Source organism: Phragmites australis, chromosome 2 (genome assembly GCF_958298935.1).
Source record: "Phragmites australis chromosome 2, lpPhrAust1.1, whole genome shotgun sequence".
Taxonomy (NCBI): Eukaryota; Viridiplantae; Streptophyta; class Magnoliopsida; order Poales; family Poaceae; genus Phragmites; species Phragmites australis.
The window spans coordinates 35,775,707-35,846,129 of NC_084922.1; the positions used below are offsets into that span (position 1 = coordinate 35,775,707).

The 70,423-nt window shown below is 44.1% G+C and overlaps 7 protein-coding genes across 7 annotated transcripts; 3 read left to right on the forward strand and 4 right to left on the reverse strand.

Annotated features, from left to right (window-relative positions):
• Positions 1-14,825: 14,825 nt before the first annotated feature.
• Positions 14,826-19,501, forward strand: LOC133908565 (AP-1 complex subunit mu-2-like). The gene is made up of 11 exons (XM_062350643.1): positions 14,826-15,251; positions 15,343-15,492; positions 15,581-15,643; positions 15,727-15,903; positions 15,991-16,094; positions 18,035-18,142; positions 18,225-18,321; positions 18,430-18,527; positions 18,612-18,753; positions 18,838-18,960; positions 19,039-19,501. The coding sequence occupies exons 1-11, from the start codon at positions 15,123-15,125 to the stop codon at positions 19,135-19,137; spliced, it is 1,290 nt and encodes a 429-aa protein (XP_062206627.1). The 5' UTR covers positions 14,826-15,122; the 3' UTR covers positions 19,138-19,501.
• Positions 19,502-23,574: 4,073 nt separating this feature from the next.
• Positions 23,575-24,364, reverse strand: LOC133910040 (uncharacterized). The gene is made up of 2 exons (XM_062352565.1): positions 24,125-24,364; positions 23,575-24,003 (listed from the first exon to the last, which is right to left on the reverse strand). Exons 1-2 carry the CDS (start codon positions 24,290-24,292, stop codon positions 23,575-23,577), a joined length of 597 nt encoding a protein of 198 aa, XP_062208549.1. The 5' UTR covers positions 24,293-24,364.
• A 13,410-nt stretch (positions 24,365-37,774) lies between these two features.
• On the forward strand, positions 37,775-41,450 carry LOC133908567 (uncharacterized). The gene is made up of 5 exons (XM_062350644.1): positions 37,775-38,018; positions 38,352-38,418; positions 38,515-38,904; positions 39,341-39,678; positions 40,630-41,450. The coding sequence occupies exons 1-5, from the start codon at positions 37,899-37,901 to the stop codon at positions 40,843-40,845; spliced, it is 1,131 nt and encodes a 376-aa protein (XP_062206628.1). The 5' UTR covers positions 37,775-37,898; the 3' UTR covers positions 40,846-41,450.
• A 4,589-nt stretch (positions 41,451-46,039) lies between these two features.
• LOC133908568 (F-box/kelch-repeat protein At1g23390-like) lies at positions 46,040-47,561 on the reverse strand. Its single transcript, XM_062350645.1, has one exon. It carries the CDS (start codon positions 47,409-47,411, stop codon positions 46,128-46,130), a length of 1,284 nt encoding a protein of 427 aa, XP_062206629.1. The 5' UTR covers positions 47,412-47,561; the 3' UTR covers positions 46,040-46,127.
• A 3,148-nt stretch (positions 47,562-50,709) lies between these two features.
• LOC133910042 (ABC transporter G family member STR2-like) lies at positions 50,710-53,559 on the reverse strand. Its single transcript, XM_062352566.1, has 3 exons — positions 53,025-53,559; positions 51,595-52,931; positions 50,710-51,216 (listed from the first exon to the last, which is right to left on the reverse strand). The coding sequence occupies exons 1-3, from the start codon at positions 53,544-53,546 to the stop codon at positions 50,883-50,885; spliced, it is 2,193 nt and encodes a 730-aa protein (XP_062208550.1). The 5' UTR covers positions 53,547-53,559; the 3' UTR covers positions 50,710-50,882.
• Positions 53,560-65,753: 12,194 nt separating this feature from the next.
• Positions 65,754-66,538, reverse strand: LOC133910043 (MAPK kinase substrate protein At1g80180-like). Its single transcript, XM_062352567.1, has one exon. The coding sequence runs from the start codon at positions 66,353-66,355 to the stop codon at positions 66,056-66,058; it is 300 nt and encodes a 99-aa protein (XP_062208551.1). The 5' UTR covers positions 66,356-66,538; the 3' UTR covers positions 65,754-66,055.
• A 1,880-nt stretch (positions 66,539-68,418) lies between these two features.
• Positions 68,419-69,150, forward strand: LOC133910044 (germin-like protein 1-2). Its single transcript, XM_062352568.1, has one exon. It carries the CDS (start codon positions 68,476-68,478, stop codon positions 69,148-69,150), a length of 675 nt encoding a protein of 224 aa, XP_062208552.1. The 5' UTR covers positions 68,419-68,475.
• Positions 69,151-70,423: the final 1,273 nt, after the last annotated feature.

Genomic DNA, 70,423 nt, shown 5'->3' on the forward strand with positions numbered 1-70,423 from the left:
GAATCAAATTGTCGGAGTTGATCGATGTTCCATGAGTTTTCGAGCTCTTCACCGTTTGGAGTAGATAGTTGTACTGATCCAGGTCGAGTGATTTTGACTACTAAATAAGGTCCTTCCCATTTAGGTGATAACTTATGGCGCCTAGCCTGTTTCTGCATCTTTCTTTGAACAAGGTCCCCAGTAGCGAGTTTCCTAGGCTAAATTTTCTGACTGTGATATCTACACAACGCTTATTGATATTTGACTGCTCGTATAGATGCTCGATCACGATACTCCCCGAGTATATTGGTATCATCTGCTCGTAATTGCCCTTGCGCCTCGTCCGAGTAACATTCCACTCGTGACGATCCAAACTGCAGTTCAATCAGAAGCACTACTTCTGCTCTGTAGACTGAAAAGAAAGGAGTTTCACCAGCGGCCCTATTAGTCGAGGTACGAATGGCCTATAGTACCGAGGAAAGTTTCTTCACCCAGCGTTTCGAGTAAGCCTTTACCTGTCGAAAACCTTAGTTTTGATACCCTACAAGACTTTACCATTGGCGTGCTCAACTTGACTGTTACTTTGAGGGTGAGCTACTAAAGCGAAACAAGTTTCACCACTCACGAACACCGGCCAAGAGGGGCTACAAGGGGCACCAGGATTAAAGTCCCTCCTGGGTCCCAAGAGTTAGACCGGTGCACGTAAGCGGAGATGCGAGGCACCATGGACTTCAGCGAGCCATGACAATAATCTTCAAACTCGGCTACTTACGTTTAAGCTGCTTCTGTTGAAGCCTCGGTAGTAGCTTTCGCCAAGCACTTCACCGAAGACCCCTTCGTCGGAACCCCCTTCACTGACCAGGATGAAGAAGAACCTTCGACTTCCGCTGTAGAGGAGCACCTACTGAAGCCGTAGCAGCAGCCTTCCCCGAGCAAGATGAAGCGTAGTTATGAGTGTTAGCTCTAGCAACCATGTAAGGAGCATGCGCATGTACGCGCTCTTTTCTCCATGCCCTTTTTTCCCAGTGGGTTTTTTGGATGGAGTTTTTAGCGAGGCGTACATGTCAACATTAAACTTGGTTCCTTTTCTAGTAGTAGCTATTTGCCCTATTGTCCCATCAAAGCTTGCAGCTGAGGGGCTACTGTTGGGGGAAAGGCTCAAACCTACAAAGGAGCCCATGTAGCAAAGCAGCCCATGTAAAAGTCTAAGGACCTCTTTGTAATATTTGTACCCCACCAAGGAGTGGAGAGAAAGTTTCACCTCTCCCTCACCTATATATAGGACCCAAAGGGTCAATGGTAGGGGTTGATTCCTCCCACATCCACTCTCTCTCTTTTCCTATAATGAACCCCTTCGGTACTGTAGCTGGAAATAGTTCCAACAGACGAGCAACACACGCCAGATGTGGAGAGGGTCTGGCTAGCTTCCTTCCATATGACAAGCATTGCGTAGAAATGTCATATGTGCTTGTACAAGGACCACAACCCTCTCACCCGAGAGTCCTTCTCTCGCCTCGTTAACATCTGTTTCGACCCTCTGACATGCAATAATCCGTTGGGCAAGCTTGCTACCCTATGGAAGACGGGCTCCATGGATGAGTACACAGAGAAGTTCCTTGCTCATGTTGCTCGAGCAGGGGAAACTTGATGAGATTTAACAAGTAAACATCTACACTGCAGGACTGACAGAGCCCCTCAAGATGCATGTGGAACTCCAAGAGCCCAAGGACATAGAGGATGCCAAAAGTTTGGCGTGTGACTATGAGAGGCACGCCCATGTTGTGGCCATGGTCGGGTAGCATGTGGCTACATCAAAACTTGCTGCCCGTCCGTCTGCTTCACGCTCTACAACCTCAGCAGCCAAGGTCGGAAAAATGAGGATGATTGTAGGCGCCCTTAGGTGTGTCACCAAACTTGGTGAGCCTCAGGTTGGAGGCACCAACCCTAGGGTCTTCTAGAGGCTCAAGTCTGAGGAGATGGCGGGATACCACCGTCTCAACTTGTGCTTCAACTGCGATGAGCAGTTCTCGAAGGGGGCACAAGTGCAAGAACTTGTTCCTCTTTGAACTCACCGACAATAACACGAACATGGAGGACAAGGGTGAGGAACCCCTCATGATGATGAGGGGCGATCAGAAGGATCGCTTTCCCTGTGACCGCACCATACGGCTCTTGGCTACCTTGCATGAGGGTGAACTCTGCATTCTTGTGGACACCGGTGTGACACGTAACATCATCGATGAGTCCCTTGCACTTCAATTAGGGCTACCAATGTGCTGCATTCAGATGCGGATCACTGTCGGCACTGGCGATCGCATCATCAGCTATGACCTCTACCATGACCTACCGCTTGTCATTGAGTAATAGGTCTTCTCCATTGACGGCTACATCTTCCTTTTGGTGGGAGACACTGACATCATCTTAGGGACTCTGTGGCTTTGTAGCTTGGGTCCTATCCTCTAGTACTTTGCTCGCTTGGAGATGAGTTTCTGTTGTTGAGAAACCAAGTTGTAATGTGCATTGGTTTTCTTGTGATGAGTGATTGATATTGTCATTTATTTAGTTTGATGATCTTCGGTTTTGCATAAGCTTTGATGTGATTTTTATTGATTTGAGATTTCAATTGAGCATATTGATTATGGACTAATTGGAATTAGAGTTGGAGATATGTGTTTGCTTGTCTCATGGTGTGTAGGTGATGGATGCAACTTGACGGTCGACGGCGGGATGATCGGGGCCAAGCGGAGTGCTTGGTGTCAGACGATCAAGGAGGCCGAACGAAGTCAAGGGTGATCCTAGCTGAACACGTGGAGGTCAAGCAAAGTATTAAAGGCGGATGGAGATGGCGTGTTGACAAAGTCAAGTGAATGGGATGCCGGTGCAAGTGACAAGATGGTCCGAGGGATCAGGAGTGGGAGAGACTTGCCGGTGGTCAGGATCGCATAATGGAGTACACGTGTCTACTGTAGGAAACATGCCCTTAGGTTGATTGCCTAAATTACATAAGGGCATGTATGTGATTTTGGTGATTAATGACAATATAGTCAATAAGACTAACATGTTTGTCAAGTATATGTTTTAGTAGGTCTCATGGATGCAACAAAAGAGAAGTCACCGAAGCCGGAACAAAGAAAGGAATGAATTGAAGTTGTTCTATGAATTTTGATGTGATCAAATAGGTTGGATTTCTGTAAAATTTTGTAGAGTTCTTCACAAGCTTTCAATAGAGCCCAAGATCATCAAAATCGGAGTTCGGAGCGAAAAGTTATGCCCAAAATACAAAACACAGTTGTGCTGAAATTTGCCTCACCGGATTATCCGGTGCTCACAATGAATTTTGATGTGATCAAATGTGATGGATTTTTGTATAATCTTGTAGATCTATTCACAAACTTTCAATAGAGTCCAAGATCATCAAAATCGGAGTTCGGAGCGAAAAGTTATGCCCAAAATACAGTTGTGCTGAAATTTGCCTCACAGGATAATCCGGTGCTCAAAATCAACATAACTCCGGTGCTTCAGAGGAATATCCGGTGCTCAAATCAACATAACTCCGGTGCTCAAAATCAACATAACTCCGGTGCTTCAGAGGAATATCCGGTGCTCAAATCAACATAACTCCGGTGCTCAAATCAACATAAGTCCGGTGCCTCACAGGATAATCCGGTGCTCACAAAATGAACTCACCGGACTAATTTTTGCAGAGAGCTCCAAAATGAACTTATGGGCATAGGATAATCCGGTGCTTTTGTCCGGTGTTAACTAACTCATCACAGGATAATCCGGTGCTCACAGTTGAGTTTGAGTGGGTTCCAACGGCTAGTTTCTCTGATGTACTCACAGGATAATCCGGTGCTTGTACTACTATCATCACAGGATTATCCGATGCTCACAATTTTCTGAGCCGTTGGGGCAACGGCTAGTTGGCGGGTTTGAGGCTATAAATACTCCTCCACTCAGTCATTTGAAGGTGCTGGAGTCCAGAGAAGTTCATGTACACTTGAGAAGACATCCAAGCCACCAAAGTGCTTAAGTGATCAAATCCAAGGCGATTAAGCACACCATTAGAGAGTGATTAGTGCTTGTAGACCTAGAGAGAGTGTAGCTAGTTGATAGCTACATAGAGAGTGGATCAAGGAGTGATCCTAACTTGTACCAAGTGGTACGTCGGCACCTTGGAGTCTTGGTGACTCGCCGGTAAGCTTGTTGACCCTCCGACTTGGTGTGGAGAGGCGGCAAGGTATTTGTGCGGGGACGCGGAGACCCTTGCCTTTGTGGCTCAAGCTCCGAAGTGATCACGGCGGCGAGGAACCGGAAGAGAGGCTAGTGGTGAGACCTTGCCTTGGTGGTTTGGTGGCTCATCCGGGTAGAGGCCTTGTCTTTGTGATTTGGTGGCTCAAAGGCCGTGACCGGGTGCCGACCGGGAGCATATCCTTTGTGGAGCTCCAACGTGGACTAGGGGTGGCATTCATGCCATCGAAATCACGGGATAAAAATCCTTGTGCCGAGTTTGTTCTCTCTACCCTCTTTACACTTCCGCATTTACATTCTTGCAATTTACCTTACTAGATAGGTTGCAAGTTTCCTTAATCAGTAGAGTAGACACGCTAGATAAACCTAGAGCACATTTAGATAGAAATTGATATAGGTTTATCTTGTGTTATTTTTTTTTGAGCCAGTTTAGTTCTAAGTGTCCTAATTCACCCCCCCTCTTAGGACGTCACCGATCCTTACATCTACATCGAAGCGCTTACTTAAGGTGTAAGCAAGTCGATGAGTCACGCTTTGAGAAGCGTGTAGGCGGTTTCGCGGTTTGGCCTCAAAACCGTGGGAGGACTAGAGGAGTATGTGGCACCATCGCGAATCTTACATCGAGGCGAAGCTAAGTCATGAAGGCGCCGCGATCGTCCGATGAATGGAGAAGAAAATGGACCAAAATGCCCTCGGTGGTAAGTAGGAGTGCACTACAAGAGAGGGGTATTTTGGGGAAAAACTAGGAAACTTAAGGACCAAGTTTCCTAGACCTATAAATAGAGGGGTAGGGCTAGAGAGAGTTTTGAACCAGCCACTTGAGCCCCTTGTGCCACCCATTTGAGAGCCTTAGAGATAGGGTTTTAGAGGAGAGAAGGATGAGTGCTTAGCCTATGTAATATGTGAGAGTTTTGAGAGATAAATCTTTGTAATTCGTCTAAAATAGGGCTGACCTCTTTGAGTAATTAAGTTTATATTTTGCATATGCTTGAATCCCCCTTCTTCTAGTTTCCCTCTATTTGTTCCCTTGCAAGTTTGCAAGTTTTTCAGTTTTAATTTTCGTTTTGGTTTTTGGGCTGAAATTTCAGCACCTTGTGAGATTATTTTTCTTGTTGCTAGAGGCATAAAAACTCACATACGAGTGTAGGTTCATGGGTCTTGAGTATCTTTGCCTCTAGATCATCAATTTGGAGAGGTTCCTTGCCCGGAGATCTTTTCTTTGAGTTGCAGTTTTTCACCTTTGCAGGTTTATTTTTCTTGATGCTAGTGACTTAAACACTCACATAATCATGTATTTGAGCGGATCTTGAGTCCCCTTACCACTAGACTATCATCTTGGAGGATAACCTTGTCCGGTGTCCATCTTCTCTAATTTCTTTGAAAGTTGCGAGTTTTGTGGACAAAGACACATGGAATGGTCTTGAATGGAACCTATGGTTCATATTCTATCCGTGGAGTCATGTTACCATGGAACTAGTCTTCTTGCTTTGTCTCTCTAATTCTTTTGCTTCTGCTTGAGCGTTTTGAGGTGCGTTGGGTGAAAAATAGGAAAAGAATATCTATTTCGAAAGAAATTTGTTGAGGCGTCTATTCACCCCCCTCTAGTCGCCATTCTCGTTCATAAAGTTGTGGTGACCAGAGTGTTTGTTTCCTTCGCACCACCTCCTCCTCCTTAGGCGCCATTCATGTCGGCTCCCATTCCTACCCTACAGTCGCCAGCACTTGTGCTGGTCTTGCCTGCCTCATCTTCAGCACCATCGGGTGACTACTCTGGTTCGTTCACTATGGTGGGCGGCACCTGTACTTCAACAACAACCATGGAGGTTCTCTCACAGCACCCGAACCTTCTCGACGAGGTCTACCGCACTATCCAAGTCAACCCAGAGCTAGCCAACCTCATGGTTCGCATCTAACAGGAGGAGGCCATACCAGCTTGGGCAGTGGTTAACGGTGTCATCTTGTTTGACCATTGCCTCTACATGGCTGCTTCTTCATCACTTCTTCACCGCCTGGTACATGCTCTCCATGACTCGGACGATGAGGCCCTCATTCGTCACTTGGCCATGGGCACCCACCATGTTTTTCTGAAGTCTGTGTTGCTTCTTCAGGAGATGCCTCGTTTTTTCATTCTTGCTGTTGACTTGATTTTTTCTAACCATACTGGTTGTGAGTTTATCACCATTGTGCAAGTCGTTTATGGAGTTTGTAGTTCTTCTGGTGCTCCAGCACTTGCCCCACTTAGAGATGCTTACACACGGCTATTGTTTTGTCATTGCATTGACCTTAATGCCAGTCCCCCGGCTTCGATGGACACATTCCTCTTTGGCTTGAACATGACTCTATTGCCTAGCGTCGCCCTCTGTCACCAGTTCTTTGACACACCTCCACCAGCAAGCCAGCTCTACCACCAAGTGGGTATCTAGCGTTACCTGGTGGATGTGCCTGGCACACCCTCCATGAGGGGGTACACCAGGTGCCTGACATCTTGGTGGTTCACTCTTCGTGGTTACATCGACAGTATGTCCTTTGAGTTCACTCTATGCATCAACAACACCATTCACAACTGTAGCATCTAGGCCTCTAGCTAAGTGTTAAGTGTTTTGGTAATTAATGACAACAGTATCATTGTGACTAGCGCGTATGTTTTGAAGGCAATAAAAAACTTAGTTCACAATGATTGTATAGGTTTTCTAGGTCCTCATGAGTTTATATTGGATGATCAAAGGACATTTGCGTCAAAATTAAGGATCTTCTAGTTCTAAGTATCACAAAGTGATGAAGGATACTTAGAGTAGATATAGGTTCCTTTCTAGTCTTTTGACCATACTATAAAGGAATGATAAGTGTTGTAGCTTGACCTAGATGAGTCTAGACTTAGTTGTATGCACACCTGTGAAAATCTAGCACTAGGTATCTCAAAGAAGTCTATGGGTGAGAAGTCAAGAAGTTAGTGCTCAAAGTTGATTGAATTAGATAAGCCTAAAAGTTTTTGTTCTCACCGGATTGTCCGGTGCTGAAGGACTTGTACTCACTGGACATTATTTCTATTATGAGAAGAAGCTGAATGACCTCACCAGATTGTCCGGTGATGGTAAATATGTGCACTGGAGTATTTAATGAGATATTTTCTGAGAAAAATTGAAGTTAAGTGCACCTAATTGTCCGGTGTTCAGAGAAGATGACCACTAGAGCATTTAACAGAAAGTTAGAATTTTCAGAGGAATTAGAATTCAAGGCACCAGATGGTCCGGTGTTGAGATGTGCAACACAAGGAATTAGAATTCAAGGCACCGGATGGTCTGGTGTTGAGATGTGCAACACAATGGAGAATTTTCAGACTTGGTGTCTCGGTGCATGGGAAATGAGCTCACCGGATTGTCCGGTAATGTGGTATGAAGAACAACAGAGCTTTTCAGGCAACAGCTACTAACAGTTGGTAGGCAAGCTTTTGGAAAATGTTACTCACTGGATTATCCGGTGTGTACAATAGTGTGTGCACTGGACCATCCAGTGTTCACAGAAGTGTGGGTGGTTAGGCAACGGCTAGATTTAGACCTCTAGCCTATATATACCCCCTCACTCGGTTTCTTTCCTCTCCCTTGTGACCTAGAGGAATTCATAAAGTGTGTGTGTCATCAAGAAGCAAGGGAGAGCACTTGAGTTGATTTCTAAGTCCCTAATTGAAGTGACAATCACTAGTGAGTACTTGAGTGACAATCACTAGTGAGTACTTCAGTCTTGTTGACTCAAGGGGGACTGATATCCTTGTGTGGATGCTCCAACGAGAATTAGGATAGAGTGCCAACTCTTCGATACCTCAGAAAAAAATTGATGTCCTCTTTCCCTACTCTCTTTCTATTCCACAATTTACTTCTAGCATCTACTTTCATGCAAGTTTCAATTCCGCAATTTACTCTTAAGTTATATGCTTGCATGTTTATTCTCCATATTTTAGCTTGCTTGCTCGAGTAGTTGCATTTCCTTCTTTTAGTCTAAGGCTGCTCCTTGTTTTAGAAATCAATAGTTATTTTAAGGTTTGATTAGATCTTTATTCAACCTCCCTTTAGGGCCATTAGATTCTTTCAATTGGTATCAGAGGCTTGTACTCTTGATAGGCTTAAAATCCTAGAGCAATGGCATCAGGGAATGGCGGTAGTGTGCCAAAATTCAAGGGAAATAACTTTTCTTATTAGAAAGTTCGCATGGTGAGCTGTCTTAAGGCGATTTCCCCCGAAGTTTGGCTTGCCACCTGCATTGGGTTTGATCAACCATTTTTCAAGCAATAAGTTAGGTGGAATGCTAAAGCTAGAAATATTGTATTTGAGGGAATTAGTGAAAAGGTCTTTTCGAGAGTGTGGAGTAAGGAGTTAGCTCATGATATTTGGACCAGACTTTGTGAAATTCATGAAGGGTCTAAGAAAATCTGGGAGGAGATATCATATGATAATGAACACTCTCAATCAATTCAATATGTTCCCTAATGTGCTATGCAGTGACATGTACTCTCGCATGAATATGATTGTAGAAGAAATTAATTCTCTTTAACTAACTCAATTATCTCAAGGAGACATTATTCGTAGGATATTAATGGTGCTTCCTAAGTCACAATACAATATTATTGTATCTCTTGTTCATGAGCAGGATATGGCATGACCGTCACTGATGCCGTTGGAAAGATAAGAGCTCATGAGATGGTCTTATTTGGTGATCAAGAAGAATCCTCAACTAAGAAGAACCTTGCTTTGAAGGTAAAAAGTGGCAAGAAGAAAAAGAAGAGCGAGCTTCCATTATCAAGTGAAAGTGATGAAGATGATGATGACCCTGACTCCGACTCTGACACCGAGCTTGCTCTTCTCATGAGAAGAATTACAAGGATGATCTCTAAGTTTAACAAGAAAGACTACAACTATGATCCAAAGAAGAACAAATTTCTTCCAAAGAAATTTGATAAGTTTGGTAGCGAAGAGAAAAAGAGGTGCTACAACTATGGTGAACTTGGCCATATGTCATATGATTGCCTTTATCCCAACAAGAAGAGCAATAACAAGGGCAAGAAGATTGAAGCAAGTGAGGATGAGGATAAGCACAAGAAGAAAAACCAAGACAAGCACTCAAAGAAGAAGTTTTTCAACAAGAAGGGTGGAGGCCGTAAGATATATATTGTTGGTGAATGGGTCTCCGGTGAAAGCTCAAGCAATAATTCAAGTGATGATGAAGACAATAATTGTGCGGGTCTCGCTATCACCAATGAAGAACCACCGCTTCCACCACCACATCTGTGTCTTATGGCAAAAGGTAACAAGGTGAGTAGTGATGATGATAATAGTAGCGATAATGATGGTCTATCTCCTAGTGATCTATCTAAACTAATGAATGACTATGCTACTATCATCAAGAAGCAAAAGGCTAAGATTAGGTCACTTGAGAATGTCAATGCCAAGCTTAGCTCTAATCATGATGAATTGCTTACTAAATACAATAATTTACATAAGAAATATGATAAAATAGTTACTTCTAGCAAATCACTTGAGACTAGTAACAAGAAGCTAAAACTTGAGCAGATGGACTTAAAATGCAAATATCAAGAACTTGAACTTACTTATGATGCTATTGATCCTAGCTTAAATGAATTGCCTATTATTGAAGTAGTTAAGGTCAATGCATATACTTCTTGTGATGATCTCCTTAAAATACCATGCTCGTCTTCATGTGATAATCTATCATCTCTTAAGACTAACCATGCAAAGGAGAACTTAGGGATGAGATTGCAAGTCTTAACTCATGTGTGACCCGGTTGACTAAGGGGGAGTACAAGTACAAGGAAATTCTCATGAAGAATGATATGTACTACAACAAGAGATGCCTTGGTTGCTTCCCAACCCGGTGAAAAACATCATTAAGTTATCGGAGATCAACAAGTGCTTCATCAAGAAAGTTGGCTCCTATGATCAACATTGTGAAGTCACCACGCAATGAAGTGTTCAATTCCTTTCAAATCTCTCCCTACTTTGCCTTCTAAATATAAATCCACCTTCAACAATGGCAAAATTAATTGGAATTCAAGTTAAGGGAAGGCTTCCTAGGCAACTATGGGTGCCAAAAGCTTTTATGACTCACGTCAAAGATACCAAACTTGTTTGAGTAGCTAAATAAGCAGCTTGATCTCATATGTGTAGGTAAACTACAAAGCCGGTGGCAAGCATTGATTGCTTGATAGTGGATGTACACAACATATGATCGGCACTGTAAAAATGTTCACCTCACTAGAATATAAAGTGGACGGACATAACAAGATCACCTTTGGCAATCTCCAATGATCTCTCTATCTCCAATGCATCAAGAGTAGCAAGTGTGCATCTAGCTGTTGTTTAGGCTTAATAGAGATCAAGTGAACCAGTTAGCTTGTTACTCTTGGTGGTCGGCAACACCTAGTCGGTCGTGGTGATTGGAGGTGTTCTTGGTAAGCTCTTGGTGTTCTTGTGGGAACTTTAGGAAGAGCTTGTACTTGATTTGATACCCGCCAATCCGGAGATAAAAAAGTGGATCACTAGTGAGCACTTGAGTCTTGGTGACTCAAGGGAGAGCGATATTCTTGTGTGGATGCTCCAACGAGGATTAGGGGAGAGTGCCAACTCTTCGATATATCGGGAAAAAAAATCGGTGTCCTCTTTCCTTACTCTCTTTCTATTCCATAATTTACTTCTAGCATCTACTTTCATGCAAGTTTCAACCACAATTTACTCTTAAGTTATCTGCTTGCATGTTTGTTCTCTATGTTTTAGCTTGCTTGCTCGAATAGTTGTATTTCCTTCTTCTAAGCTAAGGCTGCTCTTTGTTCTAGAAATTGATAGTTATTTTAAGGTTTGAGTACAATCCTATTCACCCCTATAGGGCCATTAGATCCTTTCAGCAACCTCACTAATGCAATGGTGTTGGGCGAGCTGCGCTCTAGGGTATGGCTTCGGGACAATTCTTCTTCATCATACCAGGATGACAGGACCGGTTGGAGCATGGACACCCAGCGCGTCTGGAATTCGAAGGCGGAGGAGATGTCATGGGTTAGGCCCATATGGGCCTGTTCTGCCTTCCTAGCAGAGAGGCGGTGATAGTCAGGGCTAGGGTTGCCATCGACCTCCACCGTGTGTGGAAGGTGCAGGCGCCCTAGGGCTGGCCGTCACCGCCACATCGTCGTCGAGATTGAGTCATCATCAAGTCATTTTCAGATTAAAAAATAAATATCTTTTAAATAGGAATAATTTATCTATAGATAAGGAATAGCTTGGATTTAAATTAAAAAAGAGATCGTAGTTTACTTGGTAGTCAAGTTGAGTCCTCTATATAATGAGAGGTATTGCATCCTTTGGAATTAAGAAAGAAAAGAGACGTTGCATCTCTTATCTCTCTCCCTCTCCGCTCGTGAGTACTATTCACCGACGTAAATATTACCGCTCTCCACCGCCTCTAGCTGCACGCCACCACCTCCCCACCTCTTTACAGTGGCCACCACGGGACGCGGGAAGGACTCGAAGCCACGCCCTACAACTTTATTCGACTACGATCTCTGCTACCTTTCTCCCACAAATCCACACCCACTACAAGTTATTTGCAAGTTTTTGTGACCAAGGTTTGCCAGGAAATACTTTATCAACACCAGTGCAGAATATAAACAACCAGAAGCGATCAAATGTAAGCGCAAGACGTTTTCATCTCTACTCCTCCAACAAAAACAATGCCACACTGCAAGTAGTCATGGGGTTTGAACCATTGCAACAATTGTTCCATCTCCGTTTAACTACACAAGCTTTCGGTCAGTTTCTGAACTTACATAAATTTCTTCAGAATATAACATTGACAGAGGAGCCAGATAACTGGACATATATATGGGGAATAATCAAATTTCCCTGGGTCAAAATATATAAAATCCTCAGAGGACATATGCCGGTATACCCTGCGTATAGGTGGCTATGGAGCTTATCATGTGAAGTGAAACATAAAGTTTTCTTTTGACTATTTATCAAGGACAAATTAAATACCAGAGACCTGTTACGTCGTAAGAACAGGCAGCTTCGTTCTTACACATGGAACCTCTGTATTTTGCAAAGAGCTAAGACCAGAGAGCATCTGATTTTTACATTGCAACTTTGCTAAAGCCTGCTGGGAGAGCATTGGACTGCACGTCCCTCGGCTTCTTCAGCCTCTGCGCAAGTTCTCAAGCATTTCAGGCGATCATTACATGTACCTTTGTTCATGGAGATCATCGTCCTAGTGTCGTGGAATATCTCGAAAGTTAGAAATGTCTGGTTCTTTAATAATATTGATCCAATGGTAGCAGCATGCAAAGAAAGATTATATTAGAATATATGGGCTTGACACATTATATTTGTGTAATTCTAAATAAATTTTAAAGGTTCAACATGTGATATGATATCGTAGTTTTTTTAGTTTCACATTACTAGTAGAGCCAGAGGAAGGCTAATTTAAAATGAATTATCTCCTTCACCCATTTAGTATTTGCGGGTGAGAAGACTAGTAGAACATATGCATGCTCACTTGCTTTGCTAGGCTATGGCCGAGGTAAAGAGCGCGGGCACACAACACTTACATGAATGGTCCTTTCAAATCGAGTCCGGTTGCTCACACAGGTTTAACCTTCTTTTGTAGTTTTTTTTAATATAAAATGATTAACACTATTATATATATCGAAACCAATCGTGTCACGTCTGTACTGATTGGTTATCTCTATATATAACTGTTAGTCGCTGCCACCACAAAATAATACAATATTTTAGGGTTTTGCCTACACTTAGGAATGACTACATTCTTTGTAATTTTATTTGTCTGTTTCTTTTTTCTCTTATTTGTACATAACTGTATTTATTTTTAATTATAATATACTATCCTACATTTTTCTCAAAAAGATATTTTCATCTGTGAGTAGGGATGAAAACAAAAACGGTAATTCTCGGTATTCCGGAGATCATTTTCGAACTTTTCAAACCATAGCAACCGAAAACAATATATTGAAAAAATGAAAATGGAAACGAAAACAATTTGGCTTTTTTTTTTATTGTTTTCGAGTTCTTCCGTTTTGGACCAGGAATTACAATATGTCATTCATGTTTCTACTTCCCGTGGTCTTTCCCAACTCGGGTACGACCCACGGCCCAACAAGCAACATGTCTCCTAGGCTCCCACCTAGGGGTGGCAACAGGTCAGGTCGGGGCTGAGTGGAACAACAATGCACCCTACTCGAAACTTGAGATCTTAAATCCAACCTGGCCCCGAAATGGTTACTCGGTGCAAAATGGCCCCAGGCCTCGGTCTTACCCTGTCGGGGTCCCGTGACCCGATGCGTCCTCCCCCCTCTATGTGAACGCAATGGCTTCTTCGCCTGCACCGCCCGCTTCCGCGTCGTCACACCCTCCCTTGCCGGCTACATGGGGATCCAACCGAAATAGGGTCATTAATGGGAGGAGGGAGAGAGGGATAGGTTTATCAAACCTTGTGGGGGAGATCTTGGTCAATCCGTCGATCTGAGGGGTGCCCATCCGCTCCATCGTAGGCTCGCAACATGATCTGTAGCAGATCGGAAAATCTTTACCTCCTTTGTCACCACCATCTGGTCGGATTGGGGGAGATTGGGGAGGGCGGCTTCACCTCCTTTGTCACCGTCATCGGCTGGGCGCCTTTCACCATGCATTCCCTCGCCAGCGCGCCGCATAAGAGCTGTTATTGCCTAGGGCAGCAGCCAACCCGAGTAGGGGAGGGAGGGAGGGGGTTGTGCTGTCACATAACCGTGCCGACATGCCGCACATGAGCTGCCACCACCTAGCCCTAGGTTCGTGAGTGCCTAACATCCTCGTGTAATCGGGTTGGTGAGCAGAGACGTCGAGCATGGTAACGGTGAGCGGAGCGGAGGCTCACACGACCCAGAGGTAGACTACTGCGTGGTAATAGGCTGTCTCGGTGATAGGCTCAGATTTAGGGAGCCGTGGGGCACCAGTGGGTGCAAACTGCAACCCAAATCCGAATCCAAATTGGGTTAGGCCCTTGACCTGATGGCCCTGTGGGGCCTCTCCTCACGAACCTGCCCTCGTCGGATCTAAAACCTATGAAAACCTAACTCGATCCATTGCCACCCCTACTCCCACTCTCCTAGCCCAGCCTCCTATTGTCTATTCGCTCAGTCAGTCATGGTAGGTTGAAGTTATAATTCTAGAAACACTTACCAAATACCTATCATTTAGCCCATATGATGTAACCGAAGAAGCTACGACTGAATTGCTAACTGAACATTCTTTTTAGTAGTACAGACATAAGACACTATAAATCAGAGTTAATGCTCAGAGCTATGGTTGGATGCTTTTAGGTTTAAATTATTGATTTTCGATCGATAATACTATCATATTTTTATCATGACAACACCGTTTTTGATTTTTTGGTATTATATTTTTTTTCTATATTATCATTATTAACTTTGTTTATAAAAGAAAATTGTGAAACTAAAAGTAATTTAGACTTTTTCCGATCTTTTTAGAACGTTTTCATAGACTGTGACCCAGATCTGCGTATACAATGTTTGGTTAACCAGTTTCACTTCCGACCCAGAGGGGCCAAAGCTCCACATCGGACAGCACACCGGCCGCACCTCTCAGCGGGACGGAAGAAAACAACCCTGACCTTGCCCCCTTCTCGCCCTCTCCACTTCCGATCCCCGCGTCCGGCTCCGATCCACCCAAACACCGCACCGCCACGAGCACGTCGTGAGCCGGCGCAGCAGGCGAGATCCGAGAACACCCTCCTCCCCACCCCTGCATGGCCGCCGCCGGCCGCAGGTAGAGAGGGCGTGCCGATCCAGATCCGGCGGGCGGGCGAGAACGAGATTTCCCTCCATGGCGGGCGCGGTGTCGGCGCTGTTCCTGCTGGACATCAAGGGCCGCGTCCTCGTCTGGCGCGACTACCGCGGCGACGTCTCCGCGCTCCAGGCCGAGCGTTTCTTCACCAAGCTCCTTGATAAGGAGGTAAGCAGCCGCCCGACCCTCTTGCCTCGCATGTTGTCTGTGCTCCTGAGATCTGTGCGGCCCTGGTGTTGAGTTGCTGTGGAATGGGCAGGACGACGCGGAAGCGCACTCGCCGGTGGTCTACGACGACGCCGGCATCACCTACATGTTCATCCAGCACAACAACGTCTTCCTCCTCACCGCCTCCCGCCAGAACTGCAACGCCGCCAGCATCCTCCTCTTCCTCCACCGCGTCGTCGATGTACGTGCCTGAGCCTCCTCTGTTTGTAGAGAGATGGAGATGTCATTTTAGCGTCCGGTTTGTTCATGCTGTCTGTGCGTGAGTGCAGGTGTTCAAGCACTACTTCGAGGAGTTGGAGGAAGAGTCCCTCAGGGATAATTTTGTTGTCGTGGTAAGTAAATGTTTATCTATACTGCTGTTTGCTGTGCATTTGCTGGTATATGACTCAAGGGGGTGCCCATTTTGTGCGTGTAGTATGAGTTGCTTGATGAGATGATGGATTTTGGGTACCCGCAATATACAGAGGCGAAGATCTTGAGCGAGTTTATCAAGACAGACGCGTACAGGATGGAGGTCTCGCAGAGGCCACCAATGGCTGTGACAAATGCTGTGTCATGGAGGAGTGAGGGGATTCGGTACAAGAAGAATGAAGTAAGTTGATATACTATTTGCTCTCCCATTTAATGCAGACAATTTTGTGATAATACTTGATAAACCACCAAATCTATGTTTTTCTAGGTGTTCTTGGATGTAGTGGAGAGTGTTAACATTCTAGTTAACAGCAATGGGCAGATTGTAAGATCAGATGTCGTTGGGGCACTTAAGATGCGAACATATTTGAGGTAAGTTTGCATTGTCATTTGTGGAACTAGCTTCATGATACATCTGTTGAGGAACTCAATACCGATCATTTTGCTAAAGATTGAAGACTTAAAGACAGCTTATCTGGGATCTCACAAATAAATGAAGTTCCCAACCCACAGTTTAAGCCCTTTTAGAAGACTGTTTGTCAGGCATTGAGACGAGTAATCAATATATTGATGACCTTCAAGTGGTTATTAGTTTGCAGACTAGAAATTATGTTGCTTATCATTGGGGTGTTATGGGCTAATATGGCCCCGAGACTTTTTTTCTTTTTTCTTTTTTTTGCGGGGAATATGGCCCTGAGACTGACAGACTTTATACTGGATAAGATCCCTGTGCTTTTATTGAGTAGGTTTCCTCTTATTTATGCAGTAGAGAATAGAGATAGTGAATGAAATATATGTAAAATTTATAATCGGAGTCATTATTGCTAGATTTGATTCCAGCTATTTGCTTGTTAGGTAATATGCTCAATTTTACGGTATTTATTATGTTATTCTATAACACTTCTGCCATGGGTTCTTGTGTTTTCATTTTTTAATGGAACGTGATTTAATTTCTATCTTGTAACTTTCATCATACACTAAATGTAGTGCTTCATTTTTTTTGGTTACTTCGCTTCTGGAAGATTGCATGAATTCCTATTCTTGACCCTTCATCTTTATTTTGTCTCCAACTTATAGATGATTTTGTTGTACTTGATCAATTTGATGTGACATAAATCTTGCAATATGTCATAAAAAAACATGACGAATGTCTTGGGCTAGTCCAGTTATCCTACTCTAGCTCAGAGATAGAATTTAATTGTATCTTTAACTATTTCTGTATAATGTTCCGTTGCAATGGCTATCATTGAGCAATGCTTTATTTAACATGTGGTATTGGTTGTTCAACTCCCAATTGTACTTAAGTTGCAAATGTCTCCTTTCATTGTTATTTTAGAGATATACATTGATCTAAGTAGAAGCTATAAATTTCATTCCCTGTGGCTCCTGTTGGTTAATACTTTCATTGAGAACTAGCAGTTCTATACATAATCATAAAGCTAGAAGATTTCAGTCATTAACTATCGAACAGTAAAATTTCAAGAGTGGTTAAATGTTGTTACCTAGATATGAGTCTTTCATTGAGAACTAGAAGTTATATACATAATCATAAGGCTAGAAAATTTCAGTCATTAACTATTGAACAGTAAAATTTCAAGAGTGGTTAAGGGCCTGTTTGGTAGAGCTCTCCCTGATTCAAATTCTCTGCGGAAAGTGATCCTCTGGGAGAAGTGATTTTGTGGCTAAAAGTGATTATCTAGTGATTCTCTAGAATAAATTATATGAAGGAAGTGATTATGTGTGGGAAGTGAATCAGAGGAAGCTGTTATTTTCAGCTCCCTAGCTTCTAGTTCATTTCAGATAATCACTCCCACGGATTCCACTCAGGGAGCTAAAAGTTAAAAGTTGCTGTTTGTCAGAGCTCTCCCTGATTCCAGCCGGGAAGCTGCTCTGGGAGCCTCTGCCAAACAGGCCCTAAATGTTGTTACCTAGATATGAGTATATTACACTGGTAGTTGTGAAGTCAATACCTTCTTTATGTTAACGTTGGTACTGCACCAGATTCCTATCCATACTGCCAACTTCAGTTTGCAGATGTTGGTTGTGTTTTCTGTTTTAAAATGTTGAGCAGAACTGGAAACTTATGGCCTACGTTAAAATTAAGATGTAACTAGTAAGAAGCGAGACTGGTTTGCTGATTACCAGAACTCTGTTATTCTGCTTCCTAATATCAAAGACTACCTTTCAACTAGTGCCTTGAAATAATCATTTCATGATGTCAGACTTACCATCTAAATATGTTTGCTATCTATGTTTTCCTTGCATACCAATATACATATATAACCCTAATAGCCAGATGTATTTTGAAACAGTGGAATGCCTGAGTGCAAACTTGGGTTGAATGATAGGGTTCTTTTGGAGGCTCAAGGCCGAGCAGCTAAAGGAAAAGCAATAGATCTCGATGATATCAAATTTCATCAGTAAGCAAACAATATTAATCTTTTCTTCACCAAATCGGTCGCATCTTGACTTGGGCATGACCATTCTCTCTTTTTTTGATAGGTGTGTACGTTTGGCTAGATTTGATAATGATAGGACTATATCTTTTGTACCTCCCGATGGATCGTTTGATCTAATGACATACAGGCTTAGCACTCAGGTTCTCTTTCTGATCGCTGAATGATACAACTACGGGATGCCTTAGATGTATGGAATGCCTTCTTTTTGTCCTCTATTCACATGCCTGTCTTCACTTGATGTCCTTCAGGTGAAACCTCTTATCTGGGTGGAAGCGCAAATTGAGAAACATTCTAGAAGCCGTATAGAACTCATGGTGAAGGCAAGGAGCCAGTTCAAGGAAAGGAGGTGAGTTCATTTTACAATAAGCAAGATTTGCTGTGTTACAGGAATGAGCTTTTTTAAATAATGGGTTTCTTTTCTCATTTGCAGCACAGCAACAAATGTTGAAATTGAAATTCCTGTTCCTTTAGATGCCACAAACCCAAATATAAGAACTTCAATGGGTTCTGCTGCATATGCACCTGAGAGAGATGCGATGGTCTGGAAAGTAAAATCGTTTCCTGGCGGCAAGGTAACTACTGTTTCTAAATTAATCCTTCGACTTCTGTTCGCTGTTACTTGGAGATGTGTTAATATACTGGAGCTGTTCTTCTAGGAATACATGTGCAGAGCAGAATTTAGTCTTCCTAGTATAACAGCGGAAGAAGCGGCCCCTGAAAAGAAGGCGCCGGTACGAGTGAAATTTGAGATACCATATTTCACTGTATCAGGCATTCAGGTAATCTGATTGCAAGTATGTTGTCAATGCTAATTTCTATGGCACCCTCAGATAAATGTATGCCATTTTTTTGTGCAGGTTCGGTATCTGAAGATAATTGAAAAGAGTGGTTACCAGGCACTTCCCTGGGTTAGATACATCACCATGGCTGGTGAATATGAGCTGAGGCTTATGTGAGTTCTCTCTTTCCTGGCTGATGGAAGACGTTGATCAAGCTGCAAGACTCTGAAGATACATATTTGCTTGGTACGCAGCAAAAAGTTGGCTTTGGGACTAGCATGGAAGTCCTCTACCGAAAAGCTCTGCCATGCAAGGTTTTTTTCCCCCCGTGGTTTGTTGTTCATCTTGTTAGGCTTACCTTACCATGGTTACTGCAAGTTACCCATCAAGTATAGTTTTGGAAAAAGAAAACTTTCACTTTTCAGTCCACTTGTATCATTATTGATTTAATTTTTGTGGGCACAGAACTTGGATTTGCTTCTTTCTTTGTACTACACGGAAAATCTTGAGCTAATCTGAGGTCAGCGAAATACTTGTCTTATGATTTTGAAGTTAACGTTCAGATTATGTTGCTCTTCTACTGAACATGAAGTTAACGTTCAGATTATGTTGCCTGTATGAGCATATGCAGTCTGCATCCGTCAGACCATATTACGGACGTATATTTACATCCGTCGAATCAGATTAGAACAGTATATATAAGCAGTTAAATATGTTTCTCTATTATCCGTATTCATCAGGCTAAATTGCTCCTATGCCGACCACCAATTATATTATCCGCATTCATCAGGCTAAATTGCTCCTATGCCGACCACTAATCTGACCCTTAAAGTCTACTGAAAGATTGCATGTCTTTGGAACGATTGTGGGGGCAACTTGCCTGTAGCCTGTAGGAAGACTGGGAGAGGCTGCAAAAACATTCGCCTGCATCTTTCTCTGCATCTTGCAATAGAAACGAGACGCTGCAAAATCATTCCCTTGCTTCTTCTTTCATCCTTGTGAATTCGGCCCCTCTCCTGGGCATGGATTTCATACGATCCTTGTTCGATCTCGTCTTCGGCCCTTTCACGGATTTCTCCCGGACCTTCCAGTACGTCTTATCCTGCGACACCTTCATCGGCGCTCTGTCAAGGGAGATAAGGGAGCTGGGAAGTAGGAGGGACGCCGCGTCAACGCCGCAGTCGAGCAGGGGATGATGCTGACGAGCCAGCTGCGGTGGATGGAGTCCGTAGTGGTGTTGGAGAGAGAAGGTGCGAGGATACAGGACGGCTTCCATGAATAGCGGAACTCATGGAGTCTCTGGTCAGCCTACCAGATCAGCAAGAGGGCCGACGAGATGCGGTTGCAGGCGCGCAGCCTCAAGAGCAAAGGTGACTTCGAGGCGGTGGTCAGTAAGGTATGCTCCAACTTGTTCTTGGCGATGCCGAGCAATGAGTGCATTGGAAGGCAGTCCATCTTGGATGATCTGTATGCTCTGATGCAAGATGATAGTGTCAGCATGGTGGGCATTCATGGCATGGCCGGGGTGGGGAAGGCAACGCTGCTGCACGTCCTTATATGTATAGTTTATCTTAGTCGTTCATCTTTTTTATCAAATAATTATTAAGCGGTTATATAAAACATACGTCTACATACGCTAGTAGAATTTTCCACTCCTACGTGCTCTCGCTGTTGAAGCGCAGCTACTACTGGTTCTGCGATGTCGAGCTGAAGACCTGCCTCTTGTACTGCGCAACGTTTCTGCCGGGCTTCAACATCGGCGAGGAGGCCATTGATGGTTTCAGCAACCCCGAGGAGGCAGACAACAGGGGTACAGTCTCCTTGGCAACCTGGAGGCTGCCTCCTTGCTGGAGAGATCAGGGTTCACCCGGTGGTGCGCCTTCTTATCGGCTGGCCAGAGTCGGCGTGCGGGAGGGAGTAGTCGGTGGTTCATGCGCAGTGGTGGAGCGATCAACATACTGCGCGATCAATAAGAGTTTGTTTAGCAGAGCTCTATTTTTTTTTATTGAAATCAGAGAAAGTTCTGCTAAACAGTAGCTTACAGCTTTTAGCTTTCTGAGTGGAATCTGTGGGAGTGATTCTCTTAAATAAACTAGAAGTTATGGAGCTGAAAAAAAACAGTTTTTACTGATTCACTTCCCACACAGAATCACTTTCTCCGTATATTTTATTTTAGAGAATCACTTTCAACTATAAAAATACTTTCTCCAGAAAATCACTCACCACAGAGAATTTAGATCAGAGAAAACTCTACCAAACATGTCCTAAGTATGAAGATTGACTATATATTTCACAATTTTTCACTACTTATGTATGCACTAAATATTGTTAACATAGAAGTTCATAATTCTATTACATAAAAGCAGTCAAGTAGCCAAAAAAAAAAAAAGATGAATAACTAGCCATTTTATTTTAGGCATACTTTGTGTGAGTCGTTAATAAATGTATAAGTTGTGAACTCTATTGCAATATCTTTCGTCAAACAATCTCTTAGAAACTTATCTCCTATTTTGTTTTGATGTCTTATGTTAACAAGTTTTATTGTAGAAAATGCATGCTATGTCGTTGTAGTTGAAACTAGTAGGGTTAGAACAAGCTGAATCAACCTGTCAAGAAAAAATAATTAGTATCTTCAAATTGCAAAAGTGATCAGAACAAGATAAGCAACTAAACAAAAAGGGGAAATATTATATAACGTATCGATCAAATAATAGTCATTCGATTTTCTAGTTTTTGCTAGCCGATGACAAAGATCAGCAATAGTTGACAAATTCTGAAACCTTGAATTTGCAGTACATCAAGCTCATAATGTTGTAATTGATATCTCAAGTTAATTTTTTCTGGTTTTGAAAAATTTGTGAGATAGAATTTTGAAGCCAACAAGCACATATCATCAATTTTAAAATGAACTAAATGAATTCTTAGGATCCAAAGAGCTACACAAAATGAATTATTAGCTGCAACTGTGAAAATGTCATATCTGTAGTGATGCTCAACTGTTGTCTCATTCTCCACACGAGATCGAATAAAATCTGCATAAAACCCATTTATATTTGGAACTTCAATTCCTTGTTTACCACAAAATGATGTCACATCACTAATAAGTTATTTCAACCATGATCTCTTAAATTCTTAAATTAACTTTTTGGTAGTGGCAACATCCTAGCATTCACAATATCTTGATATTTTTGTTGTAACCTTTTGCAAAACAGGTCTGTGATACTCGTGAGTTCTTTTATAACATGTATAATAAACACAAGGTCAAATGATATCATTAATTTAACAACACCGGCAGCCAATTCGATGTAGATTAGCCAATAGCAATCGGTAGAAGCTAGAAGGCCAGACATATACATTAAACTAATTACCTACTTAGGCCCATGCAGCTGCTAATGAGGCCCATTATACAATAAACTATATAATCAATACAGGGATAAAAAAAATCTCTGACGTTGGAGGGCATGACCCCTGCTGGGGCCCATAGCTCCGCCACTGTTCGTGCGGCCGGGCACTGGCCTCATCGAAGCACTAGACTCCGAGGGGTGGATGCGAGCACAGCGCATGTCGTTGATGCACAACCAAGTCTCTGCTCTGCCGTTGGCGCCATCGTGCCCTGATCTGTTGACTCATCTAAGTACAATTTTGATAGTTAATTAAAATATATACGAATCGAATATATATATATATACTGTATGTATATTCTGCAGGTATGTTTACTGTAGTTTATCTCTGCGTACACTCCATAAGTTGTAACTCATAATGTTTCGGATTGTAACTCACAGTGTTTCGGGTTGTAATTGGGAGATGTGCGCAGTGCGAATAACAAGTTGTAACTCACAGTGTCAGCTTCTCGTGTTGCAATTATGTATTTATAGACGTGAACTTGTATTTGGTCTACCTAATAAGTTGTAACTCACAGTGTTTCGAGTTGTAACTGGGGGATATGCGCAATGCGAATAACAAGTTGTAACTCACAGTGTTAGCTTCTCGTGTTACAATTATGTATTTCTGGACGTGAAGTTGTAACTGGTCTACCTAACAAGTTGTAACTCACAGTGTTTCGAGTTGTAATTGGGGGATGTGCGCAGTGCGAATAACAATTTGTAACTCACAGTGTTAGCTTCTCGTGTTGCAATTATGTATTTATAGACGTGAAGTTGTAACTAGTTTACCTAACAAGTTGTAACTCACAGTGTTTCGGGTTGTAACTGGAGGATGTGCGTAGTGCGAATAGCAACTGCGCATAGGCGCAAAATAGCCTCGCCGTATATACACACACACGGTTCTGGTATATGTTTGGAGTATAAATAATTTTCTTTTCCACTAACATAATTTTTATCTTTTTTCTAATTTTATGCATTTTTTAACTAAAAGACCTCGTAAAATAGCTAAAGAGACTAATATTTAATTAAAAATTATCATAATAAAATATTATAGCAAGATTAGTCGCACTATTAGCGTGGTAAAACATTAATGCACTGCCCCTCCGATCCCCATGACAAATGTGCACTAGCAGTCATGTATACAAACGTACATGCATGCAGCATGTTTGTATGCTCTGCAGTGCAACATGCACGCGTGCTTGCCGCTGCTACGTACGGTGTCCACGTTTGTCTAGGGCTGCTGCTTGATGGTGGCTGCCAGGTCGAGGCAGTTACTGACGAGGCGGCTGACATGGCGCTGCGCCCCTGGTATGGGCGACTGGAGCTCCGGCCGCTCGTCGAAGATGTCCTCGCAGTCGGTGGAGTAGGTGCCCGCCGCCGACAGCTCCGACATGAGGTCCGCGTTGCTGCCGTCGCTCTTGAGCGTGTTCCGCGTGGTCTGCAGCGAGTCCACCAGCGACGCGTAGCTCTCCTTGCACGACTCCAACGACGACGACATCGCGTTGCCCATGCCGCTGGCCAACTTCATCGCCTGGTCGAGCTTCACCTCTGTCATCGCTGCCTTCGTCGCCGTGATGCGTAGGGCCGTGTCCAGCAGCTGCAGCGGCGTCGTCACCCCGGGCAGCGTCGTCATCGTCGCGCACAGCGTCGTGTAGTGCACCTGCACTCCATGCATGCGGTTCAATTGCATCTGTAAGACGGTGCAAGAAAGCCTGGCGGCGCAGCCGGGCGCTGTATACCGCCTACGCTACAGAATTCCATGCTACATATGCATGTGCTACCTGTTGGCATATGGCTACGCATTCATTGCATCCGATGGAGCCAAACAATAATCGACGGCCGGCAGCGGCGGCAGGATCGGCGACGGGCTGGACCACGCGGGCATCACCGGAGCTCGAAGACGCCGCCAAGGCGGCGACGAGGATCAGAGCGGCGAGGTATCGGAACATCGGGTGGCCGTGTGGAACGAGCTATAGAAGAGAGAAGAAAAGGGCGTGAGAAGGTATAAACGAAAGCTGTTAGCATCGGAGAAGAAACCGGTCAAATGGTGGTGGTAATGAGGACGGGACTTGACGGCAAGCCAAAATTGGCCGTAAATTTTTGCGGGGTGGCGGTTGGCTATCCTTGTTTGTAGGTCGCTCCACCGTTGGAATTGGTTTTATGTTTCTAATTTCTACTGTGTGCTATGCAGTAAGCTGGCAAACGTGGAATGTACAGACAAAATACAAGAGAGGATGTAATGTATAGCCCCCATGCTGCGATCTCCAATCTGCAATCACGGCTCTGGAGATGCAAGGCGACGGGACTGCTCATATTGATGTCTCAACTCGGGCGGGTGTTTTGCTGAAGAAGCTTCTATGCTCGGTACATCTTCTGTTCTGTCTCTAGTCTGCCTTGCACTGTCTTCAATGCTTGGTCCAGCACTGCACTGTCTCTAGTCTGCCTTGCACTGTCTCTAGTCTGCCTCAGTGTGAGGGGTTCCTGCTTTTGCTGCTTTGTCGGATTGTAAACAGTAGCAGGCTGCTGCTGAGAAACTCTATCTCCTCTGCTCTCATCCTACCCTCCGTACCTTGGTTTCGGTAATTCCGTTTGAATACAATGGAAACGGGGAGTTACAGCGATCAAACTAGCGGCCACTTACGAAGTGACCAATTTTTTTTCTTCTAAAAGATGGGATCACATAGTGAGATTATGATTTTAACGGGAGAGGACTTTTAGCTCCCGAAGTCTAAGCTGGCGAAAAGAGGTGAGTTACACCGTTTGAATAGCCAGCTCATGTACATGAGTATAGCTTCTTCTACTTTAAGCGATCAGAATTATTTAGGGTCTCTACGTGAAAAACAGACAAATGAGATACAAAATTAGTGACGAGTCATAATATGACCCGTCACTTATGTTAAAAGTGACGGATCATAGTTGCGACTCATAAGTCATCCTAGGCTAGACATAAGTGATAGGTCAAGTTGTGACCTGTCACTTATGACTCGTCATCAGTGACATGTCATCCTAGATCAGTCATAAGTGACGGGTCAAGTTGTGATCATCATCAATAACTAACTCATCAGTGATGGATTATCCTGAAAAAATCATTAGTGACGTATCAAGTTTTGACCCGTCACTAATAACCAGTTTAATGCAACTAAGCAGATAAAGGAATTTTAACTACTCAATCATTAGATGTATTAGTCAATCAGTTTGATAAAATATTAAATATATTAGCCCATCAACTCATCAATTTTTTTGGTAGTTGTGAGAAAAGATAATTTATCCTTCATAATTTATCAATTATAAATCTAGATACTATTAATTAAAAATAATAACTAGTTATTAATTAAAAATAATAACTAGTTGCATTTATTTGCAGACCATAAAATATGTAGTAAAAGAAATAATACACATTCAACAATTTGCTTATATAGTATATATGTACATAGCATGATGCAATAATTTTTTATTTTTATTTTATTTTTATCTTATTTTTTCTCACCTCAATAGTACTAGAATAGAAACCATTGTACATATCTGCTCAATTTTAATGTCAGGGTGGTAGCTATAGACACAAACATGTGTTCCAAAAATAGTGCAGAAACTTTCAGGAGCGAGAACTCAATCTTTTAAGCCATTTTTGGCCAAAAAAAATTCGCCTAACTTGACAAGTTCAGGGAAAAACGGATGTAAATTTTTCTATAGATGTTCGTAGAGTCAAAAAACAATAAAATCGAAGTCCGTATGTAAAAGTTATATCCGTTTTACCAAGAGCGTTCCGGATCACTTATATGAAACATTCGTTATATTACTTATTTCAATTCTGTAGCTGCTTTGTATCAAAGTGAATAGCTCAATTAAACTTTAATCCCACTCTCTGATTCCAATACTTTGAATCGAACCATTAAAAGTGTTTTCATTTCCTTTATGGTTAAGCTTTAGAGCAACCTATAATTCAAATTGGTAACATAGACATAGGTGACGGGTCATAACCGTGACCTATCACCTATGTTATTAAGTGACGAATCACGGTTATGACCTATCACCTATGTTATTAGTGACGAGTCACGGTTATGACCCATTATTTATAACCTTCACTAACAAAGTTTAAAAGGATAAAATATTCACTCCATATCACAACAATGTAATAGCTGAGTTGGTGATGGGGTTCACGCGCGAGAGTGGTGGCGGGTTCGTTTCATGCGAATGCAAAGATTGAAAATACTTTAAAAATAGCATGGCTTGTGGGGCATATGCGATGAGCTTGGGCTTGCTCGGGTCAAGTCAAAAAAAATATTTTTTTAGACTTTTCTCGTTTTGGTCACAACCATGACATATCACTTACCCATTACTTATGAGCTTCATTAGTGACATGTCAAGTTTTTACCCATCAACAATTATCTAATTGGTGATGGGTCCTTATCCATAACTTATGACTAGTTATTAGTGACACGTTCGAGGTGACAGGTGCGGGACTCGTCACCCATGATGGGTATCACCTGTCACTTATGCTATATTTTCACATAGTGGGTGTGTTTGGTTGAGGAATAAGCTTGGATGCGATATGGTCATCCATATTTTGTTGGATATGGATCTAATTTTTTTGTTTGATAGTATAGATAGGGTGATCCAATTTCTTATTTGATTGGATGAATAAAACTTGGATGGGTTAACTAAAATTTATGAGACCCGCTTGTCATATATTTAGTTTTGCATCAAAATATAATCATGCGAAATCTTATTTTGTTGATTTAATTGCAAGTACAATGGTACAGTTAGATCGTAAATCTGATAAACGGTTTAGGAGATAATATTATTTAAAACGTGCTAACAAAAAAGTGTATTTACTTGAACCAACCAGAATATACCACATCAGTAAGAATAAAGCTCATCTAGAATATGAATGACTTCATCCGATCAATTTTACATGATAAGTTCATCTAACATCTAAGGAAAATATTCCCCAGCTTTCTCTCTAACCAAACACATTATAAAACTGAATGACCATCTCCCATCTAAAAATATCTCTTTGACTAAACACACCCTTAAGCATCAGCAAGATATACCAATTAGAGAACCAGCCGACATATCGATACAAATCTGATTTTTTTTTAAATGGAAGTCGTTTCAACTGGACAAATAAATAGTATTGAAACGGAATATTGAATCTTTGTAAGCCAGAGCAAGGACGCCGTAAAACAGGGCTAAACTACACATGCATGACCGAACAATGACACAACTAGGTGTCTAGGAGCGTGGGATTGGTGAGGAGCTCTGGAGCTGGCCTGGCCACCGAGTTGCTACATTCACATATTGGGGTCACCGGTATTGTCGGAGGATTAATTTCTATCGTAGGGATCTTGGGGGACCCCTTTTTAGAGATTCGGTCGGGGGATGATCCTGAATATGTTTGTCGGAAAAATAAATGGGTATGAATGCAATGGCCGGTGGGGTGGAATGATCTAATGTGGAACGGAGTAAATGCGCTGGTGTTTAGACAGGTTCAGGCCGCACGGAGGCGTAACACCCTATTCATGTATGGATACTATAAATGCCTTGAGAATGTCCCTCAAAGATGTTGCTGGTTACAAGAATGTCTATCTATCTTAGAGCCTGGGGCTCCTTGCTCTTCGGTCTGCGTGTAGCTGCTGGCTTTGGGTGCTCTTGATCTTCTCTTCGCTACCTCGAAAACTTCTTCAGAAAAAACCTCTTCTGCCCGAGAGCTCTCTCTTTTGTCTGTGCTGCCGGCAGCCTTAAATACCCGCCGTCAATAGCGTACCCCGAACGGGAGGGGGGGCACGAGTTCCGAGACACCATAAATGGAAAGGGCGTCATCATAGCCTCTATGCGAAGTGATCGGGGGTGGAAAATGCGTCCCACGCCCGGTCATCCGTCACCATAAATGCACTGGCAACGGGCGCCCTGGAGAGGGCCCACCGGGCAGCCGCGGAGCGGCCCGGCGTGCCCGCCCTGTCTTGTTCTCCTGCCACAGCAGCGCGGCAGACGGAACGCCTCGGCCCTTACGACGTTATCCTGAGACGGGCCGGATGACACGGGATGGGACCCGTGCATTCAATGACCCCACGCCCTTCTGCCAGAATGTGGTAGGAACTGACACCGAGCGTGGCGGGAGCAGTTGGAGGTGACAGGCCACACACGCTCTTTAAATACGGCCTTGGACCTTTGACTGGCTGACACCTCATCAGTGGGCCCCTCGGGGGCACTGTCAGGGGGCTCTTTGGGTCGTCGGGGAACCGAGTGCTCGGGGATCCTCCCCGAGCACTCCCTCCCGAGAGTGCCCTTTCTTGGTCCTCGGGGAACCGAGAGCTCGGGAGTACTGTTCACCTCCCCGAGCACCCCCCCCCCCGGGCACGCTTGTACGGATCCTCGGGGGACCGAGTGCTCGGGGGCTGCTGCACGCAGCCCCGAGCACTCTCTCCCGGAACTTCCTTCAGTGGGTCCTCGGGATACTTGGGTGCTCAGGGGGGCCACCGCTCGCGGCCCCGGGCACGTTTCTCCCGGTACTTAGCTTTCCTGACCGTCGGGGGACTCGGGTGCTCGGGGGCCACCATATACCTTCCCGAGCACTTTCTTTCCGGCACTTAGACTTCGTAGATCATCGGGGAATTTGGGTACTCGGGGACCACCGACTGTGGCCCCGAGCACCCTCTCCCGGGACTTAATCTTTTTTACCTCGCGGAGGAGACTCTGCGGGATGGCACCATGTGGCGGATTGTTGGCCTGGCCTCGGAATTCAGGGACCCCCGGTTCCTGATTCACCGACAGGTATGATGCAGTTGAAGGCCATGGCCATCCCCATCAGGTCCATAGAGTAGTAACAACTAGCAACCAATTGGATTCAGCCTACACAGAGTTTGATATTTTGGCAGGATCAAGTTGGCATATAGTTTAGCGTCAATTATGGATCACATTCAAAAGGCAAAACATGGTAGTGTTGGAAATAATAGTATTTTCAGATTTAATTTAATTTCTAATATAGCATGAACAAGAATAGATGCAAAAATCAATATCGACTATGTTCCGACTAGTTCCGACTGAATTCGATAAGCCTCGAGTAGGATTCGATAAGTCCCAACAAGCCTCGACTAGAGCATGTCCTCGACAAGATATTCGACTAGATACTCGACCAGCAGATGTACTCGACTAGGTACTCGAGTAGGATTTACGTATGTACCCGATGGTGACGTGAGATGCAGACACCCCCGTGATGTCGATGCATGATGCAGTAGACGATGACGAAGATGAAGTAGTCGATGCAGAGGCCACCATGATACTGATAGAGTAGGCATGATAAAGATGAAGTAGTCGAAGTAGATCGCGATGATGTAGAGAAAGCAGATCATGAGCAGTCGTGATGAGCGCTTCCCAAAAACCTTATTCACCCTCTCCCGGTGCAGGATCCCAAGGGCGACGGGTTCCAGAGACTTGCTCTCCCGTTCGTTGGTGCACACCAGCGCAGCGGGATGGAGTAGACAATGTGTGACAGCGTAGCAGAGAGAAACTGACAAAACCCTAATTACGTGTATGCAACTTGCGCCTATATTTTGTGCGACGGATGGTAGATATATAAAGGGAGAGTCACACGGTTGAAATGCACCACGATTGGAGACAGTTACAACGCCATAATCGTAGTCTTGACTAACATGATTTCTATATTTATCCATTTGCCCACGCAGAAAAAAGGAATAAACCGCAAAAGGAAGCCAGACTTGTGCAAGCAACTAGATCAGATTCCGGTGGACCATTCACGCAGGTGCCACGTGCTCGTGCCCTCTACCCCCGCCACGACCTGGCCCGGTGAGGTGAATGAGCGCACGTATGTTCTTCTAGTCCTCTCATCCACACATGCTAAATAGGTGGAGGAGAGAAATCCTTTTAAGTTGATCTCCATCCACCTTAACTAGCAAGGTGGGACTAAAGAAGCACACATCCCTTACATAGTTGAGCCTTTGAGATTTATTTGGAATTATACAAATATAATGGGCTAAGCCCATATATTCTAACAATACCGCACCAAATCTCAAAGTCCCACAAAGATTTGCCTTTTTTCTCAATACTGTTTGATATACCAGTGTTTCAGTGAAGACTATTAATTTGAACATCCACCTAGAACATCAAGCTACACTCATTTACAACTTGTACAATAGACTAAACCTTGAATTGCAATTCTTGTGCAAACGAGTTTCACTTAAAGTCATAACTGATACTTGGCTGCTAGTAGGCTACCCCACGGGTGGAGGATATAAGTCATACTCCATGGTCTCTTCCTGAGTTTATTAGAGATCACCCAAGTCTCATATACTGCAACCAACAATCAGACTCATATAGGTGTGTTCTTTCAAGAATGCCCTGTAGGTTAACATCTTTGCTAATTAAAGCTAACAGAACACATTAAGGCAATAGCTAACATGCCTTATAGATTTCGAGAGTATTGCATCTTCACTTGAGTGGGTTGTGTGGTACTCTCCTTTAGTTAACCAATAACTCGTTCTTCTCAGGGCCTAATTCACGGGATCTCTGATGTATTTGTACTCTTTTGTTATTACAAACAAACTCAAGTCAACGTTTTCATAACAAATTTCGTAGGAGATGTGTACATTTAAGCTAACCTTGTTTGTCATTGGACAGCGAAGATTAGATATTTTCAATATGATGTCATACCTAATAAAATTATGTGCCCGAGTTGAGAATGCAATATGATTGTTCATTATCCTAACATAATGTCCACCAGTAAAAACAGCGAAATTTTGTAAGCAGAGCAGCTCATGGGTTTTGATATGCTCTCATGTGTCCATGTTGTGAGTAAACAAGCTAGAATCAAAGGGGAAAGTTTTTGTTTTTCCAATTTAAAAGCATCAACTCATCCAATTGAAATTTGTTCCAAAAATAAATTCTTAAGTGCAACTCTTCGTTGAGGTTGGTGACAGTCATTATGCCCTTTGAGAACTAAGAGGTCATGGTTATTAAGTATGCAAGATATAGTGTTTTTACTATCCTTAGGAGGTACCAAGAATTATAACTTGGGAGCTACCAAATTCTAGTACCTCTAAAGGTATAATTTGGTGGTATATCATGAGACCTCCTAGGGACCGTAAAAAGGCTCTACAAGGTATCATCTTGCGTATGCACAAATGCAACATCAATTTTTCTGTCATATATATTCCAGGGTTGTCAGGTTTTAACAGTTTTGTCTGGTTGCCATGTACCCGGACTAGGGTTTGAAAAATCGTTGAAAACCACTCGGTATTCGTGAATATCAGTTAATTCGGTTCGCACCGCATTTAGAAATCGACCAGTTTTCGAATTTGAATTCAAAAAATTCAAAAACAATCACAGAAAATTCTAAAAATATTAGAGACAATTTTTTTCTGTAATTTTTTTTCAAAAATAATGTTGTTTGCATCATATTTCATCGAGAGGAAGTTTGAAAAAAAGAAAAATGCTAAAATTGGCCAATGAACATGATGATTTGGCCCATCACATTAAGAAAAATCTTAACATGCAAACACATACTTTTTTATGTAGGGTGTATCTTAAGAGAATCTTTAAAATTGGTTTCACTTCATTTAGAGTTTTATTAATTTCTCCATAATTTTTACAAAGTTCACAAGCATAAAGTGAACATCTTAAGAAACAACAATGTATTTAACTTTTTCATGTCTAAAATTATTTTTCCTACATAAAGCATAGTATAATTAAACTAATAAATTGCTTTCACTAATTTTGGAGATGTGATGGGTTAGTTATGAATTAATCGAGTTGCAACACATTTACACTATCATGCATGTTACAATAACTATTTCATGGGTTTATGCATTTTTAAAATACATAGGATCATGTAATAAGACTAACAAAATTGGTTTCATGATTTTTATATTAGCAAAGAATTAAATATACATTTAACTAGGTTTAGAGAATACATTTTCTCACAGAAAGTATACATTGTTTTATGAGTATAAATAGTTTTATCATGTATATCATGTTAACAAGGAAACCAACAAAATTTGGTTCACTTGATTTGAAGCTCATATGAATTAGTTATCGACTTTACGATATTGAGTTATTTTTTAGTGTTCCTTGAACTTAAGCGGTTTTCGATGAAACCGAATGTTTTTTTATCGATTCGAGCGGTTTTCAATCACAAATAAAATGTGGGAAATACGATCAGTTTTTGATGGAATTTGAGCAGTTTTTGGTTCAAATCGAGCAATTACCCTATCGTTGATTCAGTCAGTTTTTGCCTCCGATTTACAAATTTGATCGAGTGAATTTGATCGAATTATCACTGAATTTTGAGCGGTTTTCACGGTTTTCTCGAATTTTGGAAAATCGCCAGTAGCAATTTCGGATCTTAAATGATTTTGTTAACCCTGACCTGGGCTATGTTCTATGTACATCCAAAATCTGAACACTACCTAGTTGTTGTCCACACAATGTTGCAACGATTTTTTAATATTATTATGTTATATGTAAAATTCAAAAATAATATGCAAATTACAAAAATTACAAAATAATACCTATTTGTGGCCTGATCCCACGAGAAAGGGATTTTCGTGTCTTGGGGACGCGAAAAATTGATTTCCACTCTTTGGAAAAACAAAAACACATGTGAAATTCCCACGTGTGCATAGTAAGCAAGATTTCATGGCATGGTGGCACGAAAAAGGGATTGTAGCGGCCTAAGGGCTCGAAAAAGTATTGTCGCAGGATGGGCACTCGAAAACTACCGACATATCAGTAGTCGTGGCCTAGGGCAGCGATAACCGAACATGTGGCATGTTTTCACATCTTGTGGGCACAAAAATTGTCGGCCCTATCCCGGCCAAGTGGCCCCTCCTCCCCTTGGTGCCATTTGTGAGTTCGGGCGAGCGCTCGGTTCACGAGAGCGAGAGAAAAAAGCAAGGAAGAAGAAAGAGAGGAGGAAGGAGAAAGGAGAGAAAAAATGAGGGAGGAGGAGGGGAGGAGGGGAGGAGGGGAGGAGGAGGAGGGCAAGAAGAAATAAGGTAAAAAAATTATGTATTTTTTTAGTATTGTTTTTTGTTACAATTAGATATTTGGTAATTGTAGATACTGGTAGAAATAATTAATGAGTGTAGAAATAAATTATAGGTTTAACAATATTTTCGTAGATGTAGAATTTAATTTAAAGTATATGGTAGTTGTAGTAGAATTAATTTAAAGCACACAAGAATATTGTTCATTCTACCTTCGCTTTGGGAGATGTACTATGTAATCATGATGCAATTAGGAGAATTGCAAAGTGGGTAGTAGAATTTGGAGAGTTTGAAATCCACTTCATACGCCAAACAACCATTAAATCCCATGCACTAATCGACTTCCTAGTCGAGTGGGTAGCCCCAAAGCCAGAAAGTGAGCAGGAGTTAGAGGTCAGAGAATTCTAGACCATGTATCTTGATGCTTCGCTTACACTACAAGCCTCAGGGGTTGGTATTCTATAAATTTTGTCGGCAAAGGAAACTTTGCAGTATGCCCTTCAAATAAATTTTGTCACGACAAATAATGTGGCAGAATACGAAGGATTGTTGTATCATTAGAATTCAACAACTACTCGTAAAAGGAAATTCATAGCTTGTTGCGAATCAAGTCAAGAAGGAGTACAAGTGCTCTGATATGACCATGGCCGCATACCTTATAGTGGTAAGAAAATTGGAGCGATTCTTCATCGAATTGGAGATACAATTTGTCCCGAGAAAAGACAATACCTAGGACGATATGTTAGCAAGACTAGTTTCTTCCCGATCTCCTCTGACTTCCAGGATTTTCTTGGAAAACTCTCAAAGTCATTTGTGTCTCGAAAAGCCACAAAAGATGAAGTAGCCACTGACTCATACAACGGGAAGGTGCAAGAGGAAATGCCTAACTCCTTAGATGCAATAGCATTACTTGAATATGAAGATTCATGGATGGACGACATCCGGACTTATCTTTAGGATTGAGTTATTCTTAAGGATTGTGCCGACTTAAAAAGAATTGCCCACAAAGCTCCCTAGTGGAAGGTACCTTGTTTTGTCGAGGTGCTATCAGAGTCTTGATGAAGTGCATCACTCAGTAGCAAGGTAAAAATTTACTCGATAAAATCCATGGAGGAATATGCGGAGCTCATGCTTCCTTATAAACTCTAGTTAGAAACCTTTAGCAAGGGTTTTACTTGCCCACAACCCTCCATGATGCGAGCGAATTGATAAATAAGTGTGTCTAGTGCTAGTTTCATGACCAACAAATTCATCTACCGGCTCAAGCACTACAAATTAGCAATCCCTTTGTCTTGGCCTTTTGCTACGCAGGGCTTGGTTCTCTTGGGACCTTTCCCAAAAGCTCACAGAAAAGTTAATACAAGGCTCAAGGCAACATTGTAATCATCTATTTGAGTTAATATAAGGCTTAAGGCAACATATAGGACGTAAGACTATTATTGTCCAGGAGGCTGAACTTGTCTACATCGTGTGTCCTCTTATTTACAACCTACACTCGATTGATGTCGGTCAAGTGATCCCTACCCTATACAAGTATTGCATTATCGTTTTACTATACCTTGATAGATAGCCTCCTAGATTTTAATATCGAGTAGCCACCACATAACCCAGTTTTGCTACTATGGACACCATATCACACTTACCTCTCTTAGCATACATGTATGTACACGTGGATTAGTTAAGCATACAATGTGATACTTTGGGAGAGTGAAAATCCACTTTTACTTTTTCTTTAAAATGCACCTTTTACTTTTTCTCGGCAACTCATGTTTCATGGTTGGATTGGTTTGTTATAAGGGAAAATCTTTGGTGCAAACAAATAAATGGGCGTAAACGTGTAAACAGTGAATACCGTCCGTTCGATCCTCATTTGAAGGCTGCGGTTGATCCCACCATCCCACTAGTGAAAGGGTTATTTCGTGATATTTCGTGGCTGCACGAGGGGTTTTCTACAAATCAACCCCTCCACTGGTAGGATGGTGGGGTCAACCGCAGTCTTCAGATGGTGATTAGATGGACATCATTCAATATTTGCACGTTTGCACCCATTTACTTGTTTAAAAAATTCCCCTTGTTATAAAAGAAGATACTTTGTTTACAGCTATGAACTAGTACTCCTCCATGGTTCAGATACGTGAGTGATTTTATTCCTATAAAATGCCTCCACTTTGATGGCGGTGCTATAATCTTTGGAGCACTTGCGCCATTTTAGTTGCTTCATTGGTGAAAATCTCAAATCTTTGTGTTACCAAGACCTGAAACTTTCCATGGTTTGCCACAAGGCGCCTAACCCCCACAACCCACTAGGCCACTCCAACGCGCTGGTAGAGACGCATCGCGGCTAGGGTTGGCAATGGGTCTGGACTCATGGGATAGTGCCACCCCGTACCCATGTCAAAAAACATGCCTAGTACAATACCCATGCTCGTACACAAGTACAATATTTTCCCATACCCGTGTGGGTAACGGGTACCCAATGGCTTACCCACACCCGTACTCGTCTGTAGCCTATGGCGGGCTAGTGGTTGGCGACTGCGGCGACCACTGGAGTTGGGTGGGGTGGTGGAGGTCGGGAGGGTAAGGCAGCCGCACTTGGACAGTCGGTCGGTGTGGATCCAGAGGGTAAGGCAGTCATTCGGTGGGTTCCAATGGGGATTCGGTGGCACAGGGGTGGAGACTAGCAGTGGAGCCAACTGTCGCCGAGGGAGGACGAGTAGGCGACGGAGGGCGGGGAGGATCCCCTGTTATCCTACAGTGGCAGACTGGCAACGAGGTGGCTAAGGGTATGCATGGACGCAGTGATGGGTGCCTTGAAGTTAGTCGATGTTGCCAAGGTGGCGCTGATGTGTCCACTGTCTCCTTGACCCGCTCTTTATCTACTCCTCCGCCATCGACCGTGAGCACGCCGTCATATGCAACCATGAGTGGATAAGGTGCATCATCGCCACCGACAAGGCATTGGTCTTGCATGACCTTGACTCCTCATGGGGCACCACGATAGAGACGACGAGGGGGGCTACGACAGCGCGGACGACGGGTCCACCTCAGCCTCCGATGTGCTCTGTGGCAGCATAGTGTCCCCGTACTCATCGTCGAGTTTGGCACCGTCGCTTGGGCTAGTATTGGCTAGGGTTTCATTAGACAAGTTGTCCCGTCTTGCTGCTTGGACTAGTTGGGCTACCACATATGGGCCGGATCTGCACAGAGGTTGGGGACGTATGGGTAAACGGGTACGAGTACCAGGAAAGCAAACTCGAACCTGCTTCACCCAATGTGTGATGGTTTTGACCGTTAACAACCTGTGGGTAAGAAAAATGCCCCATACTTGGCTCCTAATAGAGTAATTACCCGCCGGGTAGCGGGTAACGGGGCCATTGGAATCTCTAAGCATGGCCTCCACAGCGCAGCCCGATAAGCTTCACAGAGCTAGGAGATGATGGCTCCGAAGACAACAGCGAGCATGACGCGGCCTAAAACTACTGCTAGTCTACAACACGTCGGAAACGATTTTTTATATATTTCAAAAATAAAAAATTGCAAAATTAGGCGTTAGTTTGAAAAGATTACAAAAATAGGATATTGTCTCCCATTGAAAAGGCGACATGCACTTATCACCCTTTCAACAGGTGATAGGTTTAAAAAAATAAATATATCATCCTTCTAACGAGGTTAAAAAATAAAAAAAACATTGCATTCTATTACTCTTCAAATTCAAAACACTATCGACATAGTAATGAAAAATTCAAAAAAATATTTTGTAGAGGATACTATGATAACTCTAAAAAAATCAGAAAAAAATAATTTGTACATAGTTTGACAAATTGTGTACAATAAAATTTTTCTTTTTTTCTCATTGTAAAAGTTATTGTTTGAGTTGAAATTTTTTGAGAGATAAATTATAGCATCCTCCACAACATATTTTTTATGGCTATTTTAATATTATTTTGAATTTAAAGAGAAATAGAACATGATGGTTTTTTACTTTTTAACATGTCAAAAAAGTAACATCTTTTTCTTTTGAAATCTATTGCCCATTGTAATTCGGTGACAATAGCCTACTTTTACAATTTTTTCAATCGGACGTCTTGTTTCACAAATTTTTTATTTTCAACATATAAAAATAAAAAACTCCACCTGTCTCCCTTCTAACTGGTGACAGTAGCATACTTTTACAATTTTTCAATCGGACGTCGAAGTTTTACAATTTTTATTTTTAAAATATAAAAATAAAAAACTCCGTTGGAAACCGCGAGCTGATACTCTTTTCTCCGTGAGCCCACCTACTTCTAAGCCTCGGCAACAGGCCTGCCCAGCGTGCAGCCCAGAAAATCCTATGCGCGTGCAATCACAGCCCAACGACGGCTTGCGTCCAAACCAGAATGACAAGCGGGCCCCGGACCACGGCGCGTGCGCGGCAGGCGAGGCGACCGCCACCACGGCACCACCAGACCAACCGGACCGGGCCAAGCGGCCGCACTCCCCTGCGCCTGCGGTGCCCGTCCCCACCACCGTCCTCCCCCGCCACTGCAGATAACACAGCGGGCGGCGGACGCCGATGGCCGCCGTGGCAAGCCCCGCCCTCCGGCTCCGGCCAGGGGCCGCCTCCCCGTCCGCGCGCGCCTTCTCCGCCTCTCCTCGCTGCCGCTTCAGCTCCTTCGCTTACTCCTATGCCAAGGCAATCCCATCTCCTCCTCGTACACCTAGAAATTTTCATGTGATTGTTGCTTATTTGGTTGTTTCTTCGCTGGGGATTAGGTAGGGTTTTGAGTACTCGTTTAGGCGCATGCTCGTAGAATCCCCCTATATACATATGCCCCAACCGAAAGAAATGAATTTGTCACGAACATTTGGAGACACAAATTCAAAATTCGCTTAACATGAGCACAATCACTGGTACCTAGTCCATACTCTGTATATTTCAGTAGTTTTGCATATGAACATGAAGAGATCTTTTATTGTCTGGTTTTTGCGAATTGACAAATGTACTGACACAGCTTATATCTCTCAGTTTGCGAGGCCATTTCCAATTCAGAGAGTCAGTGGATTTAGGATGCATCATGTAGGTACTGTAATAGGTAATTTCTTCCCATGGTTCATTTGCTTTTCTTCCATAAGCTCTTTATTGAATCTGAATAACACTTTGTGCTAATTTTTTCACTACACGCTAACAGGCCAAGTTTTTAGCAGCACTGGCAACCATGATGGACGGTTTCATATCAAGCGAATTATATCCTTCGCTGCTATGGACAAGCAGGAGCCAATTGTTTCACCTACCTCAGACATGCCGGTTTTAGAAGGGACAGAAAGTAGAACTGAAGATGCCCCTGCATCTGACAGCTCTTCTTACTTCACTGACAAGGGTGCTGGAAAACCAGGATTCATCTCGTTTCAGGGCAGCAACTATCAAAGGACAACTGTGGAGAGTGTGCCACATCCTGGCAAGGAAGCATCTAGATTAGTTTGGTTTGTTGGTCCAACTATCCTTGTGTCGTTCTTGGTTCTTCCATCGCTGTACTTGCGCAAAGTACTCTCAGCTGTGTTTGAGGATTCCCTGTTGACAGGTATGCTCTCTTTGATAGTTCATGATTGTGGTTTTCCCTTGATAGATGATTATATATCTCATGTTTTCGTTAATTACAGCCTTACGGTAGTGAACTTAGATCTGTGCATCTCCTAGTTCCATGTTGTAATAATGGATGAAAAATAATTATGCTGATTACCCTATCATATATCTGTCTCTATTTGTAGCATTTATTCCTGCCAGAAGGCATATATATAAGTAGTTATAGTTCAAAAGGAAGTTGGTTCTGTGTTGCGCCATGTCTTGCTGCCCCCCGATACAACTCACAGCATTACAATATGTTGCCTAAATGATCCATCTTGGCATATCTCACATAATTAATGTGCTAGCTTATGTATTTATTCAAAAAGATCAGCAATATCCCCATTCATAGTCAGACACATGCACTGCCTGATGGATTTTGTCCTTGTTTGCAGATTTTCTTATACTATTCTTTACCGAGGCTTTGTTTTATGGAGGAGTTGCAATTTTTGTCTTCTTGATTGATAAAGTCTGGAGACCTTTGCAGCAAGTAGCACCAAAGAGTTACATTTGGTCAAAATCCAGATTTTTCCGTATTTCTTCAGTAACAACAATGGTTCTGAGCTTGATAATACCTCTTTTGACAATGGGCATGGTCTGGCCTTGGACTGGTCCTGCAGCATCAGCGACTCTTGCCCCTTATTTGGTAGGACTTGTTGTACAGTTCGCATTCGAGCAGTATGCACGGCATCGAAAATCACCTTCTTGGCCAGTTATTCCTATTATTTTCAAGGTAATTTTGTTCTTAAATTTATCTTGGTATTATTGCATCCTGAAGTGGATGTTTAATTTGTCTTTTTGAGAGAACAAGTGTTTAATTAGTTGTGCTTTCTGGTTATAGACTTATAGTTGAGTGTGGATGGGTGGAATGTATAGGTCTTATATTCAATCTCTTGAGTCTATGATCTGATCAGTCATATCTGATGTTTGGGATTTGGGACTTGGGAGTATCAGTATATCAGGTAATTTTGGGGCAGCTTTTGAAGAATCTAAGAGCAGCAATTAAGTGAGGAAAATATGGAAGTTAAGAAATATAATACAGTAGACTTGTCTAGTAGATAAATTTCTGATATTTTTATTTATACAAATTAGGTACCAAATATGCTGGAGTCACAAAGTCCAAAAAAATTGGTATTTATGAGAAACAATATGATGATAAGCCAATATATTGTTTTGTTGATGTAAAAGTTTCTGTTCTGATAGAGGGTTAAAAACACAAAAGAGAAATTCAGAATGACATTTTCTGGATTCCTGGTAGCTGTCAGTACTTGTAGATCTTTGTCGTTAACATCTTGTTTCCCTCATCTAAAGCGTAGGTGCATGCATGCTATGTTTACAAGCATAGTTTAGCAATGAGCATGTTCTTAGTGTGACTGTCTAAATGATGCTCTTTAGTTGCCCACCATGATTAGCTGCATTTTCCTGCATGACAAAAACTAAGACTGTGTGCATACTTATGTAGAAGCTAGGGTCAGGTTGTCTATACTCATTATTGCTTATTCATGTGTGCCATTGCTGATTTCCCCTTCTCTGCGCATGTTCATTTTGACCAATGAAACAATTGCATGTTGGTGTTTCCTTATGGAAGGATAAGCACTTAATTCTTGCATAATAGTCATCCTTGCCTCTAGTGAAATGCTTCAATTAGTACTCAGCATGTTCGTTTTCCTCCCCATCCTTCCAGGTATACAGGCTTCACCAACTGAACAGGGCTGCTCAGCTGGTGACAGCACTCACATTTTCTGTTAGAGGAACAGAGACGACAAATCAAACTTTGGCTATCATGAACTCCTTAGGAGCATTACTGACTGTTCTTCAAATTCTTGGTGTTATTTGTGTATGGTCACTCTCAAGCTTCCTGATGAGGTTTCTTCCCTCTTCAGACATTCCAGATCCCTGAGTTGCAGCAGCTTTGGTAGGACTTTGAAACATGGGCATAGCGTCCCTACTGTAAATTGGACTACATGGAGCCAGTTGACATGTTTGCAAAGCTTAGCATTGCTTTAGGGATTACATTTCATGTGCGCTTCTGCTGAGTAAGTGCAGAGAATTTGTTCAATTGGTAGGAATGACGCTGGAAACGAATAAAATGCGAATAAGAGAGCTGAGCTGTACACGATGTAGAATGCTGATTCATACCGTGTTTACATGCTCTTCATGTGGATCAAATTCCGAGTTTCACAAGCTGGACAATCAATTTTGTCTGAAGATATGTGTAGATTTGGTTTTTTTTAATGCTCCACGAAACCCTTGCAAAACAAATGTAAAAATAGAAGGAATATTCTTGTTCACAGACTGGTGACAACCCACTATGTCATTGTCATTTAGTCAGTCCCTGTTAATGCTAGGTAATCAAAGTTCTGTCTTCCTTTTTCTGTTGGTCATTCGTCTCTTCTCCCTTTGGAGGACCTACCGGTCATGTAAGCTACTGGATTCAGTTTTGCAACACTGAAATAGGTGCATCGTGAATCACCTTTTTTGAGATATTTTTTCTGCGTTTGGCTAGTGAAAGCGTAAAAACTTCTTTAGTTTATTTAGAGCAAGCTTCTTGGAGGTTTTGCGCTGTGGCAACGTTGATTGAAAAGGCATCTTCTGCGAATATAGTTTTCAGAGTATTTGCTATTGCTGTGCCTGTTCAATGATTCATGAATAGGACATTTAGAACTGATCGATTCAGGGCACAAGCATTCTTTTAGTTGTATTTGACGCAATAAGCAATTTCAAAACATGGCGTGGTATCAGTATGCTGATTGACTTTGTGCTGGCCAACAGTTCGAAGCAAATCAGAGTTTCCCTTGCAACCTTACGAACTATATCCTTCCCGGTATCTCAATGCAACCGCTTTCGACATCAAAATCTCATCAATTCATCATGCATCACTTAACTGTGTTTGTTTTGGTGAATATAAGATTTTTGTGCTTGATATAAATTACCATCTCGCAAGAAAGCGGCATTGACAAAATAAAGGAAACTTCAGACCTAGGTTCTTCTAACATGTCATGCATATACTCCAGCACAAACATGCAGATCCAAGGGCCTTTTGTCTCAACAAGAAAACATATCCCATCACATATTATACGACCAGAAAACAACTTCGAAATTTACAGTGCAGAAAAAGCTTCTGTTATCAGAAACAAGAGGAGAAAAAAATTATAAAAAATGAAGGAATGAAAACAAACAAGTGATGTGCGCTTGCTTCACAGAGAGGATTGGAGGCAGATGAACTCCAAGCCTCCACAGTCGAGTGACGTGCGATTGCTTCACAGCCGGATTGGAAGTTTTTGCACCAGTATACAGACACGATATTTCACGAAAACGACAGTCACAACTCACAAGGAGAGGAAATGAAGCTTCAAACATCACATCAAAATTAAAAAAACCATGAAAACGATCAGAAATATCAGCAAGAAGCCCCAACCTCGTTGCCACATACAAGAGAAAAAGAGACCGGTGTGAATCCTACTCCTAGCTACAACAATAAGTCGAAAGAACGGCACACTGAAGATGGCTGGAACTTTGAGCTTGCCCTGCCTCTTATAGGGAGGCTGCCCATCTCCTCTTTGGGGAAATGGTCTCTCTAAGGATTAGTCGCTAGGATTTCCGACGGGCAGCGTCCCCAATTGGCATTAACTTATGAATTTGTGCCGGCAACTTGCCCGAGACTGGGAGGAAGCTTATCTTTTTTGTTTCCTGAGAGAAGTACTATCGGCAACTTGCTCCTTATGGGGTGCAGACGTGCAACTGCTGTGCAAGGAGCACTCTGGTTCGTGATTTCTGGTAGTGACCAGGTACTCTACTTTCTTTCTTTTTTTACTGAAAAAGAGTATTCATGCACTGTCGTCGTGGTTTCGAGGTGCCGAAATGCCAGTTACTGGTCACGTTGACCGCGGAGTCATCGATATACTTTTTCGGACAACGGAAAACCCATTTCCATTTTTTTTGAAAGGGAATATATTAATCATCACCCAGATAAGTTACAATATTATTATTCTACCTTATCCAAATCATAGATGTACCATGCATTCGGATATGATTCACTAACTCATGGCTAACTTTGTTCTGGCATAGATTAACTTTCATAAATTCCAAAATCCTTTCACTAGTGAGCAGAAGCCTCCTTCGCTATGAGTGTATTTGATTTGATGTATAAGTCTGAATGGTGTTTAGTTGAATGACTCAGATTGGATAGAGTCATCCATCTTAGAGAATATTCGCTTAGATTCAGATGATCTAATAAAAAAAATAGCCTGATGAGACCGTCCAGGTAGTTGGAGAACTCAGATTAGATGGAGTCATCCACTTAGAGAATATTTCGTCAGATTCGGGATCATCCGATCTAAAAAAAAATTGAACGAGGGTGTTCAACTTCGGTCCACATCCTTGACTTAGCCCTAGAGCGGATGACTAGTGGGTCGGATAAATAGTACCTAACTGCTTTTAAATTTTTTTCTTCCTTTTTCTCTATTTGATAGTGGGGTTGTCGTGGTCCAAAAATAACGAAATATTTTTTTAGGTTCTATAATTCATGATAAGTCTATTTTCAAAGGATTCATTTCGATATCCCATGTACATTTCAAAATAAAAAATCTTCAATGAGGGCTACTCCCAAAAATTCTAGCAATTTTTAAGACCTCAAAGAAATTCCAAAAAAATCTTAAAAAATTCACTAATATTCTTCTCCTGCAGAATAATAATTTCTAAAAGTATTTATAGCCCTATGTTATTTGGTGAAAAAATGAGTTCATTTACAATGCTCTATTTATATTTATTTTTTATCATTTCATGTGATATTCTACTTTTAATTCAATTTGAATTCAAACAAACTCAAACATGCACAAATGCATCCAAAGGCTTGTGGAATGCATATAAATATGAATGTGCACAATCTACAGCCCATCCCATCTATCCATTCAAACAGAAAATTAACTTATCTCATTTATCCAACCAAATAGAAAATTGATGCACCCATCCAAAAAATAGGGATATACATATCTCATCCAACCTTGTTCTCTAACGTAATGCACCCTAGGTGGGTAAGAACCGATATGTCCTCCTCTCACGCTTCATTTAGGTGGATCACCGTGGTGCTATCAAACTCCACGATTATCGGTGTGTTTGTGTGCTATCGTGCTAACTCGATTCCATCCTTTTAGGCCGTTAGTTCTGCTTCCAAGGCATCAGTGCATCGTACCAGTGGCCTACACACGGTGACAACCTCCCAGCCATGGCTATCTCGTAGAACCATACCAATACTCGCCCCCATCCTGTGCGGCAAAGGACCCATCAATATTCAGTTTATGCCAACCGGGAAGGGGATGAGACCAACGATTCAACACCGAAGACCTCGAAGCTGTGTCTTGCTGTTGACATCGTATCTCTTCCAAAGAGTAGACAACAACCTGCTTACCCTTAGTCATGTCTCGATGTGGATCCTGCTTGATTATTAACAAAGATTGCACATAACTTCCCAAGAAGCCTCCACCGACAGAGCATAAGCAACAACATACGATAAGTATCTAAAATATTATTCAAGAGATATAGCAACCACTGTGTACCTTTAATTTGAAGTTTTTCAGCCGGTGGTGAGGACCATACTTCTCACATATCATTCCACAAAGCTTTAGCATTTGGACATCAACATAGGGCATGATATACATCCTCTTTTTCCACAAACACAATATACATCATCCTTCTCCAGCGATGGCACCGGCAGTTTCCCGTTCGTAATGGGCCGACCATTGGTTCAATGTTTCCATTATTTTTGATAATGAAATAGTTTGAGTCTTACATCCAGATCAGACAGATACTGAAAGAAACGGCAGGGAGAGAGATTAAACTACCATAAGCCCTGAGAGAATAGAGGATCCCAAAGACTAAGACGAATTGACACTACCAGCCCCAAAATGTCAATGCCAAATAAAGTTCTTCAACTAGATCGAGCAGGCCATCATCACTTTCTGCGTCGTTCCTTTATTTGTCATTGACATTGCCGCATTGGCGATTGGCAGACACCGCCTTGATCTTGATGTTGCAATCTCGGTACGTACTACTTTACGAGGCATACCCACCGCCTTGATGGACTCATATTAGGATTCCACGGCAGGCGGCTGACGGAGCTTTGAAGTGTTGGACCGATTTAGTTCCGGAGTGGAGCCAGCAGCTGAGTCATACAAGTAGTACACAGGTACATCTAAGATCACGAAAGATAGTTTTTTTCCCGACATTGACAAGATCTTTTTCAGAATGCAACGGTGATTTTTATTGTAACTGCATATAAAATCAGAAAAGTCATGAAGTACCAAAGGATTTTTGGAGGACTCAGATCTCACTTGAGTCTCTTTTCCCTTCTTCTCGAATCAATACTATAGGTAGGTATATATACACACACACAGGTATACATATATACATATGTATATATACATATATGTATACATGCATATGTAATTTGTTTTTGAAAAATTCTAGAAAAATATCAAAATGAATATTAGCTACATTAATAAATCGGCTGAAAAAAATCTAAAATGCAAATAAAATATCTAAAACTCAAAAAAATATTATACAATTTTTTGTAGGTTAGTATTACTTTCATCTACATGTTAAAACTATGTGCATGCATAAAAGTATTATTGTTGTCTCTATAATTAATTGAATGTGTTTGACATTAATAATTTCATAAATAAATATTAAAATGTACAAAATTTGTTAACCTAATTTTTTTAGTTTTTTTTGTCATGCTTTATACAGCAAAATAAAAATAGACGCCGTGTAGACGCGCCAATCATACTAGTTCTTCTACCTGCAAGTATAGCATCCTATTTTCTTAACAATCCTCTAAGCTTCTCTATATTTTGAGATCCAGTGTAAGATTTCATCAGACAGAGTATGGCACTGATTTTCTTTTTTACTTTCCTCAAAAATACAGTAGAGACCAGCTACCTTTTTACTGCTTCTGTTCTGTTCACCACTTCACCTAAATCTAAACGCATATTCAGAAACAAAACATACAACACTTGTCATGACTCACAAAGGAGTGATTAGCATCGAGAAGTCAAAAAGAAGATGGGCAAATGCTGCAGCTTTGAGTAAAGCAACACTTCACAAATCAAATCGTAGGATATATTTTCGTTCCAGAACTTTTGCTTGCAAGTTGCAATATCGGAGCGGTTGGTATCATTAATAGATTCAGTGTGCGGTAATACATGCCCGTGGGTCCCGCGGTCCAACATCCCGCGCCAGCTCGTCCAGCCCCACCGGCGAGCACGCGAGGATGGCGCGGCCCAGCGGCTCGGCCCGCACAGCGGGCGCGCACGGCACCCAATCCCACCGCGCCACGGCGGCGGTGCCGCTCCCTTTGGCCTTCTCCCCCTCCCGCAGCTCGTATAGCACCGCGCCGTTCGCTGGCTCGGCCGCATTGTACACGTAACCGCCAGTGGAGTTGCCGCACACCCCGATCGACAGCGGCGTGCCGTCAAAGTACTCCTCGTCCTCCTCCTCTTCGTCGTCGCGAGGGAACAGCCTCTCTGACATCTCGCTCGGCATTGCGTCGTTCGACAAGGAGGGGATCGGCTCCAGAGTGTCGCCATCCACTTCCCATGCCTGGATGACGACTCTGCACTCTGCCTCCTTGACTACCCGCTTCGCGCCGAACAGGACGAGCCGCTCGTCGTCACCGGCGCGGCCAGGCGCGACGCCCCAGGCGGAGACGGCGGCGTCCGGCCCTAGGAGACGGGTGGGGCCCCACCGCCGGTTCGCCGGGTCGAACCAGCTCGCCCACCCGGTGGTCCTCTCCACGAGGTAGACCCGCTTGTCCGTGGCGGCCGCCGAGAGCCACGTCGCCGCGGCGGACTCGCGGAGCGCGTCCGGCATCGGCTCGCAGGCCGCCCAGCCGCCGCCCTCGTGGACCTCCACCGCCGAGGCGTCCTCGCCGTCGGCCAGCGCCAGCTGGCACGCGCCGCCGAGCGCGACGATGCGGTCACCCACCGCGGCGAACACCGGGTCGACGCGCCACACGCCGGGGGCCTTGAGGGCGACGTACGCGGCCGTCCCGAGCGGGTCGCCCGCGACGTTGAGGCCCGAGAGGGAGAGCGCGCAGACGCGGTCCCCGCGTGCCCCGCGGACGAGGCGGACGTGCGACGGCGTGGCGTGGCGCGGGGCCGGCACGGTGAGCCACGCGCCTGAATGCGGGTCGTACGCCGCGGCGGACCGGCGCCCGCGGCCCTGAAGGTGCACGACGAGCCAGGGCAGTCGCCGCGGGCGCCGGCGCAGCGCGGCGCGCACCGCGCGGAGCCACTCCCGCGAGACCCGCGCTGCAGCGGCGAGATCGGCGGCCGGGAGGCGCTCCACCACCGACTCGAGCACGTCGCCGTAGAGGTACATCACCGCGAACGACGCGACGTCGCCGTCGGCCTCGCACCCTTCCTGATGCCGCCGAAGCTTCACCACGGGAGGTCGAACGCTCACACCCATCTCCTTCCTCGAGGCAAGCACGACAGGTTTCGCTTCCTTCTGTAGGCTGCCTAGCTTGACCGCTTTCTAATTTGGGCCCCGGATTGCCAAGCTAAATAGAGAAGCGGGCGGCCGGGGAGGGGATCATATGCAACAGTGCTGCAGATGTCTTATTCTATAAAACTGTCTAAATAATTTAATCTTGTTAAATAAAATATTATTTTGTAGGCTCATTATTTGATAGATATGATTAACATTGAGTAGATCACGTTCACTATTTTAAGATCTACATTAAAAAAAATAACGTTCATATAAATAGGACGGCTGCACATAATTTTTTTTTCCAAAGTGGGGTCACTGAAACAACACGAGCGGTGCCGAGGTGGTCGATGCAAATTTGTCCGAGGGAGTGAGGCTGCGATGGGGACAAAAATCAGCAGACGTGTGCATTTTGGGCCCCAGGTCCAACGAGAAGGGCGTAAGAGTTATCGTTTTGCCGCCGATTTTTAATGGAGCTTGATCTTTCTGCAACCGTTGCAAGCTTGAAAAATGCTATCAGCATTGTGATAATAGTATTTGGAGTACACATCTGATGCTGCTAAACTATTTATCAGCTGTCCAGCTGGCAGGACCGATCCAGGGGTCATCGGGTGGCCGAGGCCCACCCGGAAAAATTAGAGCACCCCTTGGATCCTAGGATCTGGCCAAGTTCAACTCTCCGATGCCTAGCTCGCTCGTGCCCGACGTGACAACAGGCGTCCCTGATCGCCTCGGTGCCTCCAGGCTCCAATCCGAGGTCCTGTTCACGGCGGCTGGGGTCGCCACGCCACCGCGTTCACGGCGCTCGCAGCCGCCTGCGTCGCCAACCTACGCCATCGTCGCGTCGTGCGCTGGGACCCAGGCCCCGGGCGTGTGCTGCCGGATTTGGTGCCCGACGTCGAGGACGGTGAGAGCACCGTCCACGAGATCAAGCACAAGATGTGTTGCATTGCCCTCTCGCTCGCGTGCGCTCCCTCCACGTTTGGGTTGGGCGGGCATGCATCGGTAGTGGAGGAGTTTTAAATCTGTGAGGTGGGAGGATGTTCTGTTACTGCAAAATCTGCTACTGTTAAAAATTTTAGAGCTTTGCTTTGGATGGCGTTTATGTCTGTAGGATAAATGCGGTTCAGAGGCAGTTTGGTTAGTAAATTTGGATCATTTTGGTGGAAATTGATCTGTTATGGCGTTTTTTCAGCTCAAAGTTGGGACCTTGAGAGGACCTTCTACTGAGTGTGGATCTAGTCTGAATTTAAGCTTTTCAGAGGTTAATTTTGAATTCTTGACGGTTTAAGATCATTACTAAATGCTATACTGTTTGTTCCAATTTTTTCTTCGAAAGAAACCAAAATCAAGCGATTTTAAAATATAGGTCATCTGTCGTGTGACATTAAAGTAGTATTTTTATATAATTTAAATTTATATTCATGTAAAACTAATTGATACTTTTGTTTGAACAATTTATATTGCATTTTGTTTAATTTGAAGCTTATTTTTATTGGACTTGTGATATAGTGTTTATGATATTTGATATATCATGTTAGTCTGTTAGAACAGATACATCCTTTTAATTTTTTTCGATCCGCCACTGACCAGACCCAGAGACAAGGTAGGCCGGCGAACCACTACCCAGATGTGCTAATCATATCGCTGGTAATAATAATCAGTAATGTGATCCATGCTAATAGCTTAATTAATCTCGTCATAGTATTTTTGTCACGATAACTTTTATTAAAAAATAGTCTCTTTAACTTTTTTATGGGATTAGTGTTATTTAGTTACAAAACACATAAATTAGACGAAGAGATAAAAATTATATTAGAGGTAGAGAAAAATATTTATGCTCTAAACTTGTACCGAATCGTAGTCATGCATTGGTTCAATTCACATTTGTTTTGCTCAACTGCCAAAATCATACATCAGGTATAGACAGCACAACTAAAATTAGAAAAGTTTGTCTTGCTTGCGTGTTGTGACTTGCCTGCTGCATGCTTGATGCGATGGTTTTAATCTACACGGTATTTCTTAATCTATTATCTTAGTAAGAATTTTAAAAAAATTTATTATTTTTATTATGAATTTTAGCTGTTGATTAATTATATTTTACATGTACTCTTTATTAAGGTATTTGATTTTTTAAAAAAAACTATATTTGATATGATCCGCATTAATAGCATGGCTAACCTCGCTGTAATATTTTATCACAATGAAATTTGATTAAAAATTAGTCTCTTTTTATTATTAATTTTTATTTTATTTGGACTCTTTATTTAGATATTTTTCTTCTCAAACCATATAAAAATCAAACTACTAATTTTCTATAATTTTCAATTATGAATTTAGCTACTTATTAATATCATCGTATTTGATATGGACTCTTTGTTTAATCTAGACCGTTAGATGTTCGTAACAATGAGTGATCTAGATCATTTTTCTTTTCAAATGAACTGTGAATTTTGTGAGCTTGAGAGTGAACGTGGTGACTTCTTTTTCTCCCTCTCAGACATTAGGATAATGAATAATAATATTGCTGTTGATGGTAGCTTTCAAAGAAAAAAAGAGGAAAAAGAAGAGCTGGTGAAGGAGCAGAGGACTTTGTCCAATTTCCTAATTGGCTGCTCGATTATTCGTTGTTCATAATCTTATCACCCCGGTGCGCGCCGGTTTGAGGCAGAAAAGGGCCACTATTTTTTCCAGAAGAAATTCATTTCAAGCATTATGCTGCTAACATGTCACGATCAGATTCGTGTGGTGAGCATCTTTCTTTTCTCATTTTTCAAAGCTATGACACCACAATTTTCGCAGAAATAACATGATGATCAGAATTCATATAAGCACCTGTGCTTATCCAATGGATAATGATTTAGCCGAAAATCTGAGGTCGAGGAAAGTGGGCGACCATGTGCTTCCAGCACGAGGCGATTGATTCCGTCCATGGCTGCTGCGGCTGGTTGGCGGAAACAGCGCGGACGGTTGGAGCCGCCAGCGGCCGCCGAAGTTTTCTCCATGCTGATCGAGCCAAGTTTGAGACTCTGAGTCGTTGCTAGGTCAGGCCGGCCGAAAACGCAGTCAGATGCAAGCACCCACTCGCTGTCACGAAACGAGGTGCGGCTTCCAGTCTTCTTCCTCGATCGGTAGTCAGTACTGTCCTGCCTACTCAACCATTTCTCAATCAGAATGATCACGTGCTGTTTAGAGTCACTACATTTGCAGGTTCTCCCGGCAGTACAAAGAGGCCGCCTTTTTTTTTTTTTTTGCGATTAGCACAAAAAAAAAAGTTGCTATCAGGGGTAATTAACATCTCTTTGAAAATTACAGTGTTTTTTTAGAACAAATCTTGGCATAATCAATCAATCCGTCGCTTTGTCGCTTCATGAGAACACGACTTCTCCTCTCATCGTAAACGAATAATTACTTCCGAGTGAGCTGTCGAACCAATATAGTAATTGAGCTTCATCACTTCCTCTTGTTCTTGGAGGCGAAGCGGAGTACGAGGTAGAAGAGGACGCGATAGAAGACGGCCCAGCCGAGGAGGTACAGCACCATCCACCACTTGCGGTCCTCCACGGTGCTGATGGCCAGCTGCCGGAGGATGTCGTCGCCGGTGAGCCTGAGGCTCGCGGAGAAGACATGGTCCCCGCGGAACTCGTTCATCAGCAGGCCCTCGTACGGGTACTTCATCGTGGAGACGGTGTTCATCCACTTCCACCCCATTGGGATGCTGTGGCTGTTGAGGAAGTAGCCGCAGAAGAGGAAGAAGAGCGCCGTGAACGCGATCACCGCCGCGTACCTGCATCAATCACAGCGACTCGTCGTCACACATGATGCATCAAACGACTAGAGCATGCTGTGGCTGTTGACCAAGTATAGCTGGGCCGTTTCTTTGGGATGTGGATGGGCTATGTAAAATGCTAATCTGGCACAGCCCATAAAACTCGTTCAGCTGAGCCTGATGGGCCGTACTCAAGCAGGCAGGCTTACTATATGGATTGAGCCACGGCTAATATGAACAAGATGCTGAAATTTTAATTTAGAATCAAAACTGCTAAATTTTTTGGACCAAAATCGAAATATATAGGTGTTCATTTTCTAGATAAAGGAAAAAGATTATCTCAGCCTCTGCATTCTAAGATGCATGCAGCTGTGAAATATATATATGTGTACGTACCCAAGGATGAAGTTTGGCACGACGGAGCTGATGAAGACGACGAAGGAGTTGGTGGAGAGGAGGGACGCGTAGAGCATGACGAGGAAGTAGAGGAACTGGCCGTGGAGCTTGAGCGCGAACCAGACGATGGCAGCGTAGGTGGCAGACTGGAGCAGGAGGAATGGGAGGTAGGTGATGAGCCCCGCGACGACGTAGGCGGAGGCGCGATACGCGTTGTGCGAGGTCTCCCTGATGAAGATGAAGCGCTCCTGGATGAAGGCCGGCACGGCGTCGTTGGAGGAGAAGAAGAAGACGCAGACGGTGAAGATGAAGAAGCTGATGCGGTTGGTGATGCCTTGCGTGTTGTCCTTGGGCTTTGTGAACATGGTGGCCATCAGGAACCCCATCACCGTCAGCACCATCAGCCGCGACAGGAACAGCTCCGGTGTGCGCCAGATGTTGGTGAAGTTGCGCCGCATCAGCACCCACACCTCCCCCACGTAAGAGTTGGCGAACTTGCCGCGGTGCCCGAGCGCGTTGATACCCACGCCGGGGGCCCCCGTCGCGTTCGCGGCCACGCGATGCGTCGGCGTCAGGTAGTCGTCCTCGTTCACCGTGTATGCGCTGCTCAGCGGCGTCGGCGTTCCCATCACGATCTCCGGCGCGTACCTGTGGTGGTTGTGGAACCCTGGCGACAAGCTTGGCGGGTTGTGCGACCTCCCGTGCTGGTCCTTGTGCTTGGGGCGCCTGGGCGGCGTGAGCTGCACGCCGCTCCATGGAGACTTGGAGTGCTGGCTCCTGAGACTGTGATCGAAATCCTCGCCGCCGGGGCCCGTGATCGGCGTTGGAGGGATGTTGGACACGGTGGAGAACCCATCAGCCGCGTTGTTGGCGCCTGTGAGCTTGGGCGGCTTCAGGCCGGTGAGGCAGAACTCGGCGAGCGCCTTGACGCCGAACTCCGACTGGTCGTACTCCTGGATGACGTCGAGGAGGTGCTCGATGGAGTTCTCCCCCTTGGGCACCTTGCGCCCCATGCGACCGAGGTGCGCAGTCACCTCCTTTGGCCCGCCACTGTACATGAGCTGCCCGCGCGCCAGGATGATAAGGTGGTCCAGCAGCAGCAGGATCCGCGACGATGGCTGGTGGATGGTGAGTACCACGGTGCTCCCCGCGCACGCGATGTCGTGCACCTTCTCGATAACGCTGTGCGCGCTCGTCGAGTCCAGTCCCGACGTCGGCTCGTCCAGGAACAGCAGCGCCGGCCCGTGGATGATGTCCACGCCGATCGAGACACGTCGGCGCTCGCCGCCGGAGACACCCCTCGTGCCCTCGTCCCCGATGTACGTGTTTCTTGATGACTGCACCGTACCATTGATGTCTTAATGTTCTGTTTTGAAGCAGAAGCAGCGTGGTCCATTACTCGAAGCGTGCATGCATGGTTAATAACTTACGGTGAGGCCGAGCTGCTCGATGAGGTTCTCGACGCGGAGCTTCTTGTCAGAGGCGGACACGGCGGAGCCGAGGCGGAAGTCGGCGGCGAACATGAGCGTCTCGTACACGGTGAGCATCGGGAAGAGGCGGTCGTCCTGCATGACGTAGGCCGAGGAGCGCTTGATGAGGCTGGGGCTCATCTCGACGCCGTCGAGCGCCACGCGGCCGTCGAGGCTGGCGATGCGCCCCGCCAGCGCGTCCAGGAACGTGGACTTGCCGGCGCCGCTGGGTCCCATCACGGCCGTGACGCACCCCTTGGGCGCGTACCCGGTGATCTCGTGCAGCAGGTCCACGTCCTTCTTCTCCCACTCCCCGCCCGCGCCGCGCTGCTTCTTGACGACCGTGTACGTGAGGCTGGTGAACTCCAGCCCGCCCGTGAAGCCGAACCGCCCCCCGCCCGGCTTCTCCGGCTGCTGCGACATGTCGATCACCGTCTCCAGGTTGCGGTGACCGCCGTGCCGGCCATTGTGCTGATGCGCCATGCTTGTGCACGCACCGGCCTAGTCGCCTCGCCTATGAATTTTGTAGCCATGCAGCTTGTGCGCATATAAAGCGTTAGCCTCTTGTCTGCGTGTCACTACCAGCTTCTTTAATTTGTCAGGTGGGTACAAGCCGAGCGTCGGGCGACAGAAATGAGGATGGGCGATGCAGTGTGCCATCGGGGTGAACGTTTGTTACGGTCAGTGTCTGGTTTGGACCGTCGAAGGTGATTGGCACCTTGGTGGCAGCTCGTCGTCGACAGTATCATGGCGAGCTCAAAACAAAACTCGGTTCAGCAATGCTTCTAGAAAATGGTGAACTTTTTGGATTATAAGATTATATTTTGTGTGCATGAGATTTAGGGTTGTTTATTTTAGCTTTAGATTATGAGAATTTAATTTATTATGTAGAATCTGTAGAAACTTATTCCTATCAAATTATGAATTGTAGGATTTTATAAGTACAACTTGACTTATTGATGGTGAGAATCAACTTTTATATTGTGATAATTTATTTTTGCGTTTTGCTTTTAGAACTAGTATCCATAATCAAAATAGAAAAATAAACAATGCCTTAATAGTTGCCAATGTTCTGTTCTGAAGTTATAGCACCACTGCAGAGCACTTTCTGGTGAAAGTGGAACTCGTGCCACGGCAAAATATCATTTGAGTGTTGCAAATCATTGAACAGAGAGATGTGCACTATGAAGGATCTCACATTGAAATTCAAGACAAATTTAATCTTACTGTCGAGTGTGAGCAAGTACAGTCGGTACGTTTCATAAAAAAAAGAAACAAAAACTACTAGTCATAGAGTGGAGTATGTACAAAGAGCAACAGAAATATGAACGCCGTGTCGGATGAAAATCACTTCAAATATCCCTCAGTTCCACCGCAGCACGGTTCAAAGTGCAGAGAGACTTTAGGACGACATCACCACATGTTCCCTTCCAAACCCCAGAACTGGGCCAGGCCCAACAGATCTGCAGCCTAGCATTCCTAAGGCCCAGCCCAACTTTGTACCCAATTTTTTATTTTCTTATTTCTTAAATAAAAAAGTTGCAAAAATAATAAATAGGTGTCTGTTTTGAAAAAATCACATATCTACAGCTCATGTTGTCCGTTGAGTGGGACGACAAGACATGTCATCTGTTGTAAGAGCAACAAGTTTAATAATAAAAAAATATTGCATACCGTTGCTCTTAAATTCAAAATACTGTTACAATAGATAAAAAAAATTCAAAACAAATGTGCTGGTGTATAGAATACCAGGACTAGCTCTTAAAAAATTCAAATGAATATATATATATATATATATATATATAATGAGAAAAGGATAAATTTTATTGTACTGTATAATGAAAATTTTCTTTTTTCTATTATTCAAGTAATTATTTGAATTGAAATTTTTTTAAGAGTTAGGTTATAGAGTAAATTTCACAGACCACAAATATTTAGGGCAAACTATCACAAATCCACTAACTTTAGTGCCCATTTCGGAGACCCACTATTATTTAGGGCGCGTTCAGTGGTACCTTCGATACTGTCGTACGCTCCCGAGGTAAGCAAATTCGTAAGTGTGCAGGGTCCAGCCAAGAACTTTTCTTTGGTTGCTTCTACAGGTCGATCGACCGAGATTGTATGCCACCATGCAAAGGAATGGACCACGTTATGAAGAATTGTCCAAGTCAGCGAGTATACATTGTAACAAAAGACGGTGGATATGTAAGTGCTAATGATGTTGAGGATGAATAAGCTCTTGCAGCTAACCATGTAGGTGATGAGGATGGTCGTGAGACGGATATCGACCATGAGAAAATATTCGATATCACTGCCACAGAGGATTATCGGACCCTTATTATGCAGCGAGTGTTAAGCACTCAAATGTAGCAAGCGAAACAGCTACAATACCATAATTTATTTCAGATGTTCCTCATAGTTAAGGATTATCGTGTTTGAGTCATTATTGATGAAGGAAGCTGCAACAACTTGATAAGTTCAGATATGATCAAGAAGCTTGCCTTACCGACAAGAAAACATTCTCATCCTTATCATATTCAATGATTCAACAACAGTAGTAAAGTGAAGGTAATGCAAACAGCTAAGATATATTTTTCTATTGATTTATACCGTAATTATGCTGATTTCGATGTAATACTCATACAAATATGTTCACTTTTGTTAAGACTCTATGGGAGATTATGCCGTACCAGATATCCTGTCAAATCTGCAGTCCTAGAATGTAATCCAGAAAGTGCATAGGAAATGTATCTTCCCAGCTTCAATGGCCAGATAGAATCTGGGTGAGGCAAAACTGAGCCTAAAGAAATTAAGGCCCTGCCGTTCCGACCCATTACTAGATGGCTTTGGTATATTCTCACGAAAGTATAGTCTTGAGATTAAATGCAACAAGCAAAGTGCCCAAAGGTCTGAGCAGCTATCTAATTTCACAATGAAGCTAGCAAAGGCCGTCTCAGGGGTTTAGTGGTTTGGATTGATCTGGTTGTCTAACTCAGATTATATATATAGCTTTTGAGGCCATCTAAATTTTTCTCGGTAACATATGGGCTCCTCTCTCTTTTTTTTTTATATAAAAAAGGCGGGAGGAGATCTGCTGATTTTATTAGACTAAAAAAAAAAGAAAGCAAAAGTGCCGGATAACAGAGCAGAGACCCGCTAGAGCTCTTGAGCTCAGCTATGGTCATAACAGCTGAGAAACAGAGATCCAAAAGGATAAACAACTTCTAAGATTATATACTACAGCTAGCAGGTATTGAAAGGCATCCTCTTTGATCTTGTGGGCCACGTCTATGGCCGAGGCGCGTGTATTTTGGAAGGTCCTTTTGTTTCACTTTTTTCATATATTCCACCAAAAGATGATGAGGCCGTTGAATTGCCATCAAAGATTTTTATCAATTTTTGTTGCAGCCGAGCGCCTCCATCCTTGAATTGTCTGAAACTGGTCCATCCTCGGCAAATTATGAATTTCCAGCTAGCAAGGAGATGAAACACACCTCTTTTGTGAACATATAGTCTTTACAAAGATGTGTCTGAAGTTTCATTTTCCTAGTCACAAATGCGACATGTTTGGTCATGAGGCCATCCTCTTTTTACTAAATTATCCGCAGTTAGGATCTTTGGTTGCAGGAGGATCCAAGCAAAGATTTTGCATCTTGGTTGTACTTTGGCTTTCCAGACTATCCTCATATTTTGTTTATATATTGTTCCATGGAATTGTGCCTTGTATGCACTGCTCACCGTGTATTGCCCCTTTGCAGTCCATCTCCATATGATTTTATCCAGTTCTCCGTGAGGGAGAGTGATCTGGTTGATGATTTCCCAAAGATCTGTTAATTGTAGCAATTCCTCTTGTGAGATGATGTCCTGGAGATATGACAGCGAGTGAGTGGAGACCTTGGTTGACCCAGAAAATCTTTCGTCACGAATTGGCAAAGATTAGAGGGGCTATGTTCTTTGGTGCTTGCCTGTTAACCCAACTGGAGTTCAAAAAATCCGCTTTGTCTCCATTCCCCACTGTTACTATTATGGAAGCATTAAAAAGAGCTATGTTTGTCTGGTCACACGATATAGAGAGCCCTTTCCACGGGCAGTCATCGTCTTGCACTGCAGCCAAAGCCAATGGAGACGCAAAGCTCTTGCTAATCTCTGTAGATCAACGACTTCGAGACCTCCCTTATCTTTTGACTTGGTTATCATCGACCAATTAACTAAACAATGTCCGACACAAACCTTGTTAGGCTTGTCCCCCTTCCAAAAGAAACTACGTTGTATGAGACAATCTTCTTTTGGAACCAATTTTGTAATGGAAGCACTGTTAGGTGGTAGGTTGTCTGCGAGGAGAGAACGGATTTGACTAGAGTCTCTCATCCTGCAATGGAGAAATGCCTTCCTTGCCACCTTGGTAACTTGCTACCAACCTTGCCTATCAGGGGCCGAACATCAATTTTCCTTAGCCTTCTTGTGTGAAAGGGGAGTCCTGAAAGGACAACGATGTCGCCTAGAAGTGGAGGGGGGGGGGGGGGGGGGTAAATAGGTGTTTTTACAAAAAAAATGGCCTATTTTAACATTGGTCTAAACTTGTAGCGGAAAATAAACTAATGGATTTTTCACAAGTGAACATCCTAAATATGCTAGGCTCAACTAGTGGACAATCATCCTAAGTAAGTGTAAAAGTTATAATCCTAGGGTGACAAAGATTATTCAAAACTAGCAAAAGATATGTAAGAAAACTCTAGTTGAAAATCCTGAAAACATTGTTCACCGGAGGTTCTGGGTTCAATATGTAACCTCTGTGTTCAGATCTAATTATACAGAATCCAGACCTTCTGGGTTAAATTCGGAACTTCCGGGTTCAACAGAGAATGAACTCGAAACTGAAATTAAAGGGTGCCTAAGAAGTTCAAGCTCAAATCGAATGAAGTCGTGTGTTTCAAATGATGATTCCAAATATATTCACAAAGAACCTACAATCAATTTCACATGAGCAAGTAGATCGAGCAATATGCATAAATATTAAGCAAGAACTCAAGAACAAAGATACAAGAGATGAGACACAAGATTTGTTTTTCGAAGTTGGACACCTCCTCTAGAGGTTCCTACGTCTCCGTTGAGGGGCTCGGTCACACTTGATCTGGGTTTCTCTCAACCCTTTTCCTCTACAAACTCGGTCACACTTGAGCTTAGATTTTCACTCTTGATTTCTTCCATTCTAGAGACAAAATGGAAGTCTTCACAAATATCCTGCAGCATACCACAACCTTGGGTGTTCGCCGGTGACGTCTAGCCCCATAGGGGATTGAATCCCCATGAATAACAAAGTTTCATGAATTTCTTGCTGATGAACTCAGTGCTCAAGATGGGAGTTTATCTCACTTGCACTCAATCTTCTAATCTCTTAACCAAACTCACTTTTTTTTCTCAAATCTCACACTAAAATGAAGTGGGGCAAAGTTATTTTGGCTCTAGAATATTTTTCTTTCGTACCCAAGCAGCAGCAAACAAGGGTGGGGGTGAGGGGTATTTATACCCTTCTCTCAAAAACTAGCTGTTATAGGTTTTTTTTGGGCTAAGGCAGATACTCTAGGTTCAACCTGAAACCTCCGAGTAAAACATTTAGGCCTTAACCAAGCACCCCTGCTCGGAGCAAAGTCCGAAGACTCCGGTAACCCGGAGTATCCAGGTCAACCCGGAACATCCGGATAAAACACTTAGGCCCCAACAGACCACCTAGCTCAGAGCTAAACTCGGAGACTCTGGCCAACCCAAAGTATCTAGGTCAGCTCAGAACATCCGAGTTCAGCACAACTCGCTCTCTAAAAATGACGATAACTTTTGATCCCGAAGTCCGATTTTAATGATTTTGGACTCTACGGAAAGCTTATTTAGAGGGATACACATCTCAACTGAATTCATGATCCTAAACACATTTGATAACTAGTAATACTCCAAAACCCAATTTTGGATACTTTCGCACTTTCCGCACCGGATTCCTAAAGCAAACTCTCACTTTGAGTTGATTACAAACTCTTGAGGACTGAGACACGACAAATAGCTCTACGTTGTATCCCTCTTAATAGTGCGGTATATCTGTACTCGAATTCAAATGTAAAACTCATTTGAATAATTTTGAGCCTTTGAATACCTTCAAGTACATCTTCTTTCTTTCAAACATTGAGGGTTGCCAACTTCTATATTGTATTCACCCTATCTCTTCTTGATTCTTCATGTGACTGACGTGAATCATCTATAGCTTCCCATGGCCTCACACAGTATTGGCACAAACTCTTCACTCGCTCTTTACCACCGTCTTGGTCCTTCGGTGCCAAGCCATTTGCTTGCCCTTCACCACCGGATGGTCCATCGCAGCCGAGTCTTGCTTGCCATTTATCATCTTGCCATAGAAAACCATTTTGTATCCGACATTTTCAATAAATTCACTTTATCATATATGCAGCCCAATCTTGTTCTTTAGTCTTGGCATATTGGATTTCAATTCAACTTATGTCGTCTTATGTATTTTAACCCCAATTCACTCTTAAACATAAAGCACATGGTTTAGTCTATAAAACTCTATTGACAATAGCATATATTTAGTTACTTGATCTACACAAGTAACTTAGCATTCATGCTTATCGTCAATCTTATATGAGCTTTTCTTTCTTCTTATGAGCATCACTAAGAGCTCATTCATCTTGATGCATATATCTCCTCCATGTATCACCTATGGAACAACTTACTAACAAACTCAACAACATTCTTAGTCTATAGGTATTGTCATTAATTACCAAACCATACATAAGGGCTAGATGCACTTTCAATATCCCAAGTATTTACAATGGAAAACCCCAATTTTCCCGGGGAAGCCAACTAGGATTTCATCCATATTGATGTTGTCACAACGGACTGGGTAAATTTCTGTTTTCACTAGATTCGTTACTAGACCGGAGCATTTGCCAGATGCATCCAAAATCAGCCAGAGGGCACCAAGCTCTTCTCTATCTGGATTTGTCAGGATCACAACGTCATCTATATATAAGGAACAACAAAGGTTAGCTACCCTTGGTAGAATTGGTTTGAGAATGTTGATTGTTGCTGCCTCGGCGATGAGTCTTTGTAGAGGTTCAATTGGTAGGATAAAAAGCATCAGCGATAGAGGGTCACCTTGCCTCAAGCCTTTGGCATGCCAGAATGCAGGACCTGAGGTCCCATTTAGAATGAACCTTGTGGTGGATGTCTCCAAAATCGCTGAAACCCAATCCCTCCATCCCTAGCCAAAGCCTAGTGTCTGAAGGACTTCAATCAAGAAAGACCAATTAACTGAGTCAAATGCTTTAGAAGTGTCAAGTTTGACGAAAAGAGCTTGATGTCTTGCCTTGTGTAACCCTTTTATGACATTCTGGATGTATAGGAAGTTGTCTTGTATGCAATGCCTCTTTATGAAAGCACTCTGATTTTTTGGGACTAGCTCCTGCAGATGAGGTGTTAACCTGTTCGCTAGCATCTTGGTGATGATTTTGGAGATGCTACTAATCAAGCTTATAGGCCTGTAGTCGATCACAAATTGAGCTCCTTCCTTTTTTGGGAGTAATATGATATGCACCTCGTTGATCAAATGAAGTTTTTCAGATCCCAAATGGTGGAAGGTGTTTAAAACTTGAGTCAGGTCCTCTTTGACTATTTCCTAGCAATGCTTGAAAAACATACCTATTAACCCATCCGGGCCAGGGGCCTTCGCATTGTGCAATTCTTTGATTGTAGCATGTATCTCCTCTTCCTCAAATGGAGCTTCCAGAACAGACAGGTCATGAAGTGGATAGTGTAGAGCTTCCTAGTTTATGGCAAGTTCCTTCTTTTTGTTTGTGCCTAGGTGGTCGAGAAAATGTCTGTACAAGAATGATTCCTTTGCCTGGTGTGATGTAGTAGTGCTTTCGTCAGAGCTTATGGTCGGGATATATTTCTTTCTCCTTTTGGCATTTGCCTTGATGTGAAAAAGCCTTGTGTTGGCGTCTGACAATCTAATGTGTGTCATCCTTGAATGTTGTCTTGCGCGAGATTTTTCAAGGGCAGCAAGGCCGATTATCTTCTGTTGAAGCCATTTATGGAGGCATCTTTCATCATCCGATAGTATTCTTGTTTCCTGAGCGATGTCGAGGCTATGTATTACCTCTCGTGCAACTTGTAGACGTAGTCCTAGATCTCCAATATTTTGTTTTTTTCCAAAGCTTGAGGGCTTTTACTGTCCTATTTAGTTTCACTTGAATTTTGAGGATCTCATCAGAAACTAGTACCGGCTGGTGCCATGCCTCTTGTACCTTTTCTTGAAAACTTGATACCTTCACCCAAAAGGACTCCATTCTGAAACCAGAATACATGTGTGCAAGTGCTTCCCCATCGAGTAAAAGCGGTATTGTGGTCAGAATGGCTAGAAGATAATGCTGAGAGATGCGCTGTTGGGAAGAGTAGTTGGATGTTGCAGAAGAGTAGTCCCATTCGGATGCGCTATTGGGAAGAGTAGTCCCATTCGGATGTGCAGAAGAAACGATCTATTCTTTCATAGTTGGATGTTGCCTAACCGTTACTCCAAGTGTATTTGCGCCCATGGAGCTTGAGTTTGGTTAGCTTCGTATCGTCAACTGTTCTATTAAATTGTCTCATCATTCATAAGTTTAGTTTGTTGTTATTCTTATCTCCAGCTTGATAGATAAGGTTAAAATCACCATTGATCAACCATTCAGATTTCATTAGAGGCTGAAGGGTGGTGATCTCATTTAGGAACTGGATTTTCTGGTCATCACCCTGTGGTCCATAGACGATGGTTAGGGGCCAAGCTTTGTTGTCAGCTTGCATGGTGTCAGTAGACGATAAGGAGTGCACTGTTGTGTGACAATCCGAGATTGTCAAGAAGTTCTCATCACATGCTAACAGAATACCGCTGCTTGTTCCATCCAACAGCAAGGCCGCATAATTTTTGATAAATTTTGGTCCAAGAGTTTGCAGCACAAGAACATCGTTCCAGCTCTGTATCTTTGTTTCTTGGAAATAGGTAATGGTCACTCCGGTCGACGCTACCATGTCTCTGATACTTGCTCATTTAGCTGGTGCATTCAGGCCCCTTACGTTCCAACATAAAATGACAACATTATGTTGTGACATGAACAAAGTGCCAGACAACTGAAACTGATCTGCTTGTACGTTGCTCGCGGGCAAATACAAAGGCCATGGCCCTAAGCGTCAGGAGCTAGGTAGAAAGGTTGCATGAGAGATGTCAATGTGGCTCTTGCGCACAACCTGGACTAAGATCTTGGCTGGACCACCTTTCAACCTGCTGGTGCTGACAAGCCACCGAAGAGAAAGGCCAAACAATAGGGATGACCCAAGATGGCATCTATGACTAGCCTAAAGGCCCTGGAACGAAAGGACGGCATAACCAAAGAAGAAAACACCGGTAATAATGAAGCGGCGCAAGATGCTGCTGGCACTGGCAGGATCATCCTAAGATTCATGGTTGCACTAGTTCCACGATGGAGTGTGGTTCTAGCACGATTCTTCTCGCCACCTTCTTCTTCCTCCACTATTCATATCCCTTGTCCACCAAGGTGATGATCACCTCAATGGCTGCCTTTGTCAGCAACTGCTCAAATCTCTGCATGTAGGAAGCGAGTCTATCATATTTTGAGGGAGGCTAGGCAGAGAGCTCCCCTAATTTGGTAGCTGGCAATTCCTGCGCATTCTTCAAAACATCTTTTCTTGGTGTTGCTTTCTTGGCGATCCTAGCGCTTCTTCTTGGGGTATGTGAGGCGTTTTGGGGTGTGCAATTATGTTGGAAAGAGTTGAGCTATGGGAGTTCTTGCATCAAAGGTGGCTCTAAACAACGTGTGACTGACTAAATGAAAGCATGCACTGGAGTTACCTCATCTGTGCTATCATCTGCACAAACATTATTAGCTTGACCTCCTGAACTTGTCAAGGGTTTTTCGCCTTGACTCATGGGCACCTGGCTGAGGGAATCTTCCTGAACGTCCTCTCTATCCGCGTTTCGGAGGACCATCTGCATCCAGTCCATTGCCCGTGTGGTTGGGTGTACTCTGACGAAGGAGCCATGGGACTCTCCAGCTGTGGTGTAGCCACCTGGGAACCTGCAGGCATGGTAGTGGCAAAGGTTTCAAGGAACATTGGGTCATTGAAGGACCGGTTTGCACTCCTGGCAGGCAAACTCTAACGGTTCACCAGCTACAGCGTGTCATGGTCGAAGACTTGTTGACAGCGGTGCGGTTTCCTCCAAGGCTGGTGGATGCGTGGTATAACGGTGGCCGCAGGGGATGTGAAACACACCAACCTCAGGCAGTCACCCCTCCTGCAGTGGAGAGCGGGGCTATATGTCGGGGAAGGCGAGGCCTGCATCTCCTTGCAATACCGCTAGTGGTCATCACACCCGCGGGTCTCCCAACCATGGATGTAGTCTCTGGAATCATGACATTGGCAGTACAAGCGTGACCATAGGGACCAGCTCTGATGGTGCCGCAACCCGCAGTGTCCCTTGTCATCCCTGCCCTCGTCGTCCCACCACCTTCTTGCCTCGTCAGGTGCTCTGTAACCTCTGGAGGGAGGATGAAATCGGGCTCCACCCCACCATTCGGAGCACCATAGCTCCATGGTAGGATTTGCTCCCATTGTCTACTTCGATCGCCTCCATTGTTCTGGTTGTCAGTGAGGAAAGTGAGATCTTGGATGACCTCAAGGTGTATGAACAGACGATACGTCTATCCCTTCTTCGGGCCAGTGGGCTCGTCGTGGTGGATGTCGACCACCGACAGCATGATGGAGGTCAATGGCTGTCAGGTTCAGTGATGGTCAACCACACAATCTTCAGAATGAGGCTTGGGTTGCTGCACCATGCCCAAAGGTCGTAGGTCCTAGTCCGCTCGCGTCGCCTGGAGTGTTCTTCAACGTAGTACACTGCACATCTCCGGCCGATGACTTGTGCAGCAAACTCTTCTAGGAAGGCATGCACCGGGAGGCCTTCAATCCTCAGCTTGACATGAAAATCAAATTTGGAAGAGTTAGTGTGCCTTCATTTGTTCCACGCTGCAAATCGGAAGTCTCTTCCTCAGTAGAGGAGCTGGTGTCTTCTGACGATGTCGTCGCGAATCTGATGGTTGATGAAAATGAGTAGGTAGTCTTCCGGATGGTGCTTCACTATCTGGAATTGATGCACATGTACACCAAACTCCTGAGAGATGGCATTAGTCAAGTGATAGTTCTCCATGGTTGTCGTCGGTCTATTGCCAACAAGCTAGCAAACAACGGCCCGACCAAGCAGGTCATTAAGGTTCCTGGCCACTGCCCCCGTCGCCGAGGCCGCCGCGAACTCCTGGAGGGGGCGCACGGAAGGGTCTCCTAGGAAGGTTGCCATGAGCTTGTCAAAGCGGCGACGAGGATTTGCTGGTGATAGTTGGGATGTAGGTGGTTGGTTTGCAAGCAAAGCTTGTTTGTAGGAGCAAGATGAAGTCTGCTGTGAGGACGCAGAGGAGCAAGAGGTTCTGGTATAAGAAGGCAAGAGAGAATCCGCGGCGGCTACGGTGGAGTCAGACGCGTATCGGCCCCCTTACTCTGGCAAGAATGTCCCGAAGCGCACTATGAACAACCCTACCACGATGAAAAACCCTAGCGCACAATACACCATAAACTAATGGATATGAATCTGTAAAAAAATAGTCAAAATTATGATTACTACTTTGTCCTCTTTAAATCTAATTATTTATAAATTTATCACTCATTCTATTTCTAATAGTACTTCATGTGTGATTTTTTGTTGCACTGTGTGTGCTTCAAGTCACCAATCATTATATCATTCTGTAACCGAACAACAAGCTGATCATCGAAATAGATGTTGTGGATATAAGTAACATTTCTCTTCTTCTTTCCATTGTTTGAATAAAGCATAGACAATCATAAATACAAGAGAGCTTGAATAGGACGAACCAGACTCACATAAAAGCATACATAAGCTTAATTTGCCCTGGCATATCATGTTTGTGTCATTTCCAAAAAAAAAAAAATCATGTCTTTATGCATCAGGGATTGTGCACTACTTGTGCGATTATTTTCTAGTCTGATCAAACGTACACTAAAGTATTACACGAGGTAAAATAAAAACTGCAAAACTCACTGGTGTGGTCAGAGTAGTGCACTGGGATGCTATATAAATTAGAATCTTCCAAGTGCAAGAAATTGCTACTTCAATATATGACCAGTGACGGTCTCAAAATCAACTCAACTCTGTAGGCTTCCTGAAGCGACATTTCACAAACATTTATTTTCCTGGCAAGTTGAGGCCATGCTACTGTTTGAATGGGAGGAAATTTTGTTCAGCGTCGTTGAATAGCAACTGCAAAGTCTGAACAGGAAGGGGAACCAAGTCTTGTAACTACAATTATAAAGTCAGGAAGGAAACGTAGCTTATCATTACTTATTTGCGAATGGCGTGGCGGCGTTGAAGAACAAACAGGAAGCTGAATCGTTCCATACGTACGAACAGAGAAAAAGAAGGCGAGACGAAAGGGACATGATATATACGGTTAATGTCACTTTCACGGTTTCCTAGCTAGTTTTCGCAAAGGAAATAATAGGTTAGGATGTTCAGGGTCATTCAGCAAATGTGCTGACTGGTGACGAGTGCGTGATTGATTGATTGATTGATTACCTATAAGGCTGCAATCGAGTCCAAACATGCAACTCACTACACTAAGTCCCAAGAGAAGACATCGACCAAGGAAATAGCACTGCACGATGCGACCCATTTTGTACCAACACAAACACAAGAAATTCAGTATCATGTGCTCTGATCATGCATGCTTTTCTAAATTGCAGTTAAGACTCACGACTCGATCCAAAGCTGCTTTAACTTTCGCCGAAAATCGAAAGCTGCTAGCAAGAAGCTAATAAGAGTGCAGCATGTGTAACCGTGCACGCCAGCCGGGCCAACGAGCTCGTCAGCGGCGCCGGCCCTTGGCTTTGCCGCCGTGGGACGGCTGCTTGTCCTTGCCGAAGAGGCTGCAGAAGCCACAGGCGGCGACGCGCGGGGACGGCGGGTCCAGCGCCGGCTGCACGTGCCTCGCCCTGTACCCGCCGTGCCGGCTCGAGCCGCTCCGCTGCTGCCGCGCGGCCGGCGCCTCCTTCGCCCGGGCAGACTTGGCGAGCTCGCCCGACGCCGACTGGCACTTGTCCTCCCACACCGTCCCCGAAGACCCCGACCGCCGGAACGTCTCGCTCGACCGCTGCAGCCCCGCCATGTACGCGCGCGGCTGACCAGACCACCACGGCACCACGTCGACGGGCCCCTCTCCTCCTCTCGGCTAATCGGTCTGTGGCCTTTCTTTCTACTCGTCGCCCGTCCGCGCGGCCTGTGCACCGCCTATATATCATTTTGCAGGCGCAGACGGAGCTCGGGAGTCAATGCAGATGTGTGCTTGCGCTGTGTGTACGGGCAGCATAAGGGTCGCCTTGTGCAGCTGCGGCAGGAGACAACGGCCGTCTCACTCCGAGAGGGCTGCTGGGTCCTGAACCTGTGATCAGACTGCATTAAATTAAGCCGGAAAGAAGTGGTTATTAGACTTTGACCAGGAAAACAAATACGACATAGTAGTAGTAGTACTAACTACTTATTGAATCAATGGAGTTTCAAAAAAAAAAAAAAAGAATCAGTGAGGTTTAAAAAATATCGAATCAATGGAGCTGAAGGAATTTACGCTTTGGTTGCGACCGACTTGCAATGGACTGAACAGGTGGAGACGCGTTCAAGCGATGCTTGCTGCTTTGTCCTCGTTTGGGTTGCTTAGCCTCCTCGTCTCCGGAGTCCTGGCTACTCAGGTGGACTTTGAATTGGTTTTACTACATCTTCAGGATCCGGTCGTGACGGTTTCCTTGTGTTTATTCAAACCGTGCATGTACGGCATCGGCTCCAGGCGTGCTAGTTTATTATATGTGTTTGCTAGAAGACTGAAGTTTAGTTGTGGTTCGGAATGATTGATACTACATGCAAAGATAAACGGACGAACCATATGAAGAGTAGGAGTGTGTTGATTGATGCGTGCAGAGACAAATGGGCGAAACTTTGAGAGGTGCGTGGGAATGGAATCATGCACAGAGCCATACTGGACTATCAATCGCGCACGTCTGACTTGAATCGGACTCTTAACATTGAATGCTTTGAAATTGTTTGTTCAAACGTTGGATGATCGATACTCAAGCTATATTCTGACCATGTAAGATATGGCTGACTAAAGCCCCTGTTTAGTGAGATTCAGGGGTTGAACACGTGAAGAACTGGAGAACAAATCCAGGAAGTTGTAGTAGGATACAAACAATCAATAGATTAGCTCTTTTTTTAAGCTGAAACAGAGACTGGCTGTCTCGTTCAAAAGAAAACAAGAAAAAACTTATCGTATACTACAACTCACCCATGAACTACCAGCCCGAGAGAATTAGCAGAGACATGCTACTGAAGTACTAGTACACCATGGCTTGTAAAAGTAACTGGAACGCACAGGAGTAAGCGTGGCCTCACCGTAGGATGATGAAATCGGCGGCACTGCCTCCCCGTCAAACAACATCACTGAATTGAGAGATCCATCGCGTTTGCACGTAGGGCCTTGCCAAATATTGACTCGCCCAGCCTAAATTGGGTGCTAATTTTTAGCTCGCCACAGCCCGTAGTTGGCGTCACCCAACCCCGTTAGTCAATTCCTAACTCCTCGCCAACGCGCGGGACAAACTAGCAGCGTGTAAATCGGCCGCCAAACTCTTGGCAGGGTTGGAGGGCACAATCCAAACATGTCCATAGAGATTGCACGTTGGACAAATGTCCTGCTCGGAGGCCCAAGCACGGCACGTTTCCATGTGTTTATCTCGGTGAACCTGGACTAAGACGATGGGCCTTTCTTCGAGTCCAATTGTAAACCTGTTCTGTTCTTCCGTATGTCCGCGCGCGTACCGCATGGCGTGTGTGCTATAGGCTGCGCAAAAGATTGTAGTCCCCACACCTGCCGGGCCGGCCGGACTCAACTTGTTCGACTCTCCCGCGAATCCAAATGGAAACGATCCCTCGAAATGGCAAGAGATACACCACCAGCGACAAACCGATCACGACGAGCAAGAAACCGATGGTCGGTTAGGTTACTGACCAGCTGCCATGCATCATTCATGCACGCGCTTTGCGACCCAGTAAGTAGCTAGGCCGCCTGGCGCCTGCACTTTCGGGCATCAGCATCCGCGTCAAGTCCACCCGTGCACGCTCTGCTCTGCCTACTATATATTGCACGACCTGCGATTACCCATGAATGACACAATCAAGACAAGGACCCAAGAGTAGATAGTACATCAGTGCACACTTCGCGATCTGATTAACGATCTGATGGCTTCAGCGGCTCGGACATCCCTTGTGCTCCGCGTCCTGCTCGCGGTGTCTGTCGCCGCGGTGGTGCCGCAGCGAGCCCTCTCGGACCCGACGCCGCTCCAGGACTTCTGCGTGGCCGACCTGCAGGCCACGACACCGCTCGACGGGTTTCTGTGCAAGGCGGCGTCGGCTGTGGTGGACGATGACTTCTTCTCCCGCGCCATCGTGCCGGCGGCCAGTACCCGCAACCCGTTTGGCGCCAACTCCACGCGCGCCACCGTGGCCACATTCCAGGGCCTAAACACGCTGGGGCTCTCTATCACGCGCGTCGACCTCGCGCCGGGCGGGCTCAACCCGCCGCACTCGCACCCGCGCGCCTCAGAGCTCGTGATGGTGCTCAAGGGCGAGGTCATGGTCGGGTTCACGACGGGGGCCAATCGGCTCTTCTCCAAGGTGGTCAAGGAGAACGAGCTCTTCGTCGTGCCCCGCGGGCTGCAGCACTTCCAGCTCAACACTGGCGCCAGCGATGCGGTGTTCGTGGCGATGTTCGACAGCCAATCGCCTGGCGTGGTCACCCCCACGTTCTCGCTCTTCGCGACAAAACCCGCCATGCCGATGGAGGTGCTCACCAAGACGTTCCTCATGGGCGTGGACGAAGTCGGCGCCATGAAATCCAAGTTCGTCGGCTTTTGATCGCCAAGATCACCGGTCTTGCAGCTTAGCTGCTAATTCAACCTCATTCGGTCATGCGAGGAGTGGATTCATTTGTTTTTTCTACGTGCACTTGTTTTATGTTTTCTGAAATTATTTTTGTGTCTCCACGTTTGTGTTTGTGCCAAAGTGCGCTTATTGAAAATAGAATGAAGTGCATTTCACTCCCTCCAACAATCACCTTTGTCCTAGTGACCGCTACACAAAACTTGACTTGATTTACTATCTCCAATATTCAAAACCGAATATTTTACCCCTGACCAATTTTTGCATGCTGTTTTACAGACGTGGCCTAATACATGGCAGTGAGTCAGCAAAAAAAGTAATTTTTTCCCTCTCACTGCGCAACAGAGGCGGACTCGCCGAGGCCGCGGAGCACGTGCGCGAGCTCGATGGTGGACATGTTGCGTTGCCATCGGCGTTGAACACAGGAAGGTGTGCCGGAGGTCCTCTGGACGGCGGCCACGCCAACGACAGTGGCATTGAGGACCGTGTCACCCTCCCTCAAGCCAGCCGCCGCCAGTCTCTTCCTCCATCTCCCCTGTTCATCTCTCTCGGCGTAAGACCAAATCCAAGCCGCCACCTCCTAATCTTCTCTCTCCCAGTAGAGCATCAACGCCAACTAAAAAACCAAATTTAAATATATCTTAATTTATATGTGATAAATGATTGATAAAGTTGATAATTTGGTTTGGTGATTTTGAAATTGCATGAGTATGTTTATGTATTAAAATTATGATCATGAGTAACAAACGTTGCAGAGAAAACGGAGTTGATATTTTTATCTCTGAGTCTAGAAAAATTTATCTCCCTAAACGATTCAGCGTTAAAAAAGTAAACTCACCAGATCGTCCAACGCTCAAAAGGTTTCACGTTGGAGTATTTCAGTGCAGATGCAAGATTTGAAGTGTACATCGGATGGTCCGGCGATGGGAAGCTCGACATGTCGGACTAATTTTTTCACAGAGGTTGCAAAGTGTATCCGGTAAGGTGTATATACCGGATGGTCCGACGATTGGATTTGTGAGCACCGAATGCTTCACCGGAGCATTTGTATCAGAGAGGTTGCAAAACGGCTTCTGGTGATATTGTACTTACCAGATGGTCTGGTGATGAACAAGGTGAGCACTGGAGGTTTCACCAGAGTATTTTTCAGGAGATTTATAGAGCAGGAAGAGATGTACACATCGGATGGTCCGGTGCTTGTACTGAGGGTGACACCGGATCGTCTGGTGTTCACGTTTTCTGTGTGATG

Coding starts and splice junctions, on each gene's coding strand:
- LOC133910044 (XM_062352568.1), top strand. CDS start 68,476: ATGGCTTCAGCGGCTCGGACATCCCTTGTGCTCCGCGTCCTGCTCGCG.
- LOC133910043 (XM_062352567.1), bottom strand. CDS start 66,355: ATGGCGGGGCTGCAGCGGTCGAGCGAGACGTTCCGGCGGTCGGGGTCT.
- LOC133910040 (XM_062352565.1), bottom strand. CDS start 24,292: ATGTTCCGATACCTCGCCGCTCTGATCCTCGTCGCCGCCTTGGCGGCG. Junction 24,004..24,124: donor GCGTAGCCATATGCCAACAG/GTAGCACATGCA, acceptor CATGGAGTGCAG/GTGCACTACACGACGCTGTG.
- LOC133910042 (XM_062352566.1), bottom strand. CDS start 53,546: ATGGCGCATCAGCACAATGGCCGGCACGGCGGTCACCGCAACCTGGAG. Junction 52,932..53,024: donor TCGAGCAGCTCGGCCTCACC/GTAAGTTATTAA, acceptor GGTACGGTGCAG/TCATCAAGAAACACGTACAT. Junction 51,217..51,594: donor GTGCCAAACTTCATCCTTGG/GTACGTACACAT, acceptor TGATTGATGCAG/GTACGCGGCGGTGATCGCGT.
- LOC133908565 (XM_062350643.1), top strand. CDS start 15,123: ATGGCGGGCGCGGTGTCGGCGCTGTTCCTGCTGGACATCAAGGGCCGC. Junction 15,252..15,342: donor CCAAGCTCCTTGATAAGGAG/GTAAGCAGCCGC, acceptor TGGAATGGGCAG/GACGACGCGGAAGCGCACTC. Junction 15,904..15,990: donor TTCGGTACAAGAAGAATGAA/GTAAGTTGATAT, acceptor ATGTTTTTCTAG/GTGTTCTTGGATGTAGTGGA.
- LOC133908567 (XM_062350644.1), top strand. CDS start 37,899: ATGGCCGCCGTGGCAAGCCCCGCCCTCCGGCTCCGGCCAGGGGCCGCC. Junction 38,905..39,340: donor TGAGGATTCCCTGTTGACAG/GTATGCTCTCTT, acceptor CCTTGTTTGCAG/ATTTTCTTATACTATTCTTT. Junction 39,679..40,629: donor TTATTCCTATTATTTTCAAG/GTAATTTTGTTC, acceptor CCATCCTTCCAG/GTATACAGGCTTCACCAACT.
- LOC133908568 (XM_062350645.1), bottom strand. CDS start 47,411: ATGGGTGTGAGCGTTCGACCTCCCGTGGTGAAGCTTCGGCGGCATCAG.